Here is a 72,089-nt window from a genome sequence, read left to right as displayed (position 1 = left end):
TTGCGCACGCATTGCACACGCGTGTCGTTGCCCGGCGACTACAGTCTCTGGGCAACGACGCTCACAACGAAAAAAGACGCAGCGCCGAACGCAGGAAGATTGACAGAGGAGAGGCGGTCCGGGGCGGATACTCACCATTGGAAGCCATTTTTGGGGAGTGGTCGTCCGAACGCAGGTGTGTCCAGGCAAATGGAGGGCAGATATCTGACGTCAAAGCCAGGAGGAATGTCGCTGGATCCGTCGCACATGGTAAGTAGATCCAGCCTTACTCCTAGGTTGCTGGAAACTTTGTTTTAGCTTAGCAGGGCTGCACAAGTGAACGCAGCCCTGCTAAGCTAAAATACACTCCCCCATAGGCGTGGATTCGTTGATCGCACCAGCAGCAAACAGTTGCTGGCTGCGATCAACTCAGAATGACCCCCTAGGCCTTTGATGATTGTGTTTAATGGCGTTGGCAGTCAAATCATGCTGTTTTAATCAGCTTACTTGCTTGACCCTAATCTCTGATAACTTTGGGGGTCATTCCGAGTTGTTCGCTCGCAAGCCGTTTTTAGCAGCTTTGCACACGCTAAGCCTACGCCTACTGGGAGTGAATCTTAGCATAGTAAATTTGCGAACGAAAGATTCGCAATATTGCGAAAAGACATCTCTGTGCAGTTTCTGAGTAGCTCCAGACTTACTCGGCATCTGCGATCAGTTCAGAGCTTGTCGTTCCTGGTTTGACGTCACAAACACACCCAGCGTTCGCCCAGCCACTCCTCCGTTTCTCCAGCCACTCCCGCGTTTTTCCCAGAAACGGTAGCGTTTTTTCCCACACGCCCATAAAACGACCTGTTTCCGCCCAGAAACACCCACTTCCTGTCAATCACATTACGATCGCCTGAACGAAGAAAAAGCTGTGAGTAAAACACCTAACTTCATAGCAAATTTACTTGACGCAATCGCAGTGCGAACATTGCGCATGCGCACTAAGCGGAAAATCGCTGCGATGCGATGAAATTTACTGAGCGAACAACTCGGAATGACCCCCTTTGTTTAATATCTTACAATAACCCATGTGTTGATGTTTCCATTAGTACACACTATTAAAATATATTTATTATGTTGGTAAAAAGCATGTGTAGAATAATGAATGTTGAACATATCAGGATTAAAGGTTGCCTTTTTGGAATTTTAAAAGCGGAAAACACATTTATTATTATTCTTGACATGAGAATAACATAGCATTGAAAGCATCTACTGGGAAAGGGGGAAGCGTTAAATGATTTAATGCACGCGCTGTAATGCGTTAGGAAGTGCATTAAGGATAGAATTAGCACAGGTGAAGCCAGGGCTTTTTTTTTAAGAAACGAGAAACGGTGTCAGGTGTGTAGTAAAGAAATTAATTATCTGGCTTTTCAGTCTAATAATGATCAAGGATTTGCACTTCTATATCGCACACAATGCCATAATGATATTAGAATTACCCTGTATTTAATGATGTCATCAACTCACACTGATATTTATTGGGTTGTGTTTCTAACGTGCAGCTGGTTGTTTTTCAGAGTTGATAGCAAACCAAAAAGTATACTAATGGGCAAAACCATGTGCACTGCAGGGGGAGCAGATATAACATGTGCAGAGAGAGTTAGATTTGGGTGGGGTGTGTACAAACTGAAATCTAAATTGCAGTGTAAAAATAAAGCAGCCAGTATTTACCCTGCACAGAAATGTTATAACCCACCCAAATCTAACTTTAAATCTGTCCTACCTGCAGTGCAACATGTTTTCTCTTACATCCTAGAGGATGCTGGGGTCCAATTTAGTACCATAGGGTGTAGACGGGTCCACTAGTAGCCATGGGCACTTTAAGAGATTAATAATGTGGGCTAGCTCCTCCCTCTATGCCCTTCCAACCAGACTTTAGAAAATGTGCCCGAAGGAGCCGGTCACAGCTAGGGGAGCTCTTAGAGTTTTCATAGTTTTTTTTGTTTTAATAGAGCATTAGGTACAGGAAGGCTGCTGGTAACAGCCTTCCTGCTTCGTGGGACTTAGGGGGGGAGTAGGAACCAACTCTTGAACTTAATGGTTCTCTATCTCCGCTGACAGGACACTGAGCTCCTGTGGGTGCTGATCGCAAGGCCACGAGGCGACCTCTCACTCCCGCAGCACGGCCGCCACCCCCTAACAGAGCCAGAAGATAGAAGAGTGGTGAATACAGCGCCGATGTCCCGGTAAGCGGGTCGCCGGCGGGTATGGCGGCACAAGGGTGGGAGCGCAGCTCTGACAGGCTGCGCTCCATGAAGGCTTAGCAATACACAGTGTAGGCGCTTGGAGGGGCGTCCTGGGCCAGCACGATCACCCTAAACTGGTAAAAGCAGCTAACAGGGGTTAATCCCGCTGTTAGCATATAAGACCTCCGGCCAGTATAATCAATTGTGTGGGAAGCCGCATGCCATTACAGGGTGTGGGGCTTCTACTCAGAGCGGATCCAGCACTCACCAGCGTCATTTTCTCTCTGCAGACATAGGAAGAGCAAGACCTGACAGGGAACGCTGCCCCCCACATAACTCCAGTTATCCTCTGCGGTACCAGGGTTGGAGTGTGTTGTTAGTACTAATTTACGTATAAAGGTTGGTTAGTCAGCGTCAGGCTTTTATCATAATAACTGCCTACAGGGGCGCTGTGTGGCTGTCTCCTTATAGTCTGTGACTCTCTGAAGGTACTCTGGGGGAAACTGTATCTGACATTTTCCTGTGTGTGTGTAAGTGTGTATATCCCACATTACCATGTCCAAGGACTCTGTGTCCTGCGCTGCAGAGTGTTTACCTTATCCTGAGGAGACTATTCCATGTACTCAGGACTGCAATATGCTTTCTCAGCCTTCCGAATCCGAACCCGCATGGGTGGATTCTTTAAGGGGACTGTTATCCCAGATTTCTACAAGGATGTCACATACTGAGAAAGAGACGCAGTTTTTGAGGAAATCTCTAGAGGGTTTGCAGTATTTGGCCCCCACTAATTTGTCAAAATCCCCACCAACATAACCAAAAAAGCGTACACTTGCCCAGATAATGCAAGCTGACACTGATACCAACTCTGATACAGGGCACTGTGATGGGGATATGCAGGTGGGGGATGCATCCCTTGCTAAAGGGGTGCAACTAATGATTGAAGCCATTGGGGAGGTTTTGCACATTACTGAGAAGTTACCTGAGCAGGTGGAGGAATCTTAATTTACAGAAAGTAAGAAATTCTTGCTTACCTTCCCGGTTTCAAAGGAGTTAAACTCTTTGTTTGAAAAATCCTGGGAAAACGCAGAGAAAAAATTCCAGATCCCAAAAAGGGTTCTCATTGCTTTCCTTTTCCCGGAGGAGGATAGAAAAAAGTGGGGGGAAAAACCTTTAGTTGACGCTTCTGTATCTAGGTTTTCAAAAAAGGTGGTTTTACCTGTTCCTTGTTCAACCGCTTTATCACTGACCTGGTTTGGGAGTGTTGTGGACTCGGGGTTTCTTCCGGTGACCGGGAAGAGGAACCGCAACTGGGTCGCAGCAGAGATGGCCGAATGTAGGTTTTCCTCATGCAGGATTTGGACGGCAGGCAGGAGGCACGTGTGGACGCTGGAGGTCTCCTGAAAGACAAGACTTGAAAAGGCGCTGATGAATTGGTGAAGAGTACCGTAAGCTCACTGAGAGCGATACTGAGGTGCTGGAGGCACTGAGGTGCTTGGAGGCGCTGGGGTGCTTGGAGGCACTGAGGTGCTTGGAGGCGCTGAGGCGCTTGGAGGCACTGAGGCGCTTGGAGGCACTGAGGTGCTTGGAGGCGCTGAGGAGCCTGGAGACGCTGAGGTGCTTGGAGGCACTGAGGTGCTTGGAGACGCTGAGGTGCTTGGAGGCACTGGGGTGCTTGGAGGCACTGGGGTGCTTGGAGGCACTAAGGTGCTTGGAGGCACTGAGGTGCTTGGAGGCGCTTGGAGATGCTGAGGTGCTTGGAGGCACTGAGGTGCTTGGAGATGCTGAGGTGCTTGGAGATGCTGAGGTGCTCGGAGACACTGAGGTGCTGGGAGGCACTGAGAAGGCTGGATACTACAGGGATACGGGAGCACTGGAGATCACAACTCTTGGGAGAATAGATGATACTCAGGCGCCGGAGCTCTGCCCGGCATCTGAATTTGAACTTCCCGCCAGTGCCTGATTGGTGGGAAGTACTGATGACATCACCTGCACCTTCCGTGGACGCCGAGCGTACCCGCGACGTCCACACTCATGCTGGCCGGACGGAGCGCCGGGAGCCGGGGACCGCCAGCGAGGACGGCCGCACAGAGACCCAGCGCGCCCGGAGGGGTAAGTATGGTGGCCGCGGCGGCGGCATGACAGTACCCCCTCCTCTAGGAGTGGCCCCTGGACACTTTCCTGGTTTCGTAGGGTGTCTAGAATGGAAAATCCGGATTAGTCGAGCTGTGACCTCAGAAGCCTTTATCCAACTTCTCTCCTCAGGACCATAACCTTTCCACTCTACCAGATATTGCAGATTCTTATAATGGTAACGAGAGTCCAGAATAGTTTTGATCTCGAAGTCTGTTCCGGTTTCAGTTTCTACTAAGGTGGGGCTAGAAGACTTTGAATGAAAACGATTAAGGATGAGAGGTCGAAGAAGAGAAACATGGAAGGCATTTGGTATACGTAGGTGAGAAGGTAAACCCAACTTACAGACCACAGGATTCAGGACTTGTAGCACAGGATAAGGACCGATGAACCTTGGAGCAAACTTCATAGTGGGTACCCTTAACCGGAGATTACGTGTGGAAAGCCATACCCTATCACCAACCTTGTATTGAGGAGCGGCTCGCCGTTTCTTATCCGCGAAGAACTTCTACCTTTTTAAGACTAGCATGAATCTTACTCCAAATTTGTCTGAAGTGTAGTAAAGTGGAAGTCACAGCTGGTACATCTTCTGTCGGAAAAATTGGCAATATTGGAACTCGTGGGTGGAACCCATAGTTGATGAAGAACGGAGACTCGCCAGTGGAAGAATAAAATGAATGGTTATGGGCAAACTCCGCCCAAGATAACAACTCCACCCAGTTGTCCTGTGAAGGGGAGAGATAAAGGCGGAGGAAAGTCTCCAAATCTTGGTTGACTCGTTCCGTTTGTCCATTCGTTTGGGGATGATAGGCAGACGAAAATTTAAGTTTAATTTGTAAGGCTGAGCAGGGGGCTCTCCAAAACCTTGCAGTGAACTGTACCCCTCGATCAGAGACTATTTCTTGAGTTAAACCATGCAACCTAAAGTGTTCCCGTACGAATAGTAGAGCCAATTTGGGAGCTGTCGGCAGACCTGTCAATGGAACGAAGTGCGCCATCTTTGAAAAACGGTCGACAATCACCCAGATGGTATTGTAACCCTTGGAACAGGGCAACTCGGTAATGAAGTCCATGGAAATATGAGTCCAGGGTTTCATAGGAATGGACAGAGGACGAAGCAACCCGGCAGGAGGCAGTCGAGGAGATTTATGCTGCGTACACTGTGGGCAAGAATTAACATAATCCTGTACATCCTTCCTCATGGTGTCCCACCAGTAAGATCTTTGCAGAAACTTGAACATCTTCTGGGCGCCGGGATGACCAGAGAACTTGGAAATATGGGCCCACTGCAGTATTTTCGGCCGGAATTTAGTTGGTACAGACATTCTTCCAGGGGGAGGACCGGGAGTAGCGGAAGCAGAAATTGGATTCAGATTTAAACTCCGCTCAAAAGAATCCTCTTCATCTGTGGGAGTTTGTGAACGAGAGAGCGCATCAGCTTTAGTATTGAAAGTCCCGGCCCGGTACTTGATAACAAAAGAAAATCGAGTGAAGAAAAGCGCCCATCTAGCTTGGCGAGGATTCAAACACTGTGCGGTTTTGATGTACAACAAATTTTTGTGATCGGTGTAAATAGTAATCACGTTTGGCCCCTTCTAAAAGATACCTCCACTCCTCCAAAGCAGACTTTATTGCCAAAAGTTCTTGATCACCAATAGTATAATTCCGTTCGGCCGGAGAGAACTTACGAGAGTGGAAGCCACACGGATGCAATTTCTTATCCGAAGAGTACTGGGAGAGAACGGCTCCGACTCCGACCGAGGACGCATCAACCTCCAGGAAAAAAGGTTCTTCGAAATTTGGTTGTTGGAGGACCGGGGCTGACATAAAAGCTGATTTCAAGTAGGTGAAGGCTCCCATGGCTTCGGGAGACCACAAACCCGGGTTGGAGCCCTTCCTGGTCAAGGCGGTAATGGGTGCAACTATGGAGGAGAAACCCCTAATGAATTTCCTGTAATAATTCGCAAAGCCCAGGAATCTTTGTACGGCTTTCAAAGAGAGGGGTTGAGTCCAGTCACGAATGGTGGAGAGTTTCTCCGGGTCCATGCGAAGCTCCGTCCCCGAGATGAAATAACCGAGGAACGGAATTGATGTTACTTCGAAAGTACATTTGGAGATCTCAGCGTAGAGATGATTCTTTCGTAAACGGTGGAGCACTTCTTTGACCTGTGTCCTGTGTTCAGCAAGATCTTTGGAAAAAATCAGTATGTCGTCTAAATATACCACAACACTTCGATATAACATGTCTCGGAAGATTTTGTTGACGAATCCCTGGAAGACGGCAGGGGCATTACTAAGGCCGAACGGCATCACCAGATATTCATAATGCCCATCCCTGGTATTGAAGGCGGTCTTCCATTCATCCACTTCTCGAATGCGTATAAGATTATAGGCTCCCCTCAAATCGAGCTTGGAGAAAACATGGGCGCCACGAACCCTATCAAATAACTCTGTGATTAGTGGCAAGGGGTACTTATTCTTGATGGTGATATTGTTTAGGCCGCGGTAATCGATACATGGTCTTAACCCCCCGTCCTTCTTCTTCACGAAAAAGAAGACTGCTCCAGCCGGGGAGATAGAGGGGCGAATGAATCCTTTGAGAAGATTGGACTGAATATAGTCCGACATAGCTTGAATCTCAGGAAGTGACAGAGGATATATGCGGCCACGGGGCGGCATTTTCCCCGGGATAAGGTCTATGGGGCAGTCCCAAGGCCTATGGGGTGGTAACTGGTCAGCCGCCTGTTCCGAAAACACATCCATGAACTCTTGATACGCCTCCGGAATAAGCTCTTCATCCGACTTAGAAGAGGCACGGAGCGGACAGACAGGAGTGAGACAGTTAGCATGACAAAAAGAACTCCAAGACAGAATTTGAGAACACTTCCAATCGATGTGGTTATTATGAATTTTGAGCCAAGGCATTCCGAGGACCAGATCGTGATGCATTTCCGGAATCACCAAGAATTCCAGACATTCCTGATGTAGAGCTCTGACCTGCAGCTTAACTGGCTCCGTGCGCCACGTTATGAGACCCTTGGATATTCTTGTACCATTGATAGCCGTCAAAGAAACAGGCCGCTCGATAGGACGTACCTTTAAATCCATGCTTTGGACACAGGAAGAAGAAACGAAGTTCCCCGCAGCCCCAGAGTCCAACGGGGCCTCACAAGACTTGGAGATTGACTTGGTGATTAAAGACACAGGAAGCAAACAATCCAAAGTCGGAGAAAATTTGGTTGTGACCCCCAACTTGACTCCTCCGGAACAAGCTAGGCCTGCCCGTTTCCCGGACGGGATTTGCAGGATTTAATGAAGTGATCTGCGGCTCCGCAGTACAGACAGAGTTTGCCCTCACGACGACGCTGTCGTTCTTCCGGAGACAATCAGGACCAGTTAATCTGCATGGGTTCGTCCGGACTTGGTGCCACCGCTTGCCTAGAGGGAGGAAGCCGGAACCTGGAACGATCCGATCGACTACGTTCACCTCCACGTTCCTGCATCCGGAGATCCACCTTGACGCAGAGAGAGGTCAGTTCCTCCAATGAATCCGGGAGTTCCCTAGTGACCAACTCATCCTTCAGGCGATCAGAGAGACCGTTCCAGAAAGCAGCTCTCAGGGCGTCATTATTCCAGTGAAGTTCAGAGGCAATGGTCTGAAAATGAACCACGTACTGACCCACGGATCGGGAGCCCTGAAGGATGCGCAGCAAGTCAGAAGAGGCTGTGGTCATCCTGCCAGGCTCGTCGAAAATTCTTCGAAAAGACGTGATGAATTCAGTGTAATTGGAAACCAGTGGGTCAGATCGTTCCCATAGTGGAGACACCCAATCCAATGCAGATCCTTCAAGCAAAGAAATAATATATGCCACTTTGGACCGGTCTGTGGGAAAATTATGTGCGAGTAGCTCAAAATGAACTTCGCATTGGTTTAAGAAACCTTGACAATTTCTTGGATTCCCATTATAACGGGAAGGAGTAGAAAGTTGAAGGCGCGGACTGATACCAGCCGATGGTTGAACATTGCTGGGGGCGGCAACTGGTACGGCTACGGGAACTGGGGCCGGAATTACAGAAGCTAAGGATGCTTGAATCTGATCCAAACGACCGGACAACTCCTGGAGGTACTGCATCACATGGCCCTGTGCTGCTTCCTGACTTTGCACTCGGGAAGCCAGATTCTGGATGGCACTTGAGTCCGTGTTCCGATCCCCCAGGTCCATGTGGCCTGAGTATACTATCACTGACCTGGTTTGGGAGTGTTGTGGACTCAGGGTTTCTTCCGGTGACCGGGAAGAGGAACCGCAACTGGGTCGCAGCAGAGATGGCCGAATGTAGGTTTTCCTCATGCAGGATTTGGACGGCAGGCAGGAGGCACGTGTGGACGCTGGAGGTCTCCTGAAAGACAAGACTTGAAAAGGCGCTGATGAATTGGTGAAGAGTACCGTAAGCTCACTGAGAGCGATACTGAGGTGCTGGAGACGCTGAGGTGCTTGGAGGCGCTGGGGTGCTTGGAGGCACTGAGGTGCTTGGAGGCGCTGAGGCACTTGGAGATGCTGAGGTGCTTGGAGGCGCTGAGGTGCTTGGAGGCGCTGAGGTGCTTGGAGGCACTGGGGTGCTTGGAGGCACTGAGGTGCTTGGAGGCGCTTGGAGACGCTGAGGTGCTTGGAGGCGCTTGGAGACACTGAGGTGCTTGGAGACGCTGAGGTGCTTGGAGGCACTGAGGTGCTCGGAGACACTGAGGTGCTTGGAGGCACTGAGAAGGCTGGAGACTACAGGGATACGGGAGCACTGGAGATCACAACTCTTGGGAGAATAGATGATACTCAGGCGCCGGAGCTCTGCCCGGCGTCTGAATTTGAACTTCCCGCCAGTACCTGATTGGTGGGAAGTACTGATGACGTCACCCGCACCTTCCGTGGATGCCGAGCGTACCCGCGACGTCCACACTCATGCTGGCCGGACGGAGCGCCGGGAGCCAGGGACCGCCAGTGAGGACGGCCGCACAGAGACCCAGCGCGCCCGGAGGGGTAAGTATGGTGGCCGCGGCTGCAGCATGACACCCTTTAAAAGAGCTGGCTGACCGCAAGATTGAGACTACACTCAAATCACTATACACAGCTACTGGCGTAGCTTTAAGGCCCACTATTGCTTGTGCATGGATTTCTAAAGCCATAGTAAAGTGGTCAGGCACATTGCTAGAGGACTTGGATACTATGGATAGGAGTGACATTGATTTGTTCTTGCGTCACATACAGGATTCTGCAGGGTTCATGGTGGAGGCCATGAAGGACCTTGGCATGCTGAATGCACGGGCTACTTCTATGGCGGTTTCGGCACGCAGAGGACTCTGGCTACGCCAATGGACTGCGGATGCAGAATCCAAGAGAAGCGTGGAGAACCTACCCTTCACAGGTTAGGCTCTGTATGGGGACGCATTGGATGCATGGATCTCCACGGCAACTGCGGGTAAGTCAACCTTTCTTCCCTCAGCAGCCCCACCGGCTAGGAAATCTTATTCTTTGCCTACACTGCAGTCCTTTCGGACCGCAAAATTTAAGAAATCCAAACCCCCTTCGACTTTCTTTAGAGGAGGTCGAGGAAAGTCCAGAAGACCTGCACCGTTCAGGAAAAGAAACTGGGTTCTGCTTCCTCAAAATCTTCAAATATGACGATGGACCTCCCAGCCTGGAGGTCGGGCAGGTGGGAGCGAGACTAAAGGCATTCAGTCACGTTTGGGCATCATCATGCCTAGACCCCTGGGTAAAGGATATTGTTACCCAGGGATACAGACTGGAGTTTCCAGAACTCCCACCTAACAGATTCTTGAAAACAGGCTTACCAGCTTCGCTGAGAGAAAGTGCCATCCTACAGGAAGCCATTCAAAAATTCGTCAAACGGATGTCTTTGTTCCAGCTCCACCTCACTTAAAACACAAGGGTTATTACTCAAACCTGTTTGTGGTACCGAAACCGGACAGTTCGGTAAGGCCAATGTTAAACCTAAAGTCATTGAACCCTTACTTGAGGGAATTCAAATTCAAGCTGGAGTCTCTGAGAGCGGTGATGTCAGGTCTGGAGGAGGGGGAATTCATAGAATCCCTGGATATAAAGGATGCGTACCTTCACATTCCGATCTGGCTGCCTCACCAGGCTTATCTCAGATTTGCACTGCTGGACTGTCAATATCAGTTCCAGGCACTGCCATTTGGCCTCTCCATAGCACCAAGGGTGTTCACCAAGATCATGGCGGAGATGATGCTACTCCTCCGCAGACAGGGAGTGAACATAATTCCATATCTGGACGATCTGCTGATAAAAGCATTTTCCAAGGAGAAGATGTTGCAGAGTATTGCTCTCTCAACTCAACTACTCCTGCATCATGGGTGGATCCTGAACCTTCCAAAGTCACATTTGGAGCTGACAAGGAGACTGTCCTTCCTGGGGATGATACTCAACACAGAAGTGCAGAGGGTGTTTCTACCGGTGGAGAAAGCATTGGTGATCCACTCAATGGTCCGGGAGCTCCTGAAGCCAGCCCGGGTATCGGTTCATCAGTGCATTCGCCTTCTGGGGAAGATGGTTGCCTCCTACGAGGCTCTTAAGTACAGAAGATTCCATGCGAGGTTCTTCCAACTGGATCTCCTAGACAAATGGTCAGGATCACTTCTTCACATGCACCAACAGATTTGCCTGTCACCGAAAGCCAGAATTTCACTCCTATGGTGGCTGCAAGCTTCTCACCTACTCGAAGGCCGCAGGTTCAGGATTCAGAATTGGATCCTTCTAACCACAGATGCAAGTCTCAGAGGTTGTGGAGCAGTCACCCAAGGGGAAAACTTCCAAGGAAGGTGGTCCAGTCAGGAATCTCTCCTTCCAATAAACATTCTGGAACTAAGGGCCTTCTACAAGCGGCACATCTTCTGCAAGATCAAGCCATTCAAGTTCAGTCGGACAACGTCACAGCGGTGTCCTACATAAACAGGCAGGGCAGAACGAAGAGAAGAGCAGCAATGTCAGAGGTAACAAGAATCATCCTCTGGGCAGAAAAGCACACGGTGGCGCTGTCAGCAATCTTCATTCCGGGTGTGGACAACTGGGAAGCGGACTACCTCATCAGACACGATCTCCATCCAGGAGAATGGAGCCTCCACCCGGAGGTGTTCGCAGAGGTAACAAGCCGATAGGGTGTACCTCAAATAGATATGATGGCCTCTCGCCTCAACAAGAAGCTTCGGAGGTACTGTTCCAGGTTGAGAGACCTGCACGCAGTGGCGGTGGACGCACTGGTAACTACGTGGACGTACCAGTCTGTGTATGGGTTCCCTCCACTTCCACTCATCCCAAGGATTCTCAAGCTCATAAAGAAAATAGGAGTTCAGGCGATCCTCATTGCTCCATACTGGCCAAGAAAGGCTTGGTACGCGGATCTTCTGGAATTACTGCTGGAGGATCCAATGCCTCTTCCTCTTCGCGAGGACCTTCTGCAACAGGGGCAGTTCGCCTGTCAATACTTACCGTGGCTACGGGTGGTCTTTAGTTTGCCGGCTGTCGGGATCCCAGCGCACAGTATACCGGCGCTGGAATCACGACACCCGGCATACTGACACTTTTTCTCTCTCTTGGGGGTCCACGACCCCCCTGGAGGGAGAATAGATAGCGCGCCACCGTGCCCACAGCATGGCGAGTGCAGCGAGCCCGCAAGGGGCTCATTTGCACTTGCCCAGCTGTCGGTATGCCGGCGGTCTGGATTCCGGCGCCGGAATGCTGGTCGCCGGGATCCCGGCCGCCGGCATACCCTACTACACCCGCAAGTAACAATCAAAAAAGGAGAAGGGTATCTTGCGCCTTAGTAGCAGTTTTGTACTATACTCTCAAGAGCACCACTTCTTGATAAATACATATATACAAAAACAAAGGAGTAGGCCACAAGCGCTACTAAATAAGGAACAATCTCTAAAGGATTTCCTCCCAGGGTGATAGCTATAACGGGGTATGAAAATCTCCAATGTTCAGGAATTTTCTTCCTCCACACTAAGGTTCGCACCTCTAAACTGACCTCCGTTCAGTATGGGATGTACATCAAAAGGTATCTTTAAATGTTCTTCCACACCATTTCATATTACATCAACTGGACACCATCCCGTCCCTCGTGGGAGACACTCACCTCTGATCAATTCCCTACGTTCCTTGAAAAGGTTTCTTTCTCACCACCCTGGTCTCGTCCGGATTTCCAGTATCAGCCACAGTAGCAAATGTTGTAGTAAGCACGGTAACTCAGGTAGTGAAAAAAGAATTTTTCCAAGAGGGATTTTTAGGTCACAAAAGAGGTATTTTATTCCACAATAAAATTTAAAAAAGGCAGATAAAAAACACTTTACAAACATTTAAAAATCTACACTATTCTCAGTTTGTTCTGCTATATACCCTCAGGAACCGATTGAATTCCAATGTTAAAAATTACTTTGAATTCACGGACCAACTACAGGGTTAAAGCCATAAAGAACAACTTACAGATAGGGAGTTAAAACAGGTACCAACACGTTTCGGATTCACAATCCCTGAAGATGGATTTAATTTAATTTAAGAATTTAATGGTGGAATTCATGTTATTAACTTCCTGCATCAACCTATTAAAGCTGTCCACTCCACCTGTCCAGAGCATGAATATTTCGTCTATATATCTATTATATAACTTTATATATTGGGCAACATCAGGGCGATTTATATATATATATATATATACATACACACACACACACACACACACACACACACACACTGCTCAAAAAAATAAAGGGAACACTAAAATAACACATCCTAGATCTGAATGAATGAAATATTCTTATTAAATACTCTGTTCTTTACATAGTTCAATGTGCTGACAACAAAATCATACAAAAATTATCAATGGAAATCAAATTTATTAACCCATGGAGGTCTGGATTTGGAGTCACACTCAAAATTAAAGTGGAAAAACACACTACAGGCTGATCCAACTTTCATGTAATGTCCTTAAAACAAGTCAAAATGAGGCTCAGTAGTGTGTGTGGCCTCTACGTGCCTGTATGACCTCCCTGCAATGCCTGGGCATGCTCCTGATAAGGTGGCGGATGGTCTCCTGAGGGATCTCCTCCCAGACCTGGACTAAAGCATCCGCCAACTCCTGGACAGTCTGTGGTGCAACGTGGCGTTGGTGGATGGTGCGAGACATGATGTCCCAGATGTGCTCAATTGGATTCAGGTCTGGGGAACGGGCGGGCCAGTCCATAGCATCAATGCCTTCGTCTTGCAGGAACTGCTGACACACTCCAGCCACATGAGGTCTAGCATTGTCTTGCATTAGGAGGAACCCAGGGCCAACCGCACCAGTATATGGTCTCACAAGGGGTCTGAGGATCTCATCTCGGTACCTAATGGCAGTCAGGCTACCTCTGGCGAGCACATGGAGGGCTGTGCGGCCCCCCAAAGAAATGCCACCCCACACCATTACTGACCCACTGCCAAACCGGTCATGCTGGAGGATGTTGTAGGCAGCAGAACGTTCTCCTTGGCGTCTCCAGACTCTGTCACGTCTGTCACATGTGCTCAGTGAGAACCTGCTTTCATCTGTGAAGAGCACAGGGCGCCAGTGGCGAATTTGCCAATCTTGGTGTTCTCTGGCAAATGCCAAATTTCCTGCATGGTGTTGGGCTGTAAGCACAACCACCACCTGTGGACGTCGGGCCCTCATACCACCCTCATGGAGTCTGTTTCTGATCGTTTGAGTAGACACATGCACATTTGTGGCTTGCTGGAGGTCTTTTGCAGGGCTCTGGCAGTGCTCCTCCTGTTCCTCCTTGCACAAAGGCGGAGGTAGCGGTCCTGCTGCTGGGTTGTTGCCCTCCTACGGCCTCCTCCACATCTCCTGATATACTGGCCTGTCTCCTGGTAGCGCCTCCATGCTCTGGACACTATGCTGACAGACACAGCAAACCTTCTTGCCACAGCTCGCATTGATGTGCCATCCTGGATGAGCTGCACTACCTGAGCCACTTGTGTGGGTTGTAGACTCCATCTCATGCTACCAGTAGAGTGAAACCACCGCCAGCTTTCAAAAGTGACCAAAACATCAGCCAGAAAGCATAGGAGCTGAGAAGTAGTCTGTGGTCACCACCTGCAGAACAACTCCTTTATTGGGGGTGTCTTGCTAATTGCCTATAATTTCCACCTGTTGTCTATTCCATTTGCACAACAGCATGTGAAATTGATTGTCAATCAGTGTTGCTTCCTAAGTGGACAGTTTAATTTCACAGAAGTGTGATTGACTTGGAGTTACATTGTGTTGTTTAAGTGTTCCCTTTATTTTTTGGAGCAGTGTATATATATATATATATATATATATATAAGGCTAACCCTACACACACACACACACACACTCTTTAATCCTGCCCTGGTGTCCGTAATTTTAAGATAACTAGTACATCAATATTTATACTCTTACATTAAAGTGCAAATATCAGAAGAAAAACAGAACTCTAACCTTCCTGAAAAAGTAATTAATCATAATAAACTAAGATCCGACATGTTTTTTATGTCACTTTTTCAAGAATCCTGAGAGGTAAAGGGCTGACAGTCTTAAATAGGTAATAACAAAGAATACTCCTGTCAATCATCATTTTTATTGCATGACTGTATTCTTGCCTCATAAATGATTGTTATACATTGACATTCTTCATGTTCCTTATTATTATTGTTATTATTATTATGGGCCTAATTCAGCATGGGTTGTAGTTGTGTGAAAAATCACACAACTACAACCCTTCACACAAGCATGTGGGGCTACGCCCAGCACAGGGCAAGTCTGCCCTGCATGCAAAGGCAGACGGATACCCGCCATGTTTAGGCTCACAACGTCTGCGTGTTATGCAATGCAGCTGCTGCGGCATGCCCCGCAGACAGTCTAGACACATTGTCCGGACCGTGCACCCCCAATGCCGTCCCAAAAACATCATGTTGACACCTCCTCCCGACCCGCAAACGGGAGAGGCATTCGCATATGTAAGATGCTGTCGCATTTCACTGTGTGTACACACGCAGTATGGCTTCTGCACGTGTGCACACTCCAGAAGGGCTTCAGCATGTGAACGCATCGTAGATGCATTAAATACTGAATTGCTGTAGGCCCTATATTTGCTAAGCTCTAGTCCCAGGACTTGATGCTGAGTTGGATGTATACAGACATACTGTAAAATACACATATGGGTTCAGTGCATGCCCACAAAATAGGGCACACACATATGCAGTTTTGCATGCGCTTCATACTTGCGCCACCTTGCCACTGGAGGGGTGGGTTGTGAAGGGATGGGGTCAACTAACGTAGACCAAGTGCAGTAAGAGCATGTTCATGTAATTGCAATCAGGTGCAGAGTCTCATTGTTCCCGGTGGAAACAGTTATAGGTTAAATGAGTGCAATGGAGTAATAGGTGAAGGCAAAAATACACACAACAATATATTAAAATGCAGTTTAATATTCAATGTACTTAGCTGCCAATTTCCATTCAGTCAGAAAAATGTTTGGTTACAGCAATTCATTATCCAAGAGCCCCTCCCTACCACGTAGGCTGGATACGTCAGATATTCCAGTACGTCTGCAGTCAGTCTGGGTGTAAAAAAAACTGATCCACCCGAAGGTCACGTACTTATAGAGCTACTGACCAGACCCAGATGTGGCAATACCATAAAAGGGCATAAACCTAAAGCTCACATACTGATAGGTCATATAGCAACAGGATATATGATGCACATAAGAATGTACAGTGATGTATGCAACGTCCTGTTATCCACACTCACCAAAGCATTAAAAGTACAAAGGAACAATAAAACCACAAGATGGCAGTATAGTCAATTGTCCCATATCAAACTCCACCCTTACTTTTAATGCGTGATAGTATGATAAGTGTCTGTGCAAGGACAGGGTTGCTTATGAACCCGTCTTACTGGATACATTTACCTCCACTGGATGTCTCTCTACATATTTGTATTGGGTACTGGGACTAAGCAGAATGGTTGGCTGCCCACCATGGTGGCTCTACAATCCCACCAAATACAGAGCTGCTTTGTTATTACTGCAAAGTGAAGAAGTCAATTTAGTAGTGGCCATCCATGTCTGCGTCATCTTCTTGAGTGAGCCCCCTGCTCCATTCACTCAGTTCATCCAAAGATACTGGCATAACTGCTTATGGCATAGTCTGAGATGATATGGGAGAATGTGTGCAAATCCAACAATTTTTCTTGGGTAACTGTGACATCAGTAGATGGTGCATTTAAATGAATTTATTGTTCCATTCGTCCTGCATAGAATCATTTAGTTCTCTTTTGGACAGCTTGGGCCTAGTGGCATTGTTATGGAGTATATCCGTTGTCTCTAAAGTCATCCAGACAGTGAACACAATAGCTACTTGTCATAGCACTGGACACCAGGATACATCCCCAGATGCCTTTGTCCAGTCTAGGGCCAAGTAATGTATACACAGTCATTATGTTGTTCTAGGGTATAACCTGTGGGAAGGGAAATAAACAGGATTAGTATCACCCTCCAGCAATACATAATTGGTCCTGCCTAAACCTTCTGCCCCAATTTCTCCCTTTAATTTCTCTGCTGTCCAGCAGGAAGCACCCAAACCTTCCCACCAGGTACAGAGTATTCAATTTCTTGTCTAATGTGGCATAATCAACAGATAACCTACTGGTTCTCCTTCTGTGTGTTCCAGGTTTGCACAAACACCTATGTTGACAAGGTGCTTTTCATCCTCTCCCATCCTGACCTTGTCTTGCCTGTGGGAAGGAAGTAAATGACCTCCCTATCTTCCAACCTGGTAATACCTGTGGAGTACAATAACAAACATACTGGTGTTCCCACCCTTGTATCATCTTGCGTATCCTTCCCATACTCGTCAGTGAAGGGGGCTTTCACTACCAGATCATGACTGCAAGTCTGGTTTATGTTTTTTTTGGTCATAATGATGACAGTGTGAGGTGATCTTGGGTTGGGGGTGTAAGCAACCTTTCATAGGGTGATACATCTCTCCCCACTGATCTTTCATTCAAACACTTCACAGCCTCCTGAAGGACCTTGTTCCATCCCTGTAAGCTATTAGTGGGCATCTTTTTCCTAATCTTGTCCTTCAGAATACCATTCAAGTGCTCTATTAGGCCTGCTGCCTGCGGGTAATATGGAATGTGATACACCTAGTCTACGCCCTTTTCAGCAGCCCACTGTTTCATTTGTTTACAAGTGATGTGCGTGCCATTATCAGACTCTTTCTTGTGACATTCCATAATGGATATGTAAATCTTCCAGCAGTTTCAAGGTTGCTTCTTGGTCTGCATGCTCGCTGGACTTCACCACTGGAACTCCTGAATAGGTGTCAACTGCAGTGCAACAGAACTTCACCCCTCCTACTCCAGTAGGTAGGGGCCCGATAAAATCAATCTGCCACACTTGTCCTGCTCTTTCTCCTCGGTATACTGAGCCAATATGTCCCGACAATTTCTTGCAATAGTTTAACAGTTAGCACGTTTCACACTCCTCCACTATTTGCCTGGCCATAAGCTGGGTCATTGGAATGTCTTTTCTTTGTGCCCACTGATAGGTTCCTTCAGCTCCTCTGTGCCCAGACTGTGCATGAGCCCATTCACTAAGATTGTATAGTTGTTTGTGTTCTCCATCTGTGAGGCTAGCTGTCTTCACATGGACCAGTGCATTTTTAATTTCTTTGCCTTCTAGGTCAGTTTAGGCATTGACATGACCCAAGGCCACAGGCCACTCATGACACTGGTTCCAGATCTTTGTCCAAAGGACTGTTCCATCCCATATCAACTTTTCATGAACTTTCCAGTCATTTTGTTGCCACGTAGCCATCCATACAGTGAGACCTTGAAACACTGCCCAGCTGTATGTGTAGTTTATCACTGGACCCTTTGTTTCTTCTGACACCATCATCACTGCTCTTAATTCTGTATGCTGTCTGGAACCTCCTCCACTTTCATGAATCGGTTCTTGTGATTGAGGCTGGTATGCTGCTGCTGTCCAACTTCTTCCTGTGTTAGTAAGGATTGCTGAGCCATCTGTGAACCAGGAGTAAGGTAATTGTTCTGGTGATAAAGCAACAAATGGTTCTGCTACTGCCACCAGTCCTCCTCCAATTTGGAGAGGGGGCAGTTCTTTTTCTTCACTTTCAAAATTCACCATCCCGGCTAAATGAGTGACCAATTGAGAGGGTTCTTGACTTGAAATTCCTCATCTTTCTTGGAGATACCACTTCCATTTCATCAGTGTAGATTTCTGTGCCACTGCTGTATGTGCTCCCAAACCTACTTGTCACACCCATCCAGCCACAGGTAACTCAGTTCTAATTGTCACACTTTACTGCTTGGTAATGCTATCCACATGTTGAAGGGCTGTATTTGCAGCTAATAGTGTCTTCTCCAGAGGAGTGTATCTTGACTGGGCTCGTGCAAACTGTTTTGCCCAGAAACCAATGGGGATTTTCTTCTCTCCACTGTTGGCGTTTTTTTGCCATAGACCCCAAGTCATACCATGTTGTGTTACCGTCATGTCCAGGAAGAATGGCTGATCTCCCTGGATGGGGCCCAAGGCGCTATGCGCCTGGATGGCTTGCTTTGCTGCTTGAAAAGCATCCTCTTGTTCACTTGTCCATACAAAATCTGTCTTCCTGCGGGTGTAATGATATAACTGACAATTTAATTGTTCTTGTATGTTGTCCAGATACCTGGACACCAGGCCATGGCAGATTGATGGACTGTGTTTGTGGCCCTGGGGTACAATGGTAGGGGCATATTGTCTCCCATCCCAGGTAAAAGCAAACTGATCTTGACACTCTCTTGCAATGTGTATGGAAAAAAAAGCATTGGCCAAGTCTATTACTGCATGCCATTCTCTTGATGTGTCTTGATCTTTTCCACAATGGATATCATATCAGGGACTGATATTATATCCATGATAGCTGCTGGCATGATAGCTGCTGCCAGAGGAGTGGCTACTTTGTTGAGACCCCTGTAATCGATTGTCAGTCTTTATGAACCATCTGGCTTTTTCACAGGATACATCGGAGCATTGTAGGGGCTGCAGGCTGGCCTGAATATTCCCACTTTAACTAATTCAGCAATGGTTTGAGAGATTTCTTCATGGCCTCCTTGGATGCGGTATTGCTTTAATTTCACTGGCTCTGTTGGTGGGAGTATGTATACGGGTTCCCACCTCGCATTTCCCTGTACTACCATCTTCACTGCAGTGATAGTAATGGCTCTTATGGCACAACCAAACATAAGTGCTGGACGGGGTGTCTATGGACTGTCCCTTCAATATGTCCATTCCAATTATATTGTCTGGTAGGTCCGAGACCAAAACTTCAGCATGAAACCAGGGGCCTTTCCCCAACCGCATCTTGCAGTGTAAGCTAGCTGCCCACATTTGCTGACCCCCAATCCCTCTACTGCTACCCAGGTTGTATGTCCTTCTGGTAGGTGTGACCTGTGAAATAATGAAACCTCTGCCTCTGTATCTAGCAGAGCTGTACATTGTGTGATTGTGTTTCCAACTCAAAATGCAATTTAAATAAGGGCGTCCCTGGCTTTCATTGCACACACTTGATTACTTATCACCTCTGTGGGAGGTGGAAGTTCCAAAGCCAAGGACCTATCTTCATCTCATAAGAGTTGTGACACCTTCCATGTGTTATGCTTAGGGAGTGCACCCTGCATTTCCTCTAGTGCCTCCCTTGCTTTCCGATAGGGTGATGGGCATACCATGGGAGGGACTGATGAAACGACCCTCTCTGTCACTTCCTCATCCACATCACTCTTAGCAATACGCTTGGAGGGTGCTAAGCCAATGCCCTTTTTCTGTAGCTTTTGCTGCAGCACTCTCCACCTTTCAAACAAATCCTCATTTGAAATGCCAACTATTTCTGTGCGGGGAAATCCAGCATTTAGTAAATCAAAGAACATTTGCTTATGTGATGTTTTATAACGCTTAGTGGGAGCTGTTCCCTTCTGCAATCTGCCTGTGTTGTTTGCGAGAATCACTCATGTTCCTATTACCTCCAAATGCTACAAGTTTTCCCAGACTCTCACACAACTTCCACACAGTGTGCCTCTGCGCTCCAGTCACTCCTAGCACCAAAAACAAAAGATGTTTTGCGGGACATGTTTCACAAAGAGCTGCAACATCCTATCATCTAAACATGTCATATCTGGCCCTTCCCAATTACAATCTAACTGTTTCTGGTATTTTCTCTACACCCGACACACAGCCTAACAGTCGCAGCCTATGTATACCTGCACTTATGTCTGGCCATGGGGTGATTGGCACTAAGTCAGAAGGATACATGTGCACATCAGTAATAGCTTTAGGTATTATGCTAAGCACTGACCACTCCCCAGCATCTGTTCATATTTGCTGCAAGCATAATCACACCCGGGGGTCTGTGCTCATGGACCCCAATTGTGCAGCTTCTGGTGTTTCCAACATAATACTGTTACCTCCTTTCTCCCACACACATAACAACCAATCCAACAATGCTTCCTCCTTTGTTTAAACCTGCAGCCTATCTGCACTAATTAATTTGGGAGACCAATTCCTTTTCTCTATCACAGCCCCATTGTCACAACTGAGGGCCTGAGCTGACGGGAGGCAGCCTCAGTTGTAGGGGCTGAGATGTACCGGAATCTGGGAGGTTGTATCAGACCCCTGGACATGTAAGTAACATGAATAATAACTGCCCGAAGGCGTGACCACGACAACTTAGATAAAAGTCAATGATGTTTATTATGACAACTCCGCATCACAGCAGCAATAAAAGAAAACGTAAAAGTCAGCAAAGAATAAATACAGTTCCTGAGTACTACAGCATGGCAGGAGCCACAGGGCACTGGTAGTGTGAGATAGTTCTTATGATCTTCTAGATGGAAAGTCCTTACCAGGCCCGGCTGTAGCAATGGAGATAACCCAGGATTGTACCAGCTGGTGTTCCAGGAAGAGCTGGGTTGCTGAAGGTAAAACAGCTGCTGTGGATACTGGCTGGAACCAGACTGTTGTTAGCACGGAGTGGATACTGGCTGGAACCAGTTAAATAATAAATGAACTTTGGGAGCGATGAAATGTGAACTGAAATGTAGAACTTGAGAGCGGAGAAATAATAATTCCGGTGGAGAGTGGTAAAGTGTAGAAAGGACACCGGCCCTTTAAGGGAAGCTGTACTCTGCTGGAAGCTGAGGCTGAAAGCAGGTAGTGTTGTAGCTGGAAACAGATGAATCCACAATGGATTGGAGAGTCAGGCTACACCGCAGGTGGAATGCTGGTGCGGGTCTCTATGGTGGAAGTCTTGAGACAGGAGCTGGAACCTGGAAGACAATCATAGAAGAGAGACAAACAGGAACTAGGTTTGACAACCAAAGCACTGACGTCTTCCTTGCTCAGGTACAGCTTACTTATACCTGCAGCAAGGAAGGGGTTGGCTAGGCAATTATGCAAATCAACAACACAGACAGCAGATTGGTGGAAATGATCAGATGACAGAATCCAAGATGGCTGCGCCCATACAGACACTTGGAGGGAAGTTTGGTTTGTAATCCATGTGGTCTGGGAAACAGTAATGGCGGCGCCGGCCACCGGAGACAGGAGACGCCAGGCTGATAGATGCACATTTAACCACGCGGGCACAGCGGAGGCCGCGGCTGATGAAAAGACCACTCTGCATGTGGAAACTCAGGAACAGCGAAATCCGGTCCTGGAACGCTGAGCCCGCCTTAGGAGGCATCTGAAGGGTAAGTAATGGCGTCCAGATACCCGGATCGTGACAGCACCCCCCCCTTTAGGAGTGGCCCCAGGACACTTCTTAGGCTTTAAAGGAAACTTTGCGTGGAAATTTCGGACCAAGGCAGGAGCATGGACGTCAGAGGCATTGGTCCAAGAGCGTTCTTCAGGACCATAGCCCTTCCAGTCAATGAGATACTGAAGTTGACCGTAACGGTGACGTGAGTCCAGGATCTTGGCCACTTCATACTCAACGCCTCGTTGAGTTTGGACTTTCGGAGTTGGTGGAAGTGAGGAATGAAACCGATTCAAGATTAGCGGTTTCAACAGGGAAACATGGAATGTCCTGGGTATTTTTAAGAAGGGAGGTAACTGGAGTCTGTAAGCAACAGGATTGATGACTTGATCAATTTTAAAAGGACCGATGTAGCGAGGTGCAAACTTCATACTGGGAACTCTTAACCTCAAATTCTTCGTGGATAACCATACCCGATCACCCACCTTGAGAGCAGGAACTGCTCGACGCTTCTTATCCGCAAACTTCTTGTACCTGAACGATGCCTTGAGCAGAGCTGATCGTACGCTCTTCCAGATATTGGCAAACTGATGCAAGGTGATATCCACTGCGGGAACAGAAGTTGCTGGAAGCGGTTGGAACTCAGGGACTTTAGGGTGGAATCCAAAGTTGGTGAAGAATGGTGTTGAGGAAGATGAAGAATGATACTGGTTGTTATGACAGAACTCGGCCCAGGGAAGTAATTGAACCCAGTCATCTTGAGAGGAGGACACATAGATGCGGAGGAAGGCCTCCAAGTCCTGATTCACCCTCTCAGTTTGACCATTGGTCTGAGGATGGTAAGCCGTGGAAAACTTTAACTTGACTTGGAGGACTTGACATAAACTTCGCCAGAATTTGGCTGTGAATTGAACTCCTCGATCTGAGATAATTTCTTCTGGAAGACCGTGCAGTCGGAAGATCTCTTGTATGAATACTTGAGCCAACTTGGAAGCTGACGGAAGACCGGTGAGAGGAATGAAGTGTGCCATCTTGGTGAACCGGTCAACTACCACCCAGATGGTATTGAACTTGTTGCACATGGGCAAATCTGTAATAAAATCCATCGACAAATGGGTCCATGGTCGACGGGGAACAGATAGTGGAACCAGTTGCCCCGCAGGCGACTGGCGGGATACTTTATGTTGAGCACACTTTGGGCAAGATGCAATAAACTCCAAAACGTCCTTTTTCAGAGTTGGCCACCAATAGGACCTAGAGATAAACTCCAGGGTTTTTTGGATACCTGTATGTCCGGCAAAACGGGAAGCATGGGCCCAATGCATGAGCTTCTTCCTTAGTGTCGGCTTCACAAAACTTTTCCCTGATGGGGGCGTAGAGTCCATCCCTACCGTGGAGAATGCCAACGGATTTATAATAGGATGCTTGTCTGAAGACTCTGACTCATTTTCTTGCTCCCATGAGCGGGAAAGGGCATCGGCCTTGCGATTCTGAGAGCCTGGACAGAACTGGAGTTTAAAGTCGAACCTGGAAAAGAAAAGTGCCCATCTGGCCTGACGAGGGTTGAGACATTGTGCGCCTTTTAGATATAGAAGGTTCTTGTGGTCTGTAAGGATGGTGATTGAATGAGAAGCTCCCTCCAACAGATATCTCCACTCCTCTAGAGCGAGCTTGATGGCTAGCAACTCCTGGTCGCCAATGGCATAGTTGCGCTCCGCTGGGGAGAACTTCCGTGAGAAGAAACTGCAAGGATGTAAATGACCATCTTTAGCCCTCTGAGATAACACCGCTCCTACTCCAACGGAGGAGGCATCCACCTCTAAGATGAAAGGAGAGTCGATGTCAGGCTGTTTCAGGACAGGTGCAGAGATGAACCTCTGTTTTAAAAGATGAAAAGCTTGCATGGCTTCTTCAGACCACTTGGACGGGTTAGCACCCTTCTTGGTGAAAGCAGTAATAGGCGCCACAATGGTGGAAAAGTCTCGTATAAACTTTCGGTAATAATTGGCGAACCCTAAGAACCTCTGGACCCCTTTGAGGGTTAAGGGTACCGGCCAATTCTGGATTGCTTGTAGTTTCTCAGGATCCATCTCTAGTCCGGAACCGGACACAATGTACCCTAGAAACGGAATGGACTTGACTTCAAAGACGCATTTCTCTAATTTGCAGTAGAGATGATTGACACGGAGACGGGACAGAACCTCCTTTACCCAGAAACGATGTTCCTCTAAATCGTTGGCAAAAATGAGGATATCATCTAGATAGACCACGACATGACGGTATAGAATGTCTCTGAAGATCTCATTGACGAAATGCTGGAAGACAGCTGGAGCATTGCTCAATCCGAAGGGCATGACGAGGTACTCATAATGTCCGTCACGGGTGTTAAATGCGGTCTTCCACTCGTCACCCTCACGGATCCGGATGAGATTGTATGCACCTCTCAGGTCCAGCTTTGTAAAGATGGTAGCTCCGCTAACTCTGTCAAAGAGCTCAGTAATCAGGGGTAAAGGATAGCGGTTCTTGATGGTAATGTCGTTCAAACCTCTGTAGTCGATGCACGGCCGCAGACCACCATCTTTCTTCTTTACAAAAAAGAAGCCTGCGCCGGCTGGAGAAGAAGAAGGTCGAATGAACCCCTTTGCTAGGTTCTCTTTAATGTATTCCTCCATAGAATGTGTCTCGGGGAGAGACAACGGATAAGTTCGGCCTCGAGGTGGAACCTTCCCTGGAACGAGATCAATCGGGCAGTCCCATTCTCTATGAGGAGGAAGGATATCAGCAGAAGCTTTACTGAACACATCCGTGAAATCTTGATATGGAGGAGGTGGAACATCAGACGACCTGGGGGAGGAAGAACAGACAGGCAACACTTTAAACAAACATGTCTTAGTACAGGAGGAACCCCATGCCAGGATTTGCGTAGTCGTCCAATCAATTGTAGGATTGTGAAGACGGAGCCATGGAAGGCCCAGGACCACAGGATGTGTGGCTCTTGGAATCACTAAAAATGAAATAAGTTCGGAATGAAGAACTCCCACTCTCAGACGAACTGGTAGAGTCCTTAGAGAAATAACTGTATCAAAAATGTTACTGCCATCCACAGCAGTTAAGGAAAAGGACGAAGGAAGTCTCTCGGTGGGTAGGGACCACCGTTTAACATAGGCTTCAGTAATAAAGTTCCCAGCTGCTCCGGAATCCAGGAGGGCAATGACGTTCTGATAACGTTGAGCAACTTGAAGCGAGACTGGGAGGTTACAATCTTGAGGAGATGGAGAGGAGATCATTACTCCTAGCCGGCCCTCTCCTTGGCGAGCTAGGATTTGGAGTTTCCCGGACGTTTGGGACAGGCATTAATGGTGTGAGACGGAGCTGCACAATACAGACAGAGAAACTCGGAGAGACGTCTTCGGCGCTCAGCAGGAGTTAAACGGGAACGGCCAATTTGCATGGGTTCATCTGTAGTTGGTGACAGTTGGCGAGGAGGAGGAGTAGAAGATTTTGGAGCAGATGATCTTCCACGCTCAGTTGCTCTCTCTCTGAAACGTAAGTCAGCTTTCGTACAAAGTGAGATTAGCTCATCTAACTTGGAGGGTAAGTCTCTGGTAGCTAACTCATCTTTAATACGCTCGGATAAACCATGCCAGAATGCAGCATACAGGGCCTCGTCGTTCCATGCCAGTTCGGATGCCAGGATCTGGAACTGTATAAGATATTGTCCTACAGTACGTGATTCCTGGCGTAAACGGAGAATCTCAGACGAAGCTGAAGTTACCCGGCCTGGCTCGTCGAAGATGCGCCTGAATGTTGACACAAATGCAGTGTAAGAAGATAGCAGGGTGTCGGACCTCTCCCATAACGGTGATGCCCAATCAAGGGCTGAGCCACTGAGAAGAGAAATAATGTAGGCAATTTTTGTACGGTCACTGGGAAAATTGCCAGGTTGTAGCTCAAACTGAATCTCACACTGGTTGAGAAATCCCCTGCAGAATCTTGGAGATCCGTCAAATTTTGCTGGCGTTGGAAGATGAAGACGTGGAGCAGAAATGGGTAAGGTGGGTGGGGTTATAGCTGGAGTCACTGTGGTTGACGCACCAGACGCGCCTGATCCACGGAGAGTTGTCTGAATCCCATCCAGCCGAGTAGAGAGATCCTGGAGACAGCGGATGATGTGGCCCTGTGCAGCCTCCTGATGTTCTAGTCGGGCTGCCAGTTCTTGCATCGGCCTGGCCGCTTGATCCTGGTCTCCGGCTGGATTCATTAGGTCAGTGCTTACTGTCACAACTGAGGGCCTGAGCTGACGGGAGGCAGCCTCAGTTGTAGGGGCTGAGATGTACCGGAATCTGGGAGGTTGTATCAGACCCCTGGACATGTAAGTAACATGAATAATAACTGCCCGAAGGCGTGACCACGACAACTTAGATAAAAGTCAATGATGTTTATTATGACAACTCTGCATCACAGCAGCAATAAAAGAAAACGTAAAAGTCAGCAAAGAATAGATACAGTTCCTGAGTACTACAGCATGGCAGGAGCCACAGGGCACTGGTAGTGTGAGATAGTTCTTATGATCTTCTAGATGGAAAGTCCTTACCAGGCCCGGCTGTAGCAATGGAGATAACCCAGGATTGTACCAGCTGGTGTTCCAGGAAGAGCTGGGTTGCTGAAGGTAAAACAGCTGCTGTGGATACTGGCTGGAACCAGACTGTTGTTAGCACGGAGTGGATACTGGCTGGAACCAGTTAAATAATAAATGAACTTTGGGAGCGATGAAATGTGAACTGAAATGTAGAACTTGAGAGCGGAGAAATAATAATTCCGGTGGAGAGTGGTAAAGTGTAGAAAGGACACCGGCCCTTTAAGGGAAGCTGTACTCTGCTGGAAGCTGAGGCTGAAAGCAGGTAGTGTTGTAGCTGGAAACAGATGAATCCACAATGGATTGGAGAGTCAGGCTACACCGCAGGTGGAATGCTGGTGCGGGTCTCTATGGTGGAAGTCTTGAGACAGGAGCTGGAACCTGGAAGACAATCATAGAAGAGAGACAAACAGGAACTAGGTTTGACAACCAAAGCACTGACGTCTTCCTTGCTCAGGTACAGCTTACTTATACCTGCAGCAAGGAAGGGGTTGGCTAGGCAATTATGCAAATCAACAACACAGACAGCAGATTGGTGGAAATGATCAGATGACAGAATCCAAGATGGCTGCGCCCATACAGACACTTGGAGGGAAGTTTGGTTTGTAATCCATGTGGTCTGGGAAACAGTAATGGCGGCGCCGGCCACCGGAGACAGGAGACGCCAGGCTGATAGATGCACATTTAACCACGCGGGCACAGCGGAGGCCGCGGCTGATGAAAAGACCACTCTGCATGTGGAAACTCAGGAACAGCGAAATCCGGTCCTGGAACGCTGAGCCCGCCTTAGGAGGCATCTGAAGGGTAAGTAATGGCGTCCAGATACCCGGATCGTGACACCCATCTACTTCAGTGCTCTCATGTTCAGCCCGCATCTCACCCCATGTCCCACTATGTATTGCACGGGAGGATGTGGCTTTATATTTAGGGTTAATTACATATGCTGGGACCATGTCCCCAGATTCACCTGTGACCTTGACATGTGAATTATCATTATTTATCAGTTGCAAAAATTGTTCATGTCCTGACTCATTAACTAGAAACCCAGTATTTGCTGTTTTCAATGCAGACTGAGCCTGTGTGTGTTCACTACACTGGGTTTTTGTTGTAATTGGTCTCAGTTCCTCTGACATTTCATACTCAATTTCCTCATCAGAGGATTCACAATCATTTAATGTCTGCCACTGCTGCCCCACAATCAAAGTTCTAATTCGTACAGCATCCACATTAGGTCTCTTATGGCGTGTCTGCCGCTTATTCACAGTTTTAACAACATAATGCTCGAACTGCATCTGTAAATCTCTTGCACATTCATCCTGGGATCATATACACGACCTCAGTACACAATTCTGTTCACGCAGTGAATCCATTTATACCTCCAGCTCTTGCAGGCATGAGTCCAGCTCACACCATACTTGCCTACCTGACCCTCTCCATGAGGGAGAAAATGCTCTGTTCCTGGACTTTCCTGGTAATGTATGATTGCCATACATTAAGAAAGGTGTTTCACCACAGGTGATGACAATCATACATTACCAGGAAAGTCCAGGAACAGAGCATTTTCTCCCTCATGGAGAGGGTCAGGTAGGCAAGTATGGCTCACACACTGCTTGTGCTGCTAAGCTAAGAATTGAAGATGCAGATCTTGCTTCTGACTTTGAAAGTACCGTCATATCAATATTTTGCAAATCTTCAACAGCATTTCTACTTTGTACAGGCTGTAAATACTGACAGGCAGTCTGCATCATTGGATCCCAGGGTCCGGATCTGAGAAACCAAGATGGGTACCTCCCTGCTTTTTCTGATTTAAACATTTTCTTTAAAAAATTAATTTTACCTTCAAAGACTCCTGGCTGGCTCGACAATATTAATGGGGGTAATTCCAAGTTGATCGCAGCAGGAAATTTTTTAGCAGTTGGGCAAAACCATGTGCTCTGCAGGGGAGGCAGATATAACATGTGCAGAGAGAGTTAGATTTGGGTGGGGTGTGTTCAATCTGCAATCTAAATTGCAGTGTAAAAATAAAGCAGCCAGTATTTACCCTGCACAGAAACAAAATAACCCACCCAAATCTAACTCTCTCTGCACATGTTATATCTGCCTCCCCTGCAGTGCACATGGTTTTGCCCAATTGCTATCAAAAATCCTGCTGCGATCAACTTGGAATTACCCCCAATGTTCCCATTGGAAACAGTTATAGGTTATACAAATGCAATGGAGTATTAGGTGAAGGCAAAAATACACACAACAATATATGAAAATGCAGTTTAATATTCAATGTACTTAGCTGCCAATTTCCATTCAGTAAGAAAAATGTTCGGTTACAGCAATTCATAATCCAGGAGCCCCTCCCTACCACATAGACTGGATACGTCAGATATCCCAGTACGTCTGCAGTCGGGTCTGGGTGTAAAAAACTACTGATCCACCCATTTCCAACACTTCATGTGGCTTGTATGTGCTTAAAGAGAAGTGAGACTTCATTTGCAAATAGTGATTTACAATAGAGGTACCTCTTATAAGTCTCCCACTTGCATTCCATGTTTTTCCGTGGACGCACGATTGAAAAATCATCAAGCATCATTGCACCCTTTCAATAAGGTTCATTAAGACTTATTCCATGTATGTCTTTTCAGGTGTTTTATTGCAGTCATATTCACCATCATATATTTATATGATTTTTTTCATTAATTAATGGGACATTTTATGTATGAACATTTTTATTTTTATTTCTGTTTATGTGTATAATGAAACACTGTTATATTCATTATAATATTAAATTTACTCTATAGACTCATTCAGCGCACCCATTTTTTCTATTCACATACTTATAGAGCTACTGACCAGACTCAGATGTGGCAATACCATAAAAGGGCATAAACCTAAAGCTCACATACTTATAGGTCATGTAGCAACAGGATATATGATGCACAAAAGAATGTACAGTAATGTATGCAATGTCCTGTTATCCACACTCACCAAATCATTAAAAGTACAAAGGAACAATAAAACCACAAGATGGCAGTATAGTCAATTGTCCCATATCACAGTCATATACAGCACTCACAATTACAGGTGTCTGGGGGATGGGGCAAATATAGTACACCTGATGATTATGATATATGATTTGGTGTTTTTTCTTACACAAGAAGGAAAGTTCTACATGCTATATTCATGGTATACTTATCCTCCAATCACCATTGGAACAGCATGGGAATGTCCTTAACAGTGGCACATCAACAATGATGTTGGACTAACTAAAGCTAAAGTATTGGCTATGTACTCAGCTATACATCCAGCAGCACTCTGAATTGAATTGCACCCTATGTGCCAGATTCATCCCAATATCCACGTAGGTAAGTGATATTTTGCAATATTGTGTGCATTGCCAAAATACTCTAAAGACTCGTACAAAGCAGTGTTACACAGAGTATATGCACAAAGGTCCTGATTCATATGTGTATGCAAATCCAATAGTTTGACTACAAATACAATGTTTGGGGGTCTGTGCAGGAGCAAGACCCATTCTGTGCATGTGCAAAACGGGTCTTGCAATGTCGCTTGCAGCACCCTGTCAGCCGTAACATGTCATTCATGCTGTGGCATTTTGGGGGCAGCACCATGCGTGATGGGTCCAGAGTCTGCGTCTTCAGATGCAGATTTCCTGGAACCCGGTTTCCGGATCCAGCGGCCAGCCTGAGTAAGCTTACACAGACTGCGGTACCTTGGACCATTACAACCGATGGTGATCCGAGGCTGCATCCTCAGATGTATCACTCGGATCCTTGCTAATGGTACAGGAGGTGTCTTATCTCCTGCTGCATTAGAATTTTAATTAGACTGAATTGCACAGCCGCTTCTTAACAGCTGTGCAATTCCATACAAACATGAACCAGGACCAAAGTCACTGTTACATTGAGACGATCGTTATCAGAAATTGTGTGGAAAAGTGATTGGTGTTCCAGGGCGGTGACTGGGACGTGGCTAGAAATGCATGCAAAAATGATCCAATCAGTAGGCATGTTCTGGGAGTGCAATGTGTATGTCAGTGAAAGCGGCCCTGTACACAGATGCAGAGGTGTAGCGAGGTGCCATGGTTCCCGGAGCAAGGGTATGTTTCGGCACTCCCTCCCCTGTACTGAATTGGGGTGCATGCTACATTTGAAACAAAAAATATTTGTGAAAGGGCCGGTTCTAGACCTTGTGGAGCTCAAGGTGAAAGTTTCCTTTGGGTGCACCCCGTGTTTAAAATAGGGACAGTGCGTGCTGAAGGCAAGCCCAAAAATATAGGGCCGTGGCTACACAGGGAAGGGGCGTGTCCACAGAACAGTACCAATTTAGATTACACCATACAGTATTGTTCATTATTCACTTTATGCCACACAATAGAGCCCCTTATACAAGTTACACAACAGACTAGAGCCACTTATACATGTTATGCCATGGTAGAACCGCGTATACACTTTACACCACAGTAGAAACGCTTATATATGTTAGACGACAGGAGAGACGTTACACCACAGTAGAGCCGCTTATATACATTACACCACAGTAGAGCCGTTTATGCAGGATATGCCACAATAGAGCTACTTATGCATGTAACTCTGCAGATTTTAATGCAGAGAGGGTGCTGCAACAGCTGGGGCAGAAAGAGGTGCTGCAGGAGCCGCGGCAGAAAGTTGAGCTGCAGCAGCCGGGCAGAGAGAGGTGGTGCAATAGCTGTGGCAGCAGAATGAGGTGCTGCAGCAGCTGGGATAGAGAGAGGCACTGCAGCAGCTATGGCAGAAAGAGGTGCTGCAGCAGTGGGGGCAAAGAGTGGTGTAGCAGGACAGAAGTAACCCTGCTGCACAGCAACAAGCAAACAGTGAGACATCTAAAGAGGGCCTGTGCTGGCTGTCAGTGTCTCCTGCTGTCGCTTCTGGCCTGCATTGTCCCTTACCTTGTTTCCTAGTGCCAATCAGTGTGCACCCCCCTGCTTTTCCTGTACAGCGGGCGGTGGGAGGGGGAGTGGTCAGGCAGCAGTTCGCCCTCTTAATTTTCCAGCGCCCAGAGCTCACGCTCCACTGGAGCCACCCTCGCTACACCCCTGCACAGATGCACAGTCACAGGAGGTCAAAGGGCCTTATGTAGAGATGGATGCAGCTGATGCATTCGCATGCAGCGGCCACGTCCATAGGGTCTGCGCAACCCTTCACCATGTGATCGCATTTCAGAAGGATGCGATTGCAGATGATTGACAGGCAACGGGCGTTTAGGGTCAGCATTGTGGTATTGGAAGGAGAAAAGATTGGTAAACACAAGCATGTCATGCCCGTTTTCGTGGCCGGACTAAGACGTGGCCTGCATTTCCTGCGTATGCAAACATGGTGGTGGGACCCCTGCCTAAGCAGCCAGGCTATGCAGGAAGGGGTCAACCTCTATTCAATGTAATTGCAAACGCATAGCAGGGCAGCGCCACACTTGCTGGGCGGCCTTGCTGCGGAAGCAAGATCTGCATCCATCTCTGAATAACCCCCATAGTCAGATGGCGAAAATTGGACTGGTGCAAATTCTGATGGTGCGACAGATGGTGGCCTCTAGGGAAGCACTAATCAATATTACTTCATATACAGATGCTGAAAATGGCCATCTCAGTTTTCCATATTCAGCTACACAGATGTACACAAGGGAAGTAGTTTGTAATGGCATTTGTAGATGTGTGACTATAGGGGGGGTACACATGGAGAGATCCGTGCTTAAAATCTAAGCAATCTGACTAGCACACATCTCTCCCGTCAGTAGTGGCCTTGCCAATAGCTACCGATTCAGGAGCTATGTCTCATCACAGATAGTAGTATTTCATCTCTTTTTAAAGCTTTGTAAAGGCCAGTACTCACTGGCCGATGCGGGAGAGATGTGTGCTGAGCGAACCGCTCAGCACACAACTCTCCCGCCGCTCAGCACAGCGCGATGTGTGCTGAGCGTGCGGGGGGAGACAGGGGCGCTCATTTCACCCAGCGGGTGAAATGAGTGACCCGCTAGATTGGCCTGCACGGCAGGCCAATCTAGCACCAGCGATAGCGATGCGCAGGGCTGCGCATCGCTAACGCTGTAGGGGGTACACGCGGAGCGATCAGGCTTAAAATTTAAGCAATCTAGTCAGATTGCTTAGATTTTAAGCAGCGATCGCTCCTTGAGTACCCCCCTTAAGTGTCCTCTGCAATTTAAACTATTTGTTAGGATTCTGAATGCCACATGTTCATTTAGATCTTAAAGTATGTTGTTGTCAAGCAATGTTCAACCTTAAATACACACAGTCACTAAGTTTAAAGAGATGTGACAATTTGCGCCTCATAGTGATCAATTTGTACAGGGTTTAAGTCCTGTTAGTGTGTCACCATCTTATTTTATTTACTAAGATGTCCCTTAATAGCAATTTGAATCAAAATATCATTGAGCAATCTGCAATATTGGGCCAATTGCCTGATATTAACTGCACTAATGTAGTGTATTTGACCTGTATTAGTTATGCATTCCTGTTTACTGGGTCACTGCAGACCCTTTTGAGACCATTGCTTTAATGAAGCACTTGCCAATTCTATTACTAAAGCCATTCACGTTTACTAATATTGGCCCTCATTCCGAGTTGTTCGCTCGCTAGCTGCTTTTAGCAGCATTGCACATGCTAAGCCGCCGCCCTCTGGGAGTGTATCTTAGCTTAGCAGAATTGCGAACAAAAGATTAGCAGAATTGCGAATAGAAATTTCTTAGCAGTTTCTGAGTAGCTCGAGACTTACTCAGCCATTGCGATCAGTTCAGTCAGTTTCGTTCCTGGTTTGACGTCACAAACACACCCAGCGTTCGCCCAGACACTCCCCCGTTTCTTCAGACACTCCCGCGTTTTTCCCAGAAACGCCAGCGTTTTTTCGCACACGCCCAGAAAACGGCAAGTTTCCGCCCAGAAACACCCACTTCCTGTCAATCACAGTACGATCACCAGAACGATGAAAAAACCTTGTTATGCCGTGAGTAAAATACCTAACTTTTGTGTAAAATAACTAAGCGCATGCGCTCTGCGAACCTTGTGCATGCGCAGTAAGCGACTAATCGCAATATATCGAAAATCGGCAACGAGCGAACAACTCGGAATGACCCCCTATTATGTATCAAATAAAGATAGACCTGATGACCAGGAGAACAACTGAGAAAAATTAAGATGTAGTCCATTTGTACTCTGGACTTTGAATAGACCATTTCCTGTTTGAAAACAGATATTCCTATAATGGATCAAAATTCTGCAAATGGTTATGCTAACCACCTGCATGTATTCAATAGTATTGTAAACTAGAGATGAGCGGGTTCGATTCCTCGGAATCCGAACCCGCCCGAACTTCAGGTTTTTTTACACGGGGCCGAGCGACTCGGATCTTCCCGCCTTGCTCGGTTAACCCGAGCGCGCCCGAACGTCATCATCCCGCTGTCGGATTCTCGCGAGGCTCGGATTCTATCGCGAGACTCGGATTCTATATAAGGAGCCGCGCGTCGCCGCCATTTTCACACGTGCATTGAGATTGATAGGGAGAGGACGTGGCTGGCGTCCTCTCCGTTTATAGAGAAGAGAGTGAGACTAGAGTAGAGAGAGACACAGTATTTACTTTAGTAATTTTGGGGAGTATTAGGAGGAGTACTACTACTTGCTGAAGTGATAGTGTGACTGTATATCTGACTTGTGGGGGAGACAGTGGGGAGCAGTTAGAGTCTGAGAGCAGGAGTACATATTTTAACGTACAGTGCACACTTTTGCTGCCAGAGTGCCACACTGCCATTGTGACCACACTGACCACCAGTATATATTGTGATTGTCTGCTTAGGAGTACTACTTGCAAGTTGCTGATAGTGTGACCAGTGACCTGACCACCAGTTTAATTAATCACCACCAGTTTAATATATATATATATATATATATAATTGTATATAATATATATATAATTGTATACCACCTACCCGTGTTTTTTTTTCTTTCTTTCTTCTTGATACATACTACTATAGTAGCTTACTGTAGCAGTCTGCGGTGCTGCTGAGCTGACAGTGTCCAGCAGGTCCGTCATCAGTCATTACATAATAAATATATATACCTGTCCGGCTGCAGTACTAGTGATATTATATATATATATATTAATTTCATCTCATTATCATCCAGTCTATATTAGCAGCAGACACAGTACGGTAGTCCACGGCTGTAGCTACCTCTGTGTCGGCAGTTGCTCGTCCATCCATAATTGTATACCACCTACCCGTGGTTTTTTTTTTCTTTCTTCTTGATACATACTACTATAGTAGCTTACTGTAGCAGTCTGCGGTGCTGCTGAGCTGACAGTGTCCAGCAGGTCCGTCATCAGTCATTACATAATAAATATATATACCTGTCCGGCTGCAGTACTAGTGATATTATATATATATATATTAATTTCATCTCATTATCATCCAGTCTATATTAGCAGCAGACACAGTACGGTAGTCCACGGCTGTAGCTACCTCTGTGTCGGCAGTCGCTCGTCCATCCATAATTGTATACCACCTACCCGTGGTTTTTTTTTTTCTTTCTTCTTGATACATACTACTATAGTAGCTTACTGTAGCAGTCTGCGGTGCTGCTGAGCTGACAGTGTCCAGCAGGTCCGTCATCAGTCATTACATAATAAATATATATACCTGTCCGGCTGCAGTACTAGTGATATTATATATATATATATTAATTTCATCTCATTATCATCCAGTCTATATTAGCAGCAGAAACAGTACGGTAGTCCACGGCTGTAGCTACCTCTGTGTCGGCAGTCGCTCGTCCATCCATAAGTATACTAGTATCCATCCATCTCCATTGTTTACCTGAGGTGCCTTTTAGTTGTGCCTATTAAAATATGGAGAACAAAAATGTTGAGGTTCCAAAATTAGGGAAAGATCAAGATCCACTTCCACCTCGTGCTGAAGCTGCTGCCACTAGTCATGGCCGAGACGATGAAATGCCAGCAACGTCGTCTGCCAAGGCCGATGCCCAATGTCATAGTACAGAGCATGTAAAATCCAAAACACCAAATATCAGTAAAAAAAGGACTCCAAAATCTAAAATAAAATTGTCGGAGGAGAAGCGTAAACTTGCCAATATGCCATTTACCACACGGAGTGGCAAGGAACGGCTGAGGCCCTGGCCTATGTTCATGGCTAGTGGTTCAGCTTCACATGAGGATGGAAGCACTCAGCCTCTCGCTAGAAAAATGAAAAGACACAAGCTGGCAAAAGCACCGCAAAGAACTGTGCGTTCTTCGAAATCCCAAATCCACAAGGAGAGTCCAATTGTGTCGGTTGCGATGCCTGACCTTCCCAACACTGGACGTGAAGAGCATGCGCCTTCCACCATTTGCACGCCCCCTGCAAGTGCTGGAAGGAGCACCCGCAGTCCAGTTCCTGATAGTCAGATTGAAGATGTCAGTGTTGAAGTACACCAGGATGAGGAGGATATGGGTGTTGCTGGCGCTGGGGAGGAAATTGACAAGGAGGATTCTGATGGTGAGGTGGTTTGTTTAAGTCAGGCACCCGGGGAGACACCTGTTGTCCGTGGGAGGAATATGGCCGTTGACATGCCTGGTGAAAATACCAAAAAAATCAGCTCTTCGGTGTGGAAGTATTTCAACAGAAATGCGGACAACATTTGTCAAGCCGTGTGTTGCCTTTGTCAAGCTGTAATAAGTAGGGGTAAGGACGTTAACCACCTCGGAACATCCTCCCTTATACGTCACCTGCAGCGCATTCATAATAAGTCAGTGACAAGTTCAAAAACTTTGGGCGACAGCGGAAGCAGTCCACTGACCAGTAAATCCCTTCCTCTTGTAACCAAGCTCACGCAAACCACCCCACCAACTCCCTCAGTGTCAATTTCCTCCTTCCCCAGGAATGCCAATAGTCCTGCAGGCCATGTCACTGGCAATTCTGACGATTCCTCTCCTGCCTGGGATTCCTCCGATGCATCCTTGCGTGTAACGCCTACTGCTGCTGGCGCTGCTGTTGTTGCTGCTGGGAGTCGATGGTCATCCCAGAGGGGAAATCGTAAGACCACTTTTACTACTTCCACCAAGCAATTGACTGTCCAACAGTCCTTTGCGAGGAAGATGAAATATCACAGCAGTCATCCTGCTGCAAAGCGGATAACTGAGGCCTTGACAACTATGTTGGTGTTAGACGTGCGTCCGGTATCCGCCGTTAGTTCACAGGGAACTAGACAATTTCTTGAGGTAGTGTGCCCCCGTTACCAAATACCATCTAGGTTCCACTTCTCTAGGCAGGCGATACCGAGAATGTACACGGACGTCAGAAAAAGACTCACCAGTGTCCTAAAAAATGCAGTTGTACCCAATGTCCACTTAACCACGGACATGTGGACAAGTGGAGCAGGGCAGGGTCAGGACTATATGACTGTGACAGCCCACTGGGTAGATGTATGGACTCCCGCCGCAAGAACAGCAGCGGCGGCACCAGTAGCAGCATCTCGCAAACGCCAACTCTTTCCTAGGCAGGCTACGCTTTGTATCACCGGTTTCCAGAATACGCACACAGCTGAAAACCTCTTACGGCAACTGAGGAAGATCATCGCGGAATGGCTTACCCCAATTGGACTCTCCTGTGGATTTGTGGCATCGGACAACGCCAGCAATATTGTGTGTGCATTAAATATGGGCAAATTCCAGCACGTCCCATGTTTTGCACATACCTTGAATTTGGTGGTGCAGAATTTTTTTAAAAACGACAGGGGCGTGCAAGAGATGCTGTCGGTGGCCAGAAGAATTGCGGGACACTTTCGGCATACAGGCACCACGTACAGAAGACTGGAGCAACACCAAAAACGCCTGAACCTGCCCTGCCATCATCTGAAGCAAGAAGTGGTAACGAGGTGGAATTCAACCCTATATATGCTTCAGAGGTTGGAGGAGCAGCAAAAGGCCATTCAAGCCTATACAATTCAGCACGATATAGGAGGTGGAATGCACCTGTCTCAAGCGCAGTGGAGAATGATTTCAACGTTGTGCAAGGTTCTGCTGCCCTTTGAACTTGCCACACGTGAAGTCAGTTCAGACACTGCCAGCCTGAGTCAGGTCATTCCCCTCATCAGGCTTTTGCAGAAGAAGCTGGAGACATTGAAGGAGGAGCTAACACGGAGCGATTCCGCTAGGCATGTGGGACTTGTGGATGGAGCCCTTAATTCGCTTAACAAGGATTCACGGGTGGTCAATCTGTTGAAATCAGAGCACTACATTTTGGCCACCGTGCTCGATCCTAGATTTAAAACCTACCTTGGATCTCTCTTTCCGGCAGACACAAGTCTGCTGGGGTTCAAAGACCTGCTGGTGAGAAAATTGTCAAGTCAAGCGGAACGCGACCTGTCAACATCTCCTCCTTCACATTCTCCCGCAACTGGGGGTGCGAGGAAAAGGCTCAGAATTCCGAGCCCACCCGCTGGCGGTGATGCAGGGCAGTCTGGAGCGACTGCTGATGCTGACATCTGGTCCGGACTGAAGGACCTGACAACGATTACGGACATGTCGTCTACTGTCACTGCATATGATTCTCTCCCCATTGAAAGAATGGTGGAGGATTATATGAGTGACCGCATCCAAGTAGGCACGTCACACAGTCCGTACTTATACTGGCAGGAAAAAGAGGCAATTTGGAGGCCCTTGCACAAACTGGCTTTATTCTACCTAAGTTGCCCTCCCACAAGTGTGTACTCCGAAAGAGTGTTTAGTGCCGCCGCTCACCTTGTCAGCAATCGGCGTACGAGGTTACTTCCAGAAAATGTGGAGAAGATGATGTTCATTAAAATGAATTATAATCTATTCCTCCGTGGAGACATTGACCAGCAGCAATTGCCTCCACAAAGTACACAGGGAGCTGAGATGGTGGATTCCAGTGGGGACGAATTGATAATCTGTGAGGAGGGGGATGTACACGGTGATATATCGGAGGATGATGATGAGGTGGACATCTTGCCTCTGTAGAGCCAGTTTGTGCAAGGAGAGATAAATTGCTTCTTTTTTGGTGGGGGTCCAAACCAACCCGTCATTTCAGTCACAGTCGTGTGGCAGACCCTGTCACTGAAATGATGGGTTGGTTAAAGTGTGCATGTCCTGTTTATACAACATAGGGGTGGGTGGGAGGGCCCAAGGACAATTCCATCTTGCACCTCTTTTTTCTTTTTTTCTTCTTTGCGTCATGTGCTGTTTGGGGAGTGTTTTTTGGAAGGGCCATCCTGCGTGACACTGCAGTGCCACTCCTAGATGGGCCAGGTGTTTGTGTCGGCCACTAGGGTCGCTTATCTTACTCACACAGCTACCTCATTGCGCCTCTTTTTTTCTTTGCGTCATGTGCTGTTTGGGGAGTGTTTTTTGGAAGGGCCATCCTGCGTGACACTGCAGTGCCACTCCTAGATGGGCCAGGTGTTTGTGTCGGCCACTAGGGTCGCTTATCTTACTCACACAGCTACCTCATTGCGCCTCTTTTTTTCTTTGCGTCATGTGCTGTTTGGGGAGTGTTTTTTGGAAGGGCCATCCTGCGTGACACTGCAGTGCCACTTCTAGATGGGCCAGGTGTTTGTGTCGGCCACTAGGGTCGCTTATCTTACTCACACAGCTACCTCATTGCGCCTCTTTTTTTCTTTGCGTCATGTGCTGTTTGGGGAGTGTTTTTTGGAAGGGCCATCCTGCGTGACACTGCAGTGCCACTCCTAGATGGGCCAGGTGTTTGTGTCGGCCACTAGGGTCGCTTATCTTACTCACACAGCTACCTCATTGCGCCTCTTTTTTTCTTTGCGTCATGTGCTGTTTGGGGAGTGTTTTTTGGAAGGGCCATCCTGCGTGACACTGCAGTGCCACTCCTAGATGGGCCAGGTGTTTGTGTCGGCCACTAGGGTCGCTTATCTTACTCACACAGCTACCTCATTGCGCCTCTTTTTTTCTTTGCGTCATGTGCTGTTTGGGGAGTATTTTTTGGAAGGGCCATCCTGCGTGACACTGCAGTGCCACTCCTAGATGGGCCAGGTGTTTGTGTCGGCCACTAGGGTCGCTTATCTTACTCACACAGCTACCTCATTGCGCCTCTTTTTTCCTTTGCGTCATGTGCTGTTTGGGGAGTGTTTTTTGGAAGGGCCATCCTGCGTGACACTGCAGTGCCACTCCTAGATGGGCCAGGTGTTTGTGTCGGCCACTAGGGTCGCTTATCTTACTCACACAGCTACCTCATTGCGCCTCTTTTTTTCTTTGCGTCATGTGCTGTTTGGGGAGTGTTTTTTGGAAGGGCCATCCTGCGTGACACTGCAGTGCCACTCCTAGATGGGCCAGGTGTTTGTGTCGGCCACTAGAGTCGCTTATCTTACTCACACAGCTACCTCATTGCGCCTCTTTTTTTCTTTGCGTCATGTGCTGTTTGGGGAGTGTTTTTTGGAAGGGCCATCCTGCGTGACACTGCAGTGCCACTCCTAGATGGGCCAGGTGTTTGTGTCGGCCACTAGGGTCGCTTAGCTTAGTCATCCAGCGACCTCGGTGCAAATTTTAGGACTAAAAATAATATTGTGAGGTATTCAGAATAGACTGAAAATTAGTGGAAATTATGGTTTTTGAGGTTAATAATACTTTGGGGTCAAAATGACTCCCAAATTCTATGATTTAAGCTGTTTTTTAGTGTTTTTTGAAAAAAACACCCGAATCCAAAACACACCCGAATCTGACAAAAAAAATTCGGTGAGGTTTTGCCAAAACGCGGTCGAACCCAAAACACGGCCGCGGAACCGAACCCAAAACCAAAACACAAAACACGAAAAATTTCAAGTGCACATCTCTATTGTAAACTCCATCCAGATGATAATCTCTGTCACATTAAACATACAATAATTATATTACCATTCAATATAAAAGGTTGACTGTAGGTAGATAATGTTTATGGTGGTGATTTACTAAAAGTTCATGTCCTAAGACCACTTTTTTAAAAAGTGTCTATTTTTATTAAAATGTTTCCTAGAGTGGGTGGTTGACGCAAGAAGAGGTCAATTCACCCCTGAATTACAAACTGTCAGATATTTGCAGGAAACTAAGAGTTTATAGGATAGATTGTACTGTGAGGATTTTTTGGCAGGGGCACGTCGTTGCTATATAATGCACAAGAGCAATGTAACTTGTGTATTAATGAATGATGTGTTTAAAAAGTTAAACTCTATTAAAAAGTAACTATCGCTTTTCAAAAACTGCACTACTGATGAAATATTTATTGTAGCACCAGGACAATAGCAGAATAAGTGGCAGGCCAGTAGGAGCATATCCTAGACCAGGCATTCCCAACCACGGTCCTCAAGGCACACCAACAGTGCAGGTTTTACTGATGTCCAGGCTGCAGCACAGATGGTTAAATCAAAATAACTGAGCTACTAATTAAGTCACCTGTGCTGCAGCCTGGATATCACTAAAACCTGCACTGTTGGTGTGCCTTGAGGACCGTGGTTGGGAATGCCTGTCCTAGACCACAGGTTCTCAAACTCGGTCCTCAGGACCCCACAGAGTGCATGTTTTGCAGGTCTCCTCACAGAATCGCAAGAGAAATAATTAGCTCCACCTGCGGACCTTTTAAAATGTGTCAGTGAGTAATTAATACACCTGTGCACCTGCTGGGTTACCTGCAAAACATGCACTGTGTGGAGTCCTGAGGACCGAGTTTGAGAACCTATGTCCTAGACCAGTGGTTCTCAAACTCGGTCCTCAGGACCCCACACGATCCACGTTTTCCACGTCACCCGGCAGGTGCACTGTGTATCACCAACTGCCACATTTTAAAAATCTACAGGTGACCTGCAAAACATGAACCGTGTGGGGTCCTGAGGACCGAGTTTGAGAACCTGTGTCCTAGACTACCAAAAAAGCATACTGTAATAGATAACGTCTTGAATTTCTACTGCACTGCTTTATCAGCTAGATAGAAATTAATGTGAGTGTACATTATAGGCTGTCAGTCGACTTTTGCAACAATACCTTGATGAATACCTTAACGAATCGACAACCAATGGATGACCGATTTCAACAGGGTATGCTGTGGTTTATAACATAGCAACAGTTGGAAAGCTAAAGGATGCTTTCTTCAGCTCTAATTAAATATTTGCCCATGTATATTACCCATTTCATTATTTTTTAAACCATTTTTGACATATATCCATTTCGTATAAGAGACAATCATTTTGAAGTCAATGAAATGGTCCGATGTAAAATAATCACTTAAGTCCCAGGTTATAGCGGAACTATAGATGTTTCTGTATTTGTGTATTTGTCTTCAGAACATGCAGGACGTCTTTCAATAGCAAATTAATATTGGATTGTTGTGCAACGCATAACATTTGTCATATTATCTATGCACTATTTGCTTTCTCATGTAGCACTGATTGACCCCATATGTTGGGAATATATATATATATATATATATATATATATATTTATTATATACCATTATTTAGTAATGCATGCAGTAGGCTGATACAATAGATGAATCTTCGATCGGATAGTTTTATGATAATAGTTTCAGATTAGTGAAGAAAATAGTACAGTATCAATGCAATACATTTTCTACTACTTCAACGATGTCGATACTTTACGTTTTTCATATGTGCCCTATTGTGCTGCAGCAGACTATGATAAGCAGGTATGAATAAGTAATGCAGTCATGTTACAAAGATGGACACATCAGACGCATAGCTACTAATGCACATCTCTCCTCCCAGCAAATATTCTCTAGAAACCTTCAGTTAATTAATATTTTAGCTATTTGTTTTATTTTCTTTAGATCCTTAAGTAGCACAAAATATCCAGCCAGGTATTTATGCATCAACATACCATCTCTGAGACCGGAGGGCATTTCATGAATTGTATTGCTAGGTTTGGCCTTGTGTACTGTATTATTTCATAAGGTATCAGATATTAATTCATGGCGCTATGAAAAAAAACATCAACTGACTAAATACTTGCGTTGTGTATGCCGAAAGTGCAATTTGTTTTCACCGTGGTTTGCAGCGTCAGATAAATAATAATAATAGCGTGTTGTCGGGAGGATTTATTTGTCTCCTGCATTCTGTAGCCCAACATTTCCGCTTGGAAGTAACATAACGTTTTAATCAGCACAATTATGCAGACATGTATAAGTGGGGCATATGCCTATGTATGTTTGCATCGTCCTGCTTAGCATAATGCAGGACTGGCTCATATCTGAGCTTACAGAATACTCATGTTTTTATATCTGCATGTATAGATGTATACACAGTAAGTGTGCGTTTAACTCTTATGCCCGAAAGCACGAAAATTACCGTGGAAATCCGGGTGAGATACATTGCTGGTAATTGTACATTTACTAAGAAAAAATGGGTTATTCCTATTGTTCTGAAAACGATTCCATCCTAATTATTTTAGTTTCATCACAATAAATGTCTCTTTGTCATGTTGTATTCCCACATTATTTTGGCTGCAGCTGCCGAGAAGGTAAAACGGGTTCCTTAACACAGGTGCAACATTTCATTAACGCAACAGAGACAAAAAATGCGATTGTTTTGCAATGGGATCTTGTAGTTGTTGTTGCTGTCTGATTTTATGAAAATGAGCAGTACTGAAAGCATTTTCGTACCGCTAGCTGTCATAAATGATGTAAATGGCTCGGAGGGTTTTTTTTCAAGTGAACTGCATGGATCTGTGAAAATAATATCAGGGTTTTCCGTCAGAATGATCTTAGCACTGTAGTGAGCCGTATCCTAATCCGACCCGACACCTCCAACCATCTGCGGTATCTATCTGCCTTCTTATTTACCAAATCTTCACGAGCAAAAGACAAATTGTTCTTGATACTAAATAAAAGACGCTTGCATATCTCCTTGCTATTACTGCTTTCATCCAGAGAGAGGGGGTGTTTTTTTTCTTTATATCCTCTATATCTTCTATGGCATCAGCAATTGTGTATCTGAAGGGGGGGGGGAGCCAAGTTCTGGGAGGCAGAAATAAAGAACGTTCTTGACATAATGCATTGGATATAATAAGATTCCTTATGCCTATAGGATGCAAATATAAGCCTATCATCCCTCCCTTACCTTTGTAGATATTGTAGGAGTGTAGCCATGGTGGAGAGGTTTATTCGCTGCAAGACAACAGAAGATGCAGCGCTTAGGATATGAAAGTCTATTCTTGACATAATCAACAATTGAATTGAAAAGGGCAAACGGGATATAGCATACTGGATGCAGTGAAGTTAAAGGTCGCTTTTCCCATCCCTTCTGGCTTACAAAAAAAATAGATATTATATGCACATAAACAGAATATTGTCTGTATTATTTGTCCTGCACGAATCTACACTATTATTTCGTCTTACTACCAAAAATAAAAGTAAAGCGTCTCCTAATTTTTGATGGTGAATGTCACCTTCATTGTCACCATCCCAGAGAAATGCTCTGTAATGCCCTTTTATTTACTCAGAAATGGCTAATCTTCTTTACGTGGTGCTAAATGATTTATCCCGGCTTTGTTTTTTAACCCTTCGCTGACGAGACACCGTGTACTTATGGAAGTGTTAAAGGGTCTGATTTCTCCCTCTCCCCCCTCCCCCGAGCTGCTCAGCATCTTCTACAGTATGCATGCTGACCTAGAAATGACTTCTCACTCTCTGTGGCTATTCTCGGGTCTACCCTGCGCTATTCAGCCGAAAACTACATTTATAACATAGACCTGATAATATTTTACACGGTCCAACAATCCCTTGCCACTATGCAAATTCAAGTAACCTGAATTTGGAGGGGGGGGGGGGGGGGGGGGGGAGAGGGGGGTGTATAGATTACATTGTATGCAGATATACATACAGACAGACAGGAGAGAGTTTGTTTTCCTAGTGCATGCTGGACTACTGTGTGGAATAGAACATGGATTAATCTACACACTGTCAGTATGTACCGAGGTGTAATACAATAGCGTCGATGCTTGTCTGTCGTAGTTATGGCTCCAATAACGCATTTAACTGGCAGCGCATATGATGCTAGCTCTTTGCAGTCCCTGTCTGCTCCACATAGGGCTTTATTACAGTGGATTTTCAGTGCACGGTCACCTTTCTAATTGGATGCCAGTTACCCCTGAGATGAGAAATGCTTTAGGTGTTTGGTCTAATCTCCTTTCTATGTGCAGCGTGTGGAACACAGGAATGATCCAGCAAGCATTGGATGGGCATTCCCTGTGCATAGGGACAGTAGCTGGGAATGGAGAATGCTGGGCGCTGTCGAGCCCTGGGAGGTGCTGAAAATTCTCCCTCTCCCTGGTCTTTGATTGGCAAAGGCTGACACTGATTGACAAGAACCCATGGCAACCCAGCAGCCAATCTGCCAAGTCCAATAGGAAATCGTTTGTTGGCTCAGGGCAGCTTCTTCTCTTTAACATCAGACAGACTGTGATACCTTAGCTTGGCTCTTAGAGTTAGCAAGTACACCCAGAGATCATCTCCAAGGAGGTCCCTTTGCTGTTCCTTGTGGTTTCCCTGTCGATCTGGATTCTAACTCAAGCACCCGCAGTGCTTGCGTTAAAAAGCTGCGCCAATGTTCCAGCTGCCTATTCTGAACTTCAGCCCCCAGCAGGTTGCTGGGGTGTGTGAGACCCTGGAGGAGAGTGGGGACATTGAGCGCTTGGGTCGCTTCCTCTGGTCCTTGCCAGTGGCCCCTGCAGCCTGTGAGGCCCTGAATAAAAATGAGTCTGTGCTCCGTGCCAGGGCCATTGTGGCATTCCACACCGGCAATTTCAGAGAACTCTACCACATTTTGGAGAACCACAAATTCACCAAGGAATCCCACACCAAGCTGCAGGCTCTGTGGCTGGAAGCTCACTACCAGGAGGCGGAGAAGCTGAGGGGTAGACCCTTAGGACCAGTAGACAAGTACAGAGTTAGGAAGAAGTTCCCACTTCCCAGAACTATTTGGGATGGGGAGCAGAAGACACACTGCTTTAAAGAACGAACACGGCACTTGCTTAGGGAATGGTATCTACAGGACCCTTACCCAAACCCCAGCAAAAAGAGAGAACTTGCCCAGGCAACTGGACTTACCCCAACACAAGTAGGGAACTGGTTCAAAAACCGAAGGCAAAGAGATCGAGCAGCAGCAGCCAAGAACAGGTACTGTCAAAATGACTACGCTCATTGGTGGTGCAGAATATATACTGACATAAAAATTACCTCGGTTCTTCTATGTTGTATAATTATGGCCGTAATGTGATTACTACAACCATTTAAAACAGTAGAAAACATAATATTTAACACAATATGTTTTTTAACAGAATATTTTTATTCTAGTATTTGTTCATACTGCATAGTACTTCAAACTATTCCGATGATAGTGTGACACGGTGTAAGCACATGTATTCCAATATATCATTTGTATTTATAAATATATATTATTTGAATGATCTGTTTTATAGTTATTGGATTTACATTATGTGACATATTTATAGTTTAATAATGGGTTTGATACTTGTGCTACCAGGATAGGAAAGAAATGACAGGATACAATCACATTTTGCATAATATGCTAATCTGACTAAATATCCAACACTAATCTGTTAGCAGATTCGTATTTCTTTAAAAGACGAATCTTGTTTAGTGGTTCTAAAAAATAAAAGCTGGAAAACTGGCAAATTAACAATCTGTATGTGTGTGCGTACTGTATGTGTATGTGTGTGTGTAGATAGGTAAACTTCCCCCTTTAATTTATATATATATATATATATATATATATATGTATATATATTTGTACAAGTGGTTTATATGAGAGTACTGATGTCACATCCATATTTACTTATTTGTAGTCCATTTGTCATTTAGACAGCTGATTATTTCATTTTTTATATATTGTCATTTCACATGAAGTTTTTGTCAATAAAAGTCACTCGGTATTTGCACCTAATCTTCTCAGAATTGTAGTGACTAGTGAAGTTACCTATATAACTTATTCAATGTCTTCTGTAACTCATGCTAATTTATACCAATATTGTAGTTTTATGACTGTTAAAAGTAATGTGTGTGTGTGTATAGATATATAGATTTATACACATAGATATATAGATTTACACACACACACACACACACACACACACACACACACACACACACACACACACACACACACACACACACACACACACATTTAAACATATTAAACTGCCCATACTGAACATCTATATATATATATTTGGTCATTGTCGTATACTGTAGTACCTTCTTATTTCATACACGTTAAGATATCTTAGTCACGAAGCATACACATACAATATCTGCTGAAGGAGAAAGTCTCCCTTTTGCATCCAATGCACTCTCCTGAGATGTCACTCTGAAGATCAGATCCAGTAACATGCCTCTCTGTGTCATCCTCGATTCCTACCGGTGCATAGATATCAATTTTGTACAACTATTTTTCTCTTTCTCTAACATGGCTGTGAAGTCACACGTGGAATGGGTGCCTGCAGTAAATGATGTACAGTATATATGTTATTGATAAGCTAGGCTGCAATATAGTATCACAATACACATCATGGTCCTACAGTATGTAACACAGTGCACGGTGAGTCTGGTTTTAATGTGTTCTGTGGCTTATGGTGACTGTCCCCTCCTGTTGTGTTTTGCCAGGCTGCAGCAGCAGGTCTTGTCCCAGGGATCTGGACGCTCATTGGGCCCAGACGAACGAGGGGAACAGTTGGGCTCAGCCTCCAGTCCTGCAGCTAGCTTGTCCAGCAAAGCAGCCACCTCTGCCATTTCCATCACATCCAGCGACAGTGAATGTGACATCTGACCTATGGGGCATACTTATCGCAGCAAAAACCAGGAGATCAAGCTCAGAACAGTGCCTGACTAAGCATAGCAGCCTTGGCCACAGGGTCACACAGGGGCTGTCACAGTATCGGGGGGTGCTGATCATAACCTCACACTCTCCTCATATTATTAATTGCTTACAGCTCACTGTAGAAGACTGTAAGGCCTATCACCTTTACTTTGGGGACCTTCGATAAAGCCTCAAATGCCAAGTGTGTGAGCGGCTGCCCTCTGCATTCTGTGGGTATTTCATGATGAAAAAAGACGCTGTTATTTTTTTTTTTTCGCTTTACTTTCAAGTTTGTTTTTATATATATATAATATGATGACTTATTTAAGGGATTGCCAATATTAGACCTCCTTTGCTTGTCTTTATGTGCGCAGGTGATTTGTGGACGCATGTGCGCCAAATCTATGGATCCACTGAAGAAGCTAAAATAAAATATGTGGTGAGCATCTTTCCTCTTATTCAATGAGCAATTCTTTCGCTATATCCGTCTTCAAAACTGTATTATTAGTGCATTATAACACTCGACATATTTAACATTTGACTGGCAGTGTGAGCCCTGATTTATTGTGATTGCTTATTTTTGCGCTTTATTTTTTATTTTTAAATTATTTTGTTATTTTGTTATTTTTTTTTACCTTACTATTATAGTGCAACGTTCTGGTCACGGGAATAGTGCAATGGACTGACTATAAAAATGTTTTACCTATTATTTCCCATTTAAGATAAGAAAAAAAAATACACCGGGTGATGGAGGGTCAATAGAATAATAATCTGTAAATCATTTGCAGTACACAAAACGCTATCGATTAGCATTTTTTTTATTATATACTGCATATAGGTACAACCTAATGCATTTAGAAATCACGTCTGAGACAAAAAAACACTCTTGCACATGCCCTTTTCGAAATAGTGAATAAAAAATTACTATTTGATAGCAAAACACCTAGCACTTTCTTTTGGCAACATTTGTCCATAATTTAGCGATTTCCACCATTGCCGGGTATATATATTTTTTTAAACATGTTTTTTATTTTATTGTTTTGTTTTTTTGTTTGTTTTTTGTTACGCCTCATATTGATTTTGGACCATAGAATATTTAAACATATAATAATAATAATAATAATAATAATAATAATAATAATAATATTATTATTATTATTATTATTATTATTACTTACTCGGTATGTTATATTATTGTGCTATATTTTTGTAAACGCACACTATATCAATACAATAGTACAATGTATCTGTTCATATGTAGAATTCGCCAAATAAATTTCGTCCGTCTATGTTTAATAACAATGTATTTCCAATTGTAAATCACCATAATTAATGCCTTCCGTTGCAACTACTAGCATAGTTGCAACTGTGTAGCTCTTCAAGTCCACTGTTATTTATTATTTGCATCATTGCTGACCTGGGTTTATTTTGATGCGAATCTCAAACAAATGAACATTTTACTGGCAATGTCATTACAATCTAGATGAAGTACGCAAGGTTCGTGTATGCCTAACGCTATACCAGCGTGTTAATGAGCAGCACTCATATCTGCCCATGGACGGAAGAATGCTTAGTCAGACGGAAAGACAAAGAAAATATACATCTTTCAGTGTGGAATCCCCGATTATTACACAGCCAAATTCCTGCAGCTGTGTTTATGGCTGCCCAACATAGACGTAGAGGAGACAGGTACACGGCCCCCTCACAGGTACTGGAGGGTCTCTCTCCACTATAACTAGGAGGACTTGCAATTATAATATTTTGTAAAGCTGCCTAAGAACATAAAGCTCCAATGCCTTTAATTGTGATTAACCCATTAGGTGCCACGATATGAATGTAAAGAGAATTAAATGCATATTTCAGACTAGATTTTATTCATAATCTGCAAACTATAGTGAAACATGCGATGTATTATTAAGATTAGTCCACCAACCAGTGTCACATAAACAGATGTAATGTTTCCACATCTACATGAAATGCAACTCTGATGTTTATTTGTTTTTATTGACAATAAACATATTCCACCCAAGATGGTGTCTGTGTGGGCAGACCCCAAAGAAATGCACGGTAACTGGAAGAAAATAAATAATGGTGCTTTTCAGTGATTGAGTAGTGATATTGCTGTTGACAGTAAGTAGTACTGCAAACTGCCGAAAGGTAGTCACAGTGTGCATTGTGTGTATTGTGAGCGTGTGTCTTTTAAACAAAAAGAAAAATATTGTGTCAAAAGTAATGTGAACGAGAATGGAGAAAGGCAACATCACCCCCCCCCCCCCCTCCCACCCCGTCCTCTTTCTCTTCCCCACCCCTTATTCTATTCAGCTTGCAACATGGTGGAATATTTCCGTTTCTTTTCATGGCAGGGGCAGATCTGGGCAGACATGAATGGGACTTCTTGTAAGCAGTTTATGAGGCTGTCAAACTGCTCAGGGTAATAAGCGCTAATGATGGGGTTTGGAGTCCTCTTCTGGACAAAAGGGGGCTCAGAGTGTTTTGTGAGGCTGAATGGCTAATAAGTTTTCAGGGGAAAATGAGTTAGCTGTCAACAGATTGATTTAGTCAAAGAAAAGGCAGTCTTACAGGTTGAGACCAGCCGTGTCCTGGTGCAGCTGGGGACAGTAGAGCCCTCTTAAAAGTGTGAGTGTAAGATTGTAAAGTGTATTCACTTTGCCAGTGGTTTTAGCAGTTGTTACTGTGCAAGACTCCCTGTACAAACAGCTAAGGCTGAATAATGTACACGAAAGCGATTAGAGGTTTGTGTTCCCTTTTCTGCCAAACACTTCAACTGAGGACATCACTAATTACCTGTAAATGTATGAAACTCTATAGGAGAGAGCTTGGGGAGGGAGGTTAATAGCTCATTTAGCAACATTCATAATAAAGTGGCTGTTTCAAACATACTCACTGCTCCCCCCCCCCCCCCTTCCCCTTTGCCATTCCCAATAATAAAATATTTGGTTTTTATTTCCGCCAGTTTAATATTTTCAGTGAAAGCAATGTTCTGGTGCAGAATTAATCAGTATTTTATTTTTTATCTCCCTGCTGTGCTATTTTTTTTAATAAATATTTTTTATATCAGGAACATAAGCTGACAATTTACAAGGACGAATGACATATGTTAAGCCCTTATAAATCTGCAGATGATTTGTATGTTAAAAAAGGAGCTTTTAATTTTGGACCATTGAGGCATCCAATTAACTGCCTGGAAGGATCAGGCTCCGTTAGCTTTTACCCAGTAGCCACTCACCATAAACACATTAGATACACTTTGTGGATGCTGCTGTGTTAATGGATTAGACATCACCTGTTTGTAATCTTTAAAAGAAATACAGTAAATGGGGAAAAAATATATGCTTTGACCTGCACTAATAAGGAGATAAACCTCTTTTGTGCACTCACTGCTCCGGTTCTAATTGATTAGTTTAGGTAGGATTTAAGGTACAAATTAAACACCTGATGTTTAAAACACCACACAATGAATACCTGATGCTGTGATCTGAGAACACATAATACTTCATGTATCCATCTGTAAATCACAAACACTCTCATGTCAACGAAATGGCGTGCATGTGTAATGTATGTAATAGCTGAATAGGAACGCAATAGTGCCAGGGGTAAATACTGTAAGACTCAATTGAAAACTACCCCCCACTAGATCACAAAGAGATTGGTGTACAGTGAATTTACCCAAAGTTGTGTAATTTTCAATGGCATAACTCCATTTACCTTCTGGAAAAGGTTGTCACATCGCATTTTGTCTCATTTTAAGTTTTCTTGGAGTACATTAGTTTGGGCCTCACACCTAGATGTCCTCACCATTACCATCACAGCTGTCAACAGCTACAGTTTATTGAATTATCCAGTACTGCAGAAACTGCTTTACCGCGGTATAGCGGTGTGTTGTATCAATTTAATAATACATTGTCTGTCTGTCTGTCTGTCTGTCTGTCTGTCTGTCTATCTATCTATCTATCAACATATATATTTCTTTCTATCTATCTATCTATCTATCTATCTATCTATCTATCTATCTATCTATCTATCTGTAAACATATTTCTATCCATCCATCTAACTATCTATAAACATATCTATCTATCTATCTATCTATCTATCTATCTATCTATCTATCTATCTATCTATCTATCTATCTATCATCTATCTATCTATCTTATTTATCTATGTTGTTTTTTAACCACTTTTGACTGTGATCTATAAGCTACAAGATGACAGAGATCTATGGAATGGAAATACACACCATCTCAATAGCTCCCTTTGCATAAACCCATATAACAGAAAAAATAGGATTAATACAATTACGTTACATGCTACATGACAGCCATAGTATGACATTCCGGCTGTTCCTTCATTAAATGTCGTATGAAAACCAACAGCTGAATGCACATGGGTGCCAAGTCCTGCGTCAGCTACAGTTCCCATATTAGCCCTGCAGGCTGGCATTGCGTCAGAGTATTAAGATTTTACCGCAATGAAGTGTGAATTTACCAAAGAGTCTTGTTATAACTGACAACAAATTCCTGTTAACTACCAATGAACACTATGCAGTACTCATACTGAGACTTTGGGATGTATTTATTTTGCATATATTAGTCAAAATTGGTCTGTGAAGCTATGCGTCCACTTTTATTATTAATAATAATAATAATAATAAGAATAAGAATAAGAATAAGAATAAGAATAACAACAACAATATATTATTATTTTTATTATCATCATCATCATCATCATCATCATCATCAACATCATCATCCTTATCCCTGGTGAAAATGTATTTAATGCCAAGTCTGGTTGCATATATTTAACTTACAATGTAAAAAGTATATCATGTACTGAAGTTCATGTTCCATGCAATGTATTTGCTAATCTTTAGACTTGCATTTACAGGAGATGTAACTGGAACTCCCTGCTAATCCTGTCACAGTTGTCTGTAAATTGATACATTATTAGCGAAAATCTCTTATACATGAAGCTCAGACTGCAAATCTGTTTCCTATTCATTCCTCTGTACTGTGAGAAGTTCTCAGTGAAGTTGAAGTTGTTATTAAATAGCAAACTCGTTCAAGCATCAGCAGGGCCCGTCCTTTCATCGCTAAGTATATTCATATGAAGGTTCTGAAATTGGTCAGGCACCCTGCAGTAATATTAAGAAGAATAAAATGCTGCCCCCATGTTAGTAAGTAGGGATTGACAGTGTTGTTAGCGATCAGGTAAGCTTCCACTGTCCGTTGTATCACAAGGATATACAAAATATGAAGTATTGTTTTGCCATATGTATAAGCATACAGTATACACAGCACAGCTGCCTAATCTACAGACACACAATGCGATGGTTCATTTTTGTAGTGTTGTGATGTGTCTATTTCTACTGAGGCACTTTCATTTATGTCAAGTGTTTAGCTGCCACCAAAGTAATCATTATAAATTATCATCATGCACTTTAATTATATTTGCCTTTCTCTCTTCCATAAATACTGCACTTGGTTTCTTGGAACCCCGTGGGCGGGCTGTCTGTCTGTCTGTCTGTCTGTCTGTCTATCTATCTATCTATCTATCTATCTATCTATCTATCTATCTATCTATCTATCTATCTATCTATCTATCTATCTATCCATCTGTGTATAAATGAATAAGACTGCACTCAATATACATCCAAAATAACAAGGTGCAAGATCCATTATATTTGAAGGATCAGCGCTTATAAGTACATTGCAAATATGGAGGTAGACTAGATGTTTCTATAATAAGTCAATTTGGAGATTTTAATATATTCATCTATTATTAACTCCTGACTGCCCTGTAAGTAGTTCTTTCAGACACCCCGCTTGTAAGAATACCAGTGTGTGCCCTGCAAACTAAAGTTGATCTGATCCCCAGCTGACAGGTCCTTTCTTCCTCATTTCATGTGCTCTATCTGAATTTAGTGATCCAGTCACGCTTTGTCAGAGGCTCTGTCACCCCCAACTATTAGAGCAACCTTTCCCCCTGGTAATGGTATTGAACAATGCTAGGTCTGCATCTTGGGCACAAAAGACCAGAGCCCCTCTTGAGTTAATGATAGAAACATTTTAACACAGGTGACAAAACATTTTCATGCCTAAATGCAGGCTAATCAGGCTAATTTGGGTTTGAATTCTGCCGTGTTCCGATCTAATTATTACATACCAGTATGTTTTATAACACAACAAATTATTTTGCAGGGATTTGCATCATTTAATATTTAGTATTAGCACTCAGTTGGGATAACAGTATAAAGTCATGATTCAATTGCGGTCACATTGCTTCATACAGGCAGAAGTGCTTATGTTTATCCTAAATCACAATATTATTTAGATTAACTTTTAACAATCGATGCAAAATCCAATAATATAAAGCAATATTTCCCATGCAAATAAGTGATTGTTTATAAATACTGTATTTATAGTGCAATTGTAGAAGATTTCATTTTACATTTGTAATTATGTTTGCTATTTTTAATATCATGCCTATGTCATATTTGTATGGGAGCTACAAACAAACAAACAAATGGGAATTCTATGCTAAAAACAGATTGCCAAAAGCATGAAAAAATAAGAGCAAACTTAATTTATCCGAATTATATGGCAGCAAAGAAAATAATAATAATAATAATAATAATAATAATAATAATAATAATAATAATAAAATAAAGCTGCAATAGCATTTGACACATTTTTAGCATTGCCCAATGTAAAATGTTTCATTGTAGCAAAAGTTCACTTTACACTGTCTCACACATGAAACTGCATAGATGGTTGTATTCCCCAATTGGTAATAGGATTATTTGCATCTCATTGTAAACTTTTCTGCCGCCTTTTGGTGATAAGAAAAGAGGTGTAATGTATATTCAAATTTTTAACCTTCTACTTGTTTTTTTTGGAAGCTTCATGTAACATGATAAATCTAAAAAAGATACACATTTGCATCCTATTTCCTTCCCTATTCAAAGGGACAAATTAAGGTTTGTGGTGGCCCAGGGGCATGTAACTTGTGGGGGGCCTCTACCATTAAAATTGTCAATATGATATGCTGGTGATCTTATTAAAAAGTATGTGTTGATGCTCCCAGCACCACAAATGTGTCAAACACACTGTAGTGCCCCGCAGTTTACATTATGCCATACAGAAACCCCAGTCCATGGGTGTAGTATTGTATGCCAGCGGCCGGGCTCCCGGCGACCAGCATACCAGCGTCGGGATCCTGACCGCCGGCATACTGACAGCGTGGCGAGCGCAAATGAGCCCCTTGTGGGCTCACTGCGCTCACCATGCTGTGGGCACGGAGGCACGCTATTTATTCTCCCTCCAGGGGGGTCGTTGGACCCCCAAGAGGGAGAAAAAGTGTCGGTATGCAGGCTGTCAGGATTCCGACACTGGTATACTGCGCGCCGGGATCCCGACAGCTGGCAAACTGAAGACCACCCCAGTCCATATATGCCATAGTTCCCACATGCTGGTGATGTAGCTACATTTGGAGGTCCCTAGTAATCACTCTGATTGCCCTGTTGTTAATCCAGCTCTTATTCCAGATGTTATTGCCTATTTGAAAAGACAGTTTGCAAACCACTTTAAAACAGATTTAAGCACATGTAGCAAAATGCAGTGGGTACATAAATGTATATCCAGAGCACTTGTACACACTGGGACTAATATAGAATTAAACATACAGTAAGCCTCCTTGGGCGACCACTCTGTCTATACTGTTGTTAGTTTGGCTCTAGCTCAGTGGTTCTCAAACTGTGTGCCGTGGCACCCTGGGGTGCCTCAGGGCACTTGCCTTGGGTTGGTGATAGAGGATCAATTCAAATTATTTATGGTCAATGAGATAGGCAAAACCAGTGCTGGTGGCTGCTAGTCATAAAATATGTGGACATACAGAAGTGAATCTTGTCCCTCACCACATAATTATGACATATGAAGTATAACATAAGTATGACATATAAACACAATTTACTCAATTTAATATTGGATAAACAGATAAGTTATACCTTCAACTGCGCAAAAGGCTCTCTGGACACTATCACAACCAAAATGAGTGTCTCCCCAAGACACTTGTGGGTTACAAATATAGAAACAATGAAAAGGATTGCAATTGTTACCAGGCGCCACTTATACAATAGATCACAATTCTAATAAAAATATCAGAGTATGGTACATTCCTGATATTGAGTCCTCCAGAGATTCTTCCCACTGTTGTATGTATTAATCTCAGCACATGTGGAAAGAGAAGATCAGATGCTCCCACCCAACTGCGCTCAGGCCTAATAAATGTTCCGCAATCAAAGGAGCCTGACCATTGGTCAGGCTCCTTTGGTTGCGGAACATTTATTAGGCCTGAGCGCAGTTGGGTGGGAGCATCTGATCTACTCTTTCCACATGTGCTGAGATTAATACATACAACAGTGGGAAGAATCTCTGGAGGACTCAATATCAGGAATGTACCATACTCTGATATTTTTATTAGAATTGTGATCTATTGTATAAGTGGCGCCTGGTAACAATTGCAATCCTTTTCATTGTTTCTATACTTAATTTAATATGTTTTTATTTTAATTTCCCAATGAATTTCCCAATAACAAACTTTGGCCTAGGGGTATAGTGAAAAAATTCTGATACTTTAGGGTGCTGTGATTCAAAAAAGTTTGAGAACCAGTGCTCTAGCTATTCACAAACGAAAGCTTTGAAACATCGTTGCAGCTTTTTGCAAAACCATTGAGCCCTTAGTGCAGAGGAACTAACAAATGTCTTCCATTCCATGAAGCAGTAGAACAACAAATAAATAAGTTTGCATAGTATTTTACTTTTTTATTAATGAGTTAAAAATAAAAAAGTGTCATCTCTTGTAAGGTAACTGTATATTTTTTGCAGTATTGTGATATTATGGTACATTCCATGAATGCATGTAAGGACTGAAGTACTGTAGTCCAGAACAAAAGGGATAATAAACTGGGATAATACAGCAACATAGTAGAATGCTTTATAAAGAACAGGACAAGTCAGTTAGAGACTAATTATCAGTGTTGAACGTGACTGGCATAATTAAGCCTGAGTGTGGGTTCCCTATGTTTGTGCTCATTAAGTAAATGTTTTCATGATAGTCATTGTGGTTGGAAACTTTAACAGGGCTCAAACAGTCACTCCACAATGCAAAAGCTGTTTTGGACTCTCTGTGATCCTTGATTTGTGCAAGTGCACAAGACGGCCATATTAGTGGAGGTGTACCATTTAGCTCATGCAAATACTGTAAGTGGAGTTGGTGGAGTGAAGGTGTTCAGTGTGGACACAAAACTATTTGTGAAGCTTTTTTTTTTCATGGCAAAGGACTTAAGTTTTATGACAAATGGAACTGCTAGAGACTGAGTTTCATCTCAAACTTTACGGTGGGGTACACATCAGAATAATGAGGTTCAATGTACCAATATATCACATGGCCATGCACACAGTAAGACGTAGTGTCTGACCCAGCGATGTAGCAGTACATCCCACATTCACCTTCATGGCGTCGTTAGTGGGGTCATCTTATCTGAGGTACAGCACATCAGATGGAATGACTTCACTTAAGATGCACGTGCATGCGCGATTTAGCATACACATTTAGCAACATGGCTAATATATTGTTCCGATTCACGTCGGAGCTATATATCGCTCAGTATATTGTTTAATGTGTACCTGGCTAAGTGGGTCATGTTTTGTGCCTCCATGTTGCTCTTGAGCTGGATACACAGTATAAGATTATCTGTCCAATCTTTCTGATTGGAATGAAAATCTGGTAATATATGGGAGCAAATGACAATTGGCAATTTGCTCCCAAACACTGGAAAACAGACAGAAATGGTCATTGAGACAAATTGGTTAAATCCATTTGATTTAACCAATTTATCCAAACTACCATTTTTGTATGTTTTCCGGCTTTTGGGAGCAAATGATCAATTGTCATTTGCTCCCAGACATTACCAGATTTTTGTTCCAACCAGAAAGACTGAACAGATAATGGAATCACAATTCTATATATACCTTTGTAATACAATACTTCACACCCACAAAATTGCCACCTGCCTCCATCTCTCACACTCTCATTATTACTGCCTGTTAGGAGGCTATAAATCACAAATCAGTTTATAGAAAAACAAGAAAGTTTATTTGCTTGAATGGTATGTGTGGTTTAAAATGGTGGGAGATTGGATTGGTTTGATTTAAGTAAAAAAAAACATTTAAGAACACATTTCTAGATGTTAACAATCAGAAGTATAATCATGGAAAAGTGTAAGGGTGAGATGTACCAAGCCTTGGAGAGAGATAAAGTGGTCAAGTTGCCCAAAACACCAATTAGCTTCTGTCATTTATCTAGCATGGTCTTTGAAATGACAGGAACTGATTGGTTGTTTTGGGTAACTACCAGTGGCGCCTCCAGAGGTGAGGCTGCAGCACAGTCCAAAGTTCAGATAGAGGAGCCCCACCTACTGCCACCAACTATCATCCCAAACTGACTCACTGGCAATTGCTGTGGCTCCCCTATTTGAACTTGGACTGTGCTACAGTCCCACCACAGAAGTCGCCACTGGTAACTACTTGACTTTAACTCTATTCAAGGCTTGATACCTCTCCCCCTATACTTATAGTTTTACTTATTTGACCTAAGTTAGCATTTTAACTAGAAAACCAAAAATACTTTTTGTTGCAATACTACCAAATATAAAGCTGTATATATCTAGAAAAAATATATATATTTAAGTATAATAAAAAAAGATTTATTGTCATTAAGCAACTAATAATAATAATAATAATAATAATAATAATGATAACAACCAGCACGTAGTTAAGAAGCTAAAACATGTCTTGTCACAATAATACAAAATACACTAGTCATTTAATGGGTTAAGAACGAGCGGATATCTAAGGGAGCAGCGCCTCACAGATTTTACAAGTGCCCTTCATGTAAGGAATCTGCAGCAATTGTTCCTACTTCCTCTGTTCAGGAGGTGACATTCATATTCAGTATTGTAATCAATTACAGTTGTATCTATTAACTATATGAATAAGATACTGGCTGGTTTTGTAGGCCTTCTAAATGTATTTATTCAAAATCTTCCTTTCTGGTGAAATCCCAATGCATCTCTATCCCGCTATCTATGAGGGGAGCACATTTGGAATACAAACACTATAGCTAAGGCGACTAGACTCTTTTGTAAATGTACCTATTGTTTAAATTCTATTTCTGTGTATTCTATACATTCTCCTGTATGTAGTAGGCTTGTGACCCATGAATGCTGCCATCCTGGAAAATCAAATTTAAAGATGTAAAATGAAATGCAGTACATTTTCAGCAAGACATTCAAGGCTTGTATAGTGAAGAACAGTTATTGCCGTGTTGTGAAACCTGTTTCACAGCTGCCATCTCTATGTTACGTTCAATGCCTTTAGTACTGGATAAAGAACTTCCTTTGTGTGACAGACCCTCAAAATCAAGGTTATATTAAGTCCCTCATAAATCAGTAGGTCTTCAAAAGGTAGCAGACTGGCTAATTACCGAGGAATTAAATGTTCACATTTTCCAGAACAGAAAAGAGAAAATGCATGACTACCACAATTATCTCATACTCATGTCAATATTTTATACACGCCGACAGACTCAGGAAAGGTGTTGAGATGTCATAGTTGTCCCTTTTATGTTGGGTATAGGTCCAAAGGCCATCTTTTTGGATTAAATTGGTGATTATACTTTTTACAGATGTTTATGCTTACTAAAAGAACTTACAGCAGTGGTTTATGGAATGTTAGCAACAATAGCTTATCATTTGCTCCCAGCAAGTAGAATGTCATGTAAAAGAGCAGAGACCTTCTAAGATTCACAATGACAATTGTTCAATAGTTGGATAAATAAGACTATAATGTTTTCTTATGTAAATGCAAAATGTTGATTTGTGACACCATGTGGTCTATTTAACAAGCAACAAGTCACTTAAACCATGTGGAAACTAAAGTTTCCACATGATGTAAGCATAACAGTTATGTAGGAAAGGGTTAATGGAGAAGATAACACAACTATTTCTTTCTACAGCGCTTAATGTAATTCTGCTATGCAGCAGGCAGAAAAACGTTACGAAAATTCTTAAAACCTTACATTATATAACACCATCTGAGAATGCCTCATTTGAATCAAAAACGGGGTCTCATCCAATCAGTTCCTGCAGGTGGCTGTAACTCCTCCTATTCTACTCCCCTCATTCGGCACTGTCATTGTTCCCAGCACTGTAATTACAAGACTTTCTAAAAATGCATACATATATATATATATATATATATATATATATAAATATACATGTGTATATATATATATATATATATATATATATACAAACAGAAAACACAGCACTCACCAAAGTATGCTCACTTATCCTCAACACTTCAATAAATAAATGATGGGGGTTTAGTTAGTGGATTGGCCAATGCACAGAAGCCTGCAAACCGATCGCCGAAGTACCCCACCTTCATGCAGGTCCTACACTATACACTATTCACAGAGTCTTAAAACCTGACTACTTAAATACTGTTTCACACATCATCTGCCTGCTAGATTTAATGTGCACCTGCCACACACTTTATGGCTTTTAAAGGTACACTAGTCACCTTACATTGGCTAGATGGATTGCTAAGGAGCAGCTGAGACAGGTTCAGGATAATAGAGTCCACACAGAGGTGCATGAGAAAGCTAGTGGCCACGGTTAATAAGAGTTAACCATAGATTAACCCCATCATATACACAAATAGAAAACCACAGCACTCACCACCCCAGAAGCAGGGTACAGCAATGCACTTACCACCCATAGGGTGGGGTGCACGTAACACAGCACTCGCCACCAAAGAATCGGGGTAGACAACTGCACTTACCACTCATAGGGTGGGGTGACCACATATATATATATTTATACAGTGTCGGACTGGGGCATGTAGGGCCCACCGGGGCAATACAGTGGTAGGGGCCCATGTTTAGGGGTGCTGAGTGAGGGGACAGACGGATAGGGGGCCGCTCACTTCACACAGCACTGAAGTGAGCGACCCGCTAGATTGAGCCTGCATGCAGGCTCAATCTAGCACCTGCGATAGCGATGTGCGGGGCAGCGCATCGCTATTGCTGGGGGCATACACACGGCAGATCCGTGCTTAAAATCTAAGCAATCTAGTCAGATTGCTTAGATTTTAAACACGGATCTCTCCGTGTGATCCCCCTTAACTCTCTCTGCACATGTTATATCTGCCCCCCTGCAGTGCACATGGGCCCTCATTCCGAGTTGTTCGCTCGTTGCCGAGTTTCGCTATATTGCGATTAGTCGCTTACTGCGCATGCGCAAGGTTCGCAGAGCGCATGCGCTTAGTTATTTTACTCAAAAGTTAGGTATTTTACTCACGGCATAACGAGGATTTTTCTTCGTTCTGGTGATCGGAGTGTGATTGACAGGAAGTGGGTGTTTCTGGGCGGAAACTGGCCGTTTTATGGGTGTGTGCGGAAAAACGCTGCCGTTTCTGGGAAAAACGCGGGAGTGGCTGGAGAAACGGGGGAGTGTCTGGGCAAACGCTGGATGTGTTTGTGACGTCAAACAGGAACGAAACTGACTGAACTGATCGCAATGGCTGAGTAAGTCTGGAGCTACTCAGAAACTGCTAAGAATTTTCTATTCGCAAATCTGCTAATCTTTCGTTCGCAATTCTGCTATGCTAAGATACACTCCCAGAGGGCGGTGGCTTAGCGTGTGCAATGCTGTTAAAAGCAGCTAGCGAGCGTACAACTCGGAATGAGGGCCATGGTTTTGCACAACTGCTAACAAATTTGCTGCTGCGATCAACTCAGAATTACTCCCAATATACAGTACCAACCAGCTAATGCTCCACAGATTGTCCTACTCTCCACCAACTGTGTGCTCTGAATTAGGCCCATTATCACCAACACTAAAGTTGAAGGAACACTCTCAACATTTATCATCTACAGCTCTGCAAACGAATATCTCCTCCATTTATTTAAAGGTTTCTTTCCTATAGGCCTGTGAAGGGCCGAAACCCGTTGACCAGCTGAGAGTGTGGACAATCCTTTATACCATCTAGGTATGAACTGACATATATATATATATATATATATATATATCTTTCTATCTGGGAAGGGTGACAGTAGGTGCTACTCCTTTCTCTGTATATGGATAATCCCTTTTAGTATATCGTAAATGTTGAAATTCTTGAAAACACTCCCCCTATCCTTTTTAGGGGTGGCCGCCTTTTTTCCAATAGGTATGTTGTTCAGACAGTACCTCCAAATTTCTGGAAAAAAACAAATGAAAATAGGCGCCTCCTAGTGTAATATTGTCAAATCTTAGGTACCCTTCACCAATAGCCACACTCTAGTGAATTGAAGGAGTACCGTATTAGGTGGAATTCCAACCACCTGATGATAAGTTGTGTATCACTCTGTCACAAATCTGTTATCTCCCTTGGTATCAGTATCGTCTAGGCAGGAAATAACTTGGTGGTGTTCTGACATATGACCAGTCTCATGCATAAAAGATAAAAAGCAGGAGCACCAATAGTGTAATACGTTTAAAAACACATTAATTGAAACAAAATTCCTAGGTATGTAGTTGCCCGTATCATATGAAATAATAAAATCAGCTTATCTGTAAAATGTAGTCTCAGTCCACAGGATAAACCTCCTGAGGAAGTCCAGCTACATGCATCGGACGAAACGCGTTGAATGAGGTTTATCCTGTGGACTGAGACTACATTTTACAGATAAGCTGATTTTATTATTTCATATGGTACGGGCAACTACATACCTAGGAATTTTGTTTCAATTAATGTGTTTTTAAACGTATTACACTATTGGTGCTCCTGCTTTTTATCTTTTATGCATGAGACTGGTCATATGTCAGAACACCACCAAGTTAATTCCTGCCTAGACGATACTGATACCAAGGGAGATAACAGATTCGTGACAGAGTGATACACAACTTATCATCAGGTGGTTGGAATTCCACCTAATATGGTACTCCTTCAATTCACTAGAGTGTGGCTATTGGTGAAGGGTACCTAAGATTTGACAATATTACACTAGGAGGCGACTATTTTCATTTGTTTTTTTTTCATATATATATATATATATATATAAATAACAATTTGTAGGCGGCACCCGGCTTGTAAAATCCACACCAGAGCAGGTATAGTAGATCAATGTTTCGAAATTTTATTGCATTTCGTCATCAGGTGACGAAATGCAACAAAATTTCGAATCGTTGATCTACTATATCTGCTCTGGTGTGGATTTTACAAGCCGGGTGCCGCCTACACGTTGTTTGTACTTTGACCGCCGCACGGGGTATCCTAAGGAGGGCACCGGTAAAGATATCTTTATTCATGGATGCGCTGCTTCAATATTGCTCTGTATATATATATATATATATATATATATTTATTATTATTAACAGTTTCCTATATAGCGCAGCATATTTCGTTGCGCTTTACAATTAGAACAACAGTAATAGAACAAAACTGGGTAAAAACAGACAGACATAGAGGTAGGAAGGCCCTGCTCCCAAGCTTTTATATATATATATATATACAAAGCAAATTGAATCGCACACACTTCCTTTGTAATAAGTGGGTGCACAGTAATAAATAGTTGATATGTAGCAAAAGTAGAAAATCTACTTGTACCAGCACACCTGAAGTAGCAGAAAAAAGTTCCTTTTTCTTGGAAATAAAGTGCAACATGCAATTGTGCAATTCAATGGATAGGCAGTCAATGAACAAAAAAATATTAGTTCCAATGCATGTTACCAGTCCGCAGCTCCACCTGCGGACTTTTTTCTTCTACTTCAGGTGTGCTGGATCAAGTGGATTTTCTACTTTGCTATAGCGCGCCGGCGCGCGGTTTTACACGTGGTAGTATGGGTATTTAAGGTAAGATCTTTGTATTGTATGTTGTTACCTGATGAAAATGCCACTTTGAATAAACGGCACTGAAACGTTGTTATCTACCTACTGTCAGTGTCAAAATCCTTGGAGTGCCGCACCACCAGCTTGCTAATTGTTAATTTTCCGTGAGGGCACCCAGGTTACGACTGCAATATGTGGCTGTGCCAGATCACCACCTCTGTCTACATTTGAACTCCCTATCTTCAGGAGCTCCGATCAGGGCACCCCTATTTCATTTCTACCAGGTACCACCTGTGGTGTTTCATACTTGAAACGGTTTTATTCTGTTGCACATTTTTTACAGTTGTGTGGGTATTACTGCATTGTTTGCACATTTTTTACGAATTGCACTTGTGTTGCACTTTACTGTAATGGCTGATTTGGAATCTGACCATACGACTAGTGGCTTTGCAGCCACGTCCTATCCAATCGGTGACACTTATTCATATTCAGAGGCAGAAGCTGAGTCTATCTTATGCTCTGGCGTTTTAAATGAACAAGCTGAAGCTTTGCCGTTTGATGACATTTATCGGGAACTTCTTAGGCTTAAAAGGAGGGAGATTGACTACCAGTTTCACGCTCTGTCACTCAGTGATTAGCACAGAGCCAAAAAGATCCCTAGGGGCCTACGTGTACGCAATGGCCCTACAATTAGGAAACATGACCCTGCTTTCTGCAGAAAATGGGTTTCACTAGTGAACAAATGTTCTTTCGATCTCATGCTCCTCATAATTGAATTCTCAACCAAAGAGGTTACTATTATGAAAGATAAAATCGATGCCTTTGAGGCTATACACAAAGCTAATTTGATTGCTGACGTCAGTACAGAATGGTATACCAAACTTAATTCCCAATTGCAGGTTTACAAGAGGGACTTGATTAAGTTCAAAAAGACCAAACAGTCCAAAGTCGATGCTGACTATGAACTTAACACAGTATACCAATGGACTTATCCTGCTAGAGGATCCAATTTCAGAAAACCATTCTTTAGACGTAACAGGAGACCAGGAGGGAGACAAATGGACTCTTCAACTGAGTTCAATTCATCTGCCAGCGATAAAGACAGAGGTGGTTACGATGCAGTTCCCCACGGTCAGAAGGACCCTTTAGGGGTGACCGCGTGGGTTCATTATACCCGCGGAAGCGCAAATACACAAGACGTGGCGGCCAAAACAAAAGGCAGGGGACGTGGAAACAAACAGACCACGAAGAAACATTCATTGTTAATTTATCATCCTATGAATTATCCCCTGCAGAGACCGCTGTCTTATCCAAGGGGTTATCTTTCGTACCTACCACCAGATTTAATCCGCTTGAGTGGAGTGTGGAACAACACAGACTACACCGACAGTTGAAGTTGAATGAATTTTATAGCAAACGCAATATACCCACCACTGTATCAATTCAGGATCATTCTACTCCTGTCACTCCTGATCTACCTGCCCAGCTGATGAAATTGGTTTCCAAGTCATCGTTTGAACCACAATCGTCCAACCCTACAATAAAGACATTCATGCGTTTATTACATGATGACGTCAATACGAGCACTTTAAGTCGACCTCCGCATTGTCACAATTTATCTTCTATGGAACAATCAGCCTTAGCGGATCTGGCTAGCAATAAAGATTTGATTTTTCGCCCAGCAGACAAGGGGGGTGCCCTGGTGATCCAGGACTTGGTAAACTATAAGAAACAGGTTGCTCTCCATCTGGATGACTCCCAGACTTATCGACGACTCTCTGAAGATCCTACTAAATTATTTAAAGGAGAACTATCTACCATTCTCAAACAGGGAGTGGACAATGGGACTATTACAGAACAACTAAGCAAAGCCTTATTACCTGCATTCCCGTTAGTCCCCCTGTTTTATTCTATACCAAAGATCCACAAGTCGCTCACTGACCCCCCGGGCAGACCTATAATTGCTGCCCGTGGCAGCCTTACACAACCTCTGTCAGTTTATTTAGATGCGACATTACAACCACTTATAAGGAAACACCCGAGATATTTGTTGGATACAACATCACTTTTAGTGAAATTACTAGCTCTTCCAGTCTTATCTTCTGATATCACTATGTTTTCAATTGACGTAGTTAGCCTGCACACTGTCATCCCCCATGCTATGGGCTTGATGGCGTTGAGACGGTTTATGAATGATCAAACGTCTTATGAGGGTCCCGATGTTTCTTTTCTAGTGGAGATTCTTCAATTTATTTTGACCAATTTTTTTTCCCTTTACAATGGGGCATTCTATCTGCAATTGATTGGGTGTGCTATGGGGGTGGCAGTAGCCCCCTCATACGCTAACATCTTTATGTTCGACGTTGAACAAGATATATTTTTTTCTGACCCCTCAATTGCCGATAGAATTCTCTTTTTTTGCCGCTATATAGATGACCTGCTCATTTTTTGGCGTGGGGACAGCTGTGATTTGGTTAGACATCTTGAATCACATAACTCTAGCACCAGTCCAGTAAAATTCACTGTTTCTTTCAGTACTACTGATATTCATTTTTTGGATGTGGCTATCTCCATTCCTGATGGCATTATTTCAACTAATCTTTATTCAAAACCTACTGACCGCAACAATCTGCTTTTGGCTAATAGTTGTCATCCTGTATCATTAATTAAAGGGCTCCCTTACTCTCAGTTCATTCGAGTAAGGCGTATAACCTCTGATATTAAGCTAGCAGAGACCCAGATCGATGTATTACTTAATAAATTTCTGAAGCGTGGGTATGATTTTGCTCAGTTACAACTAACTAAAGCCAAGTTTTTAAATATGTACAGAATGTCCTTATTGCAATCCAACACTAAACCTAAGAAGAGCACTCTGCCCTGGGTCACTCAGTATACTCCAGTTAGCCCTGGTATCAATAAAATAGCTAAAAGTTTATGGCCCATCATTAAATCGGACCCGGATTGTGGTCTTTTAGATACACAACTGTTGTCTTGCTATAAGCGGGGACGCAATATCCGTGACGTCCTTGTTAAAGCAGACATAACAGAGCCCACCCCTGGCATCTATCGTGGGAAAACAGGTTGCATCAGATGTACATGTGTAACCTGTAAGTACCTGATTCCAGGTGATACATTTTATCACCCGCATAGTGGCAAATCATTACTTATTGGCCCTCATTCCGAGTCGTTCGCTCGGTAATTTTCATCGCATCGCAGTGAAATTCCGCTTAGTACGCATGCGCAATATTCGCACTGCGACTGCGCCAAGTAATTTAACAATGAAGATAGTATTTTTACTCACGGCTTTTTCTTCGCTCCGGCGATCGTAGTGTGATTGACAGGAAATGGGTGTTACTGGGCGGAAACACGGCGTTTTATGGGCGTGTGGATAAAAACGCTACCATTTCTGGAAAAAACGCAGGAGTGGCCAGAGAAACGGGGGAGTGTCTGAGTGAACGCTGGGTGTGTTTGTGACGTCAAACCAGGAACGACAAGCACTGAACTGATCGCAGATGCCGAGTAAGTCTGAAGCTACTCTGAAACTGCTAAGTAGTTTGTAATCGCAATATTGCGAATACATCGGTCGCAATTTTAAGAAGCTAAGATTCACTCCCAGTAGGCGGCGGCTTAGCGTGTGTAACTCTGCTAAAATCGCCTTGCGAGCGATCAACTCGGAATGAGGGCCATTAAACATGGACTCACATGTAATTTAACTTTTACTGTTTATCAAATCATCTGTCCGTGTGGCCTATCTTATATAGGCAAGACGGAACGTCCATTCAAGGAACGGATGGCAGCACATCGCTCTGCCATCAAAGCTGCATTATTAACGGGTAAGAGTGATCAGTCTGTCGCGAGACATTTCGCTAAGGCTGCACATAACCTTACCGCGTTGAAGTACAGAATGATTGACCACGTCCCACATTCTATACGTGGGGGCAACCGTGGTCTCAAACTATTACAATGCGAGGCTCGCTGGATTTTCCGCCTAGAGACTTTGGCCCCTAAGGGCCTTAACGAGCATTCGGGCATTAATACATTGGCCTTACACGGTTAATTTATAATTATGTTCTCTATATTCTTTTTTGCTATTTTGTCATTTATTTGCAGGTTTTGTTTTACTTTTTTAGGTAATATAGCGCTTTCATGTACTTTCATTTATTGTTTTGCCTTGTATGCCTGGTCTAGATAATTATGTATTTATACATTCTTATTTGTGCATATATAGGGCGGGCTCGCATATTTGTGATTTCATCTGTACAGTGTTTAGTATTTAATTGTTTGCTGATGAGTTGCACTGTTGCTATGGTATTTCTTGTTGCCGGGTCACATATTACAGCACCTGATTGGCACAATGTCATGTTTCTATTATGATTCTAGGAATCAGTCTGAACTTTAGGTGCATCGGCTATTGTGTGTCTGGTTATTATATTGTTTTGTTATCTGTCTCCTTGGTTACGGGCGCCTCTGACACACGTCTAATGACGCGTCTTTCGGCGCGCCATGACGTCATTGATCATGTGCGGCTGGCGGGTGTGCAGTCCCGCTGCGGCGCGCGGTTTTACACGTGGTGGTATGGGTATTTAAGGTAAGATCTTTGTATTGTATGTTGTTACCTGATGAAAATGCCACTTTGAATAAACGGCATTGAAACGTTGTTATCTACCTACTGTCAGTGTCAAAATCCTTGGAGTGCCGCACCACCAGCTTGCTAATTGTTCATTTCTCTAACGTCCTAAGTGGATGCTGGGGACTCCGTCAGGACCATGGGGAATAGCGGCTCCGCAGGAGACAGGGCACAAAAATAAAGCTTTAGGATTAGGTGGTGTGTACTGGCTCCTCCCCCTATGACCCTCCTCCAAGCCTCAGTTAGGTTTTTGTGCCCGTCCGAGCAGGGTGCAATCTAGGTGGCTCTCCTAAAGAGCTGCTTAGAAAAAGTTTTTAGGTTTTTTATTTTCAGTGAGTCCTGCTGGCAACAGGCTCACTGCATCGAGGGACTTAGGGGAGAGAATTTCAACTCACCTGCGTGCAGGATGGATTGGATTCTTAGGCTACTGGACACCATTAGCTCCAGAGGGAGTCGGAACACAGGTCTCACCCTGGGGTTCGTCCCGGAGCCGCGCCGCCGACCCCCCTTACAGATGCTGAAGATTGAAGGTCCGGAAACAGGCAGCAGAAGGCTCTTCAGTCTTCATGAAGGTAGTGCACAGCACTGCAGCTGTGCGCCATTGTTGTCACACACTTCACACCAAGCGGTCACGGAGGGTGCAGGGCGCTGCTGGGGGCGCCCTGGGCAGCAATATTTAATACCTTTATGGCAAAAGAATACATCACATATAGCCATTGAGGCTATATGTATGTATTTAACCCATGCCAGATATCTAAAACTCCGGGAGAAAAGCCCGCCGAAATAGGGGGCGGGGCTTATTCTCCTCAGCACACAGCGCCATTTTCCTGCTCAGCTCCGCTGTGAGGAAGGCTCCCAGGACTCTCCCCTGCACTGCACTACAGAAACAGGGTAAAACAGAGAGGGGGGGCATTTTTTGGCGATATTTTGATATATTTAAGCTGCTATAAGGAACAACACTTATATAAGGTTGTTCCCATATATATTATAGCGCTTGGGTGTGTGCTGGCAAACTCTCCCTCTGTCTCCTCAAAGGGCTAGTGGGGTCCTGTCTTCGATAAGAGCATTCCCTGTGTGTCTGCTGTGTGTCGGTACGTGTGTGTCGACATGTATGAGGACGATGTTGGTGTGGAGGCAGAGCAATTGCCGATAATGGTGATGTCACCCCCCAGGGAGTCGACACCGGAATGGATGGCTTTGTTTATGGAATTACGTGATAATGTCAGCACATTACAAAAATCAGTTGACGACATGAGACGGCCGGCAAACCAGTTAGTACCTGCCCAGGCGTCTCAGACACCGTCAGGGGCTGTAAAGCGCCCTTTACCTCAGTCGGTCGACACAGACCCAGACACAGACACTGAATCTAGTGTCGACGGTGATGAAACAAACGTATTTTCAAGTAGGGCCACACGTTATATGATCACGGCAATGAAGGAGGCTTTGCATATCTCTGATACTGCAAGTACCACAAAAAGGGGTATTATGTGGGGGGTGAAAAAACTACCTGTAGTTTTTCCTGAATCAGAGGAATTAAATGATGTATGTGATGAAGCGTGGGTTAACCCAGATAGAAAAGTGCTAATTTCAAAAAAGTTATTAGCATTATACCCTTTCCCGCCAGAGGTTAGGGCGCGCTGGGAAACACCCCCTAGGGTGGATAAGGCGCTCACACGCTTATCAAAACAAGTGGCGTTACCGTCTCCTGATACGGCCGCCCTCAGGGATCCAGCTGATAGGAGACTGGAAACTACCCTAAAAAGTATATACACACATACTGGTGTTATACTGCGACCAGCCATCGCCTCAGCCTGGATGTGCAGTGCTGGGGTCGTCTGGTTGGATTCCCTGACTGAAAATATTGATACCCTGGATAGGGACAGTATTTTATTGACTATAGAGCAATTAAAGGATGCTTTCCTTTATATGCGAGATGCTCAGAGAGATATTTGCACTCTGGCATCGAGAGTAAATGCGATGTCCATATCTGCCAGAAGGAGTTTATGGACGCGACAGTGGTCAGGTGATGCGGATTCCAAACGACATATGAAAGTATTGCCGTATAAAGGGGAGGAATTATTTGGCGTCGGTCTATCGGATCTGGTGGCCACGGCAACGGCCGGAAAATCCACCTTTTTACCTCAGACCCCCTCCCAACAGAAAAAGACACCGTCTTTTCAGCCGCAGTCCTTTCGGTCCTATAAGAACAAGCGGACAAAAGGACAGTCATATCTGCCTCGGGGCAGAGGAAGGGGTAAGAGAGGGCAGCAAGCAGCCCCTGCCCAGGAACAGAAGCCCTCTCAGGGTTCTGCAAAGCCCTCAGCATGAAGCTGGGGCCTTACAAGCGGACTCAGGAGCGGTGGGGGGTCGACTCAAGAATTTCAGCGCACAGTGGGCTTGCTCACAGGTGGACCCCTGGATCCTGCAGGTAGTATCTCAGGGTTACAGGTTGGAATTCGAGAAGTCTCCCCCTCGCAGGTTCCTAAAGTCTGCTTTGCCAACGTCTCCCTCAGACAGGGCGACGGTATTGGAAGCCATTCACAAGCTGTTTTCTCAGCAGGTGATAGTCAAGGTACCCCTCCTACAACAGGGAAAGGGGTATTACTCCACGCTATTTGTGGTACCGAAGCCGGACGGCTCGGTAAGACCTATTCTAAATCTGAAATCTTTGAACCTGTACATACAAAAATTCAAGTTCAAGATGGAGTCACTCAGAGCAGTGATAGCGAATCTGGAAGAAGGGGACTTTATGGTGTCCCTGGACATAAAGGATGCTTACCTGCATGTCCCAATTTGCCCTTCACATCAAGGGTACCTCAGGTTCGTGGTGCAAAACTGTCATTATCAGTTTCAGACGCTGCCGTTTGGATTGTCCACGGCACCTCGGGTCTTTACCAAGGTAATGGCCGAAATGATGATTCTTCTGCGAAGAAGAGGCGTATTAATTATCCCTTACTTGGACGATCTCCTGATAAGGGCAAGGTCCAGAGAACAGCTGGAGGACGGAGTAGCACTAACCCGACTAGTGCTGAAACAACACGGGTGGATTCTGAATTTTCCAAAATCTCAGTTGACCCCGACGACACGTCTGCTGTTCCTGGGAATGATTCTGGACACGGTTCAGAAAAAGGTGTTTCTTCCGGAGGAGAAAGCCAGGGAGTTATCCGAACTTGTCAGGAACCTCCTAAAACCAGGGAAAGTGTCTGTGCATCAATGCACAAGAGTCCTGGGAAAGATGGTGGCTTCTTACGAAGCGATTCCATTCGGCAGATTCCACGCACGAACTTTTCAGTGGGATCTGCTGGACAAATGGTCCGGATCACATCTGCAGATGCATCAGCGGATAACCTTATCGCCACGGACAAGGGTGTCTCTTCTGTGGTGGTTGCAGAGTGCTCATCTGTTAGAGGGCCGCAGATTCAGCATACAGGACTGGGTCCTGGTGACCACGGATGCCAGTCTGAGAGGCTGGGGAGCGGTCACACAGGGAAGAAACTTCCAGGGAGTATGGTCAAGCCTGGAGATGTCTCTTCACATAAATATACTGGAGCTAAGAGCGATTTACAATGCTCTAAGTCTGGCAAAACCCCTGCTTCAGGGTCAGCCGGTGTTGATCCAGTCGGACAACATCACGGCAGTCGCCCACGTAAACAGACAGGGCGGCACAAGAAGCAGGACAGCAATGGCAGAAGCTGCAAGGATTCTTCGCTGGGCGGAAGATCATGTGATAGCACTGTCAGCAGTATTCATTCCGGGAGTGGACAACTGGGAAGCAGACTTCCTCAGCAGACACGATCTACACCTGGGA

General features: G+C 44.4%; 1 protein-coding gene across 1 annotated transcript; it reads left to right on the top strand.

Moving 5' to 3' along the window:
* The first annotated feature begins 45,293 nt into the window (after window positions 1-45,293).
* On the top strand, window positions 45,294-48,154 carry SIX6 (SIX homeobox 6). The gene is made up of 2 exons (XM_063947033.1): window positions 45,294-46,004; window positions 47,511-48,154. The coding sequence occupies exons 1-2, from the start codon at window positions 45,433-45,435 to the stop codon at window positions 47,671-47,673; spliced, it is 735 nt and encodes a 244-aa protein (XP_063803103.1). The 5' UTR covers window positions 45,294-45,432; the 3' UTR covers window positions 47,674-48,154.
* The last annotated feature ends 23,935 nt before the right edge of the window (window positions 48,155-72,089 follow it).

The sequence above is a fragment of the Pseudophryne corroboree genome, chromosome 12, assembly GCF_028390025.1.
Source record: "Pseudophryne corroboree isolate aPseCor3 chromosome 12, aPseCor3.hap2, whole genome shotgun sequence".
Classification (NCBI taxonomy): domain Eukaryota; kingdom Metazoa; phylum Chordata; class Amphibia; order Anura; family Myobatrachidae; genus Pseudophryne; species Pseudophryne corroboree.
The sequence above is the reverse complement of the archived record's forward strand: the minus strand, read 5'-3'. Positions and strand labels throughout refer to the sequence as shown.

Bases quoted from the DNA above. Each gene is read 5' to 3' on its own strand.
- SIX6 (XM_063947033.1), top strand. From the start codon at position 45,433: ATGTTCCAGCTGCCTATTCTGAACTTCAGCCCCCAGCAGGTTGCTGGG. The intron at 46,005-47,510 runs GTACTGTCAAAA...GTGTTTTGCCAG, and splicing joins GCAGCAGCAGCCAAGAACAG to GCTGCAGCAGCAGGTCTTGT.